The sequence below is a fragment of the Aegilops tauschii genome, chromosome 1 (assembly GCF_002575655.3).
Source record: "Aegilops tauschii subsp. strangulata cultivar AL8/78 chromosome 1, Aet v6.0, whole genome shotgun sequence".
NCBI classification, from domain to species: domain Eukaryota; kingdom Viridiplantae; phylum Streptophyta; class Magnoliopsida; order Poales; family Poaceae; genus Aegilops; species Aegilops tauschii.
The window spans coordinates 48247737-48319825 of NC_053035.3; positions in this window are offsets into that span (position 1 = coordinate 48247737).

Genomic DNA, 72089 nt, shown 5'->3' on the forward strand with positions numbered 1-72089 from the left:
ATTTGAACAAACTATGCCATGAATGTGGCCATAAGATTGATCATTTGGCTTGAGAGCCATGAATCTTCACGCATGATAGCTCATTTCTGAGAACACTTTTTAAAAATAATTGCCGTATTACAAGTTTATTATTTTTCATGAAAACTTGGTCACATATGATGACACAATGCAAAGGTTTTCGATTTTTTTTGAATTTTTTTGAATTTTTTATGCCCGTTTCAAAATGCGGTCAAAAAGGCGGGCTTGACCGTTCCTAGCTAGTTGTTGAATCTTGGAAACCTTTTGATGTTTCTCTGATTAAATAGATAGTTAGGTAACTAGAAATGATTTTTGGAAAAAATAAAGAGCAAACTATGAGGCAGCTATAGTTCAAATTTGACCCGCTTCCTATTGAATCAGCGAGAATTTGTCTTTTTCACCAGAGGTGGATCAAAACTTTTGACACCCAACCATTTTGTCAATTGTGCATTAAATATGGCCTAGTATTTTATAAAATTGATTTGGTCCAATTTTGCAACAAATATATGGTACGTCCTTCACAAAAAAACTCATTTTGGGCACTCGGAAAATGGAAAATTGATTTTTCGTCCAAAGAAAATGAAAACTCCCTTAGGCAACATTGTTTGCCATTCCAAGATGCACCCTCTTGCATGATATGAGGTCATTTAACAAACTATGCCATGAATGTGGCCATAAGATTGATCATTTGGCTTGAAAGCCATGAATCTTGACACATGATAGCTCATTTCTGAGAACACTTTTTCAAAAGAATTGTCGTATTACAAGTTTATTATTTTTCCTGGTAACTTGGTCACATGTAATAACACAATGCGAAGGTTTTCCAATTTTTTGATTTTTTTTGAATTTTTATGCCCGTTTCAAAATGCGGTCAAAACGACGGGAATGACCGTTCCTAGCTAGTGGTTGAATCCTGATTTTTTTTGGTGTTTCTCTGATTAAATATATACTTATGTACCTAGAAAAGATGTTTGGAAAAAACACAGAGCAAACTATGAGGCAGCTGCAGTTCAAATTTGACCCGCTTCCTACTAAATCAGCGGGAATTTGCCTTTTTCACCAGAGGTGGATCAAAACTTTTGACACCCAACCATTTTGTCAATTGTGTATTAAATATGGCCTAGTATTTTAAAAAATTGATTTGGTCCAATTTTGCAACAAATATATGGTAGGTCCTTCACAAAAAAAACTCATTTTGGGCACTCGGAAAATGGAAAATTGATTTTTCGTCCAAAGAAAATGAAAACTCCCTTAGGCAACATTGTTTGCCATTCCAAGATGCACCCTTGTGCATGATATGAGGTCATTCGAACAAACTATGCCATGAATGTGGCCATAAGATTGATCATTTGGCTCGAATGCCATGAATCTTGACACATGATAGCTCATTTCTGAGAACACTTTTTCAAAAGAATTGTCGTATTACAAGTTTATTATTTTTCCTGGTAACTTGGTCACATGTAATGACACAATGCGAAGGTTTTCCAATTTTTTTGATTTTTTTGAATTATTATGCCCGTTTAAAAATGCGGTCAAAACGGCGGGAATGACCGTTCCTAGCTACTTGTTGAATCTTGAATTTTTTTTGTGTTTCTATGATTAAATAGATACTTATGTACCTAGAAATGATTTTTTGGAAAAAATACAGAGCAAACTATGAGGCAGCTGCAGTTCAAATTTGACCCGCTTCCTACTGAATCAGCGGGAATTTGCCTTTTTCACCAGAGGTGGATCAAAACTTTTGACACCCAACCATTTTGTCAATTGTGCATTAAATATGGCCTAATATTTTAGAAAATTGATTTGGTTCAATTTTGCAACTAATATACGGTAAGTCCTTCAGAAAAAAACTCATTTTGAACACTCGAAAAATGGAAAATTGATCACGACCATTTTAGATGGTCATAACATCATCAATGCCTGCACTTCGTTCTGATTGGTCTATGGGCATGTCACGCGGATCAAGCATTAGAGACCGTCGGATACTGCCAGATCCAACGGCCCACACCCCTCACCCTCTCCCCACCCACACCCACCCGAAAGCAGCTCCCCTCACCTACACCACATGTCGTTGAGGACACTGACATGTGGGCCTAATTCCTCGCGGGCCCACCTGTTAGTGGCCGAATGCCACCACTCACCCACCGCACACCACTCCTCCCCCTCTCCGCCTCTCCCCCGCACACCACTCCTCCCCCCACGACCCGCAGCCCAAACCCTAACCCCTCTCCCCTCTCCCTCCATTGGACCGCCGCCGCCACCCACCGTCCCGCCGATCCCGCTGCGACCTCCCCTCCCACCTCAAGCCGCTCCTCCTCGCCGCCGCCGCCCACCGTCCCGTCTGACCTCGCCGCTGCCACCCACCGCCCTGTCTGACCTCGTCGCCGGCCGCCGCTCCCGCTCTCCCCCCACACACCTGCCGCCCCTCCCTCTCCTCCTCCCATCAGAAGAGAAGAGGGATCTCGCGCGGATCGCACCAGGGCGTCGATCTACACCTTCGTCTGCACGAGGGGACGGCTGCGTCTCGTCCTCGTCCCACCTCAGGGGGGGTCCAGATCGAGCCGGACTCGAGATGAGAGGAACCCTTCTTCCTCCGTCTTCCTTCGACCTCGACCTCGGCATGTCGCTCCCCAGCTACTCCGACTCCGCCAAGGTCGCCTACGTCCTCCAGGGTATGCGCCAACGACCGATCCCCTCTTGCGCTCGCGCGTCGTCTGTTTATTGTTTCGCTTGGAGTTCGATCGATTAGAACTGTTTGGTGATGGTCTGTGCGGGACAATCGAATTTTGGGTAGTAGATATTCGCGGGTCAATCGAACTTGTTGGTCAATCTAGTTTAGACCCGACAGGTAGGGAGCAGCAACAGACTCTCCCTGCTTTGTGTAGTTCATTGCATGGTCCAATGCTCTAATAACCAAAGTTCCTGTTCATCCTCTGTTTGCAGCTGCCCTGATGTCTGCCATTTACGAGGAGAACAAGGACGAGGACGGCTTCCTCTACATGACCTACAACGGCGAGAACACCTTCGGATTGCTCTAGATGGCGCTGGCTGCCACGGCAATCGCTCTGAATGCCTCCTGTAAATAAGGTGTGCCAATGAACTGTGTATATATTCCGGTTTGCCTCGTCGTAGGATCTTTAAATTGCACAACCAAGAAAAATCTATTCGTGTCCTGACTTATCCTATTTGAATGTTCTGACTTATATACTATATATCAAGTAATCGACTCTGAAATACAGTAAAATCTACTGCTCCTTCGTTCATGCATGCCGCTGTGGTTACTTGTTCACTGCTATTAATGCAATGTTTCATAGATCAGTGTATATCTCAGCGTTGCCAGTAATAAATCCGGGCGCTGTTGCGTTGTAATTCCTTGACTAAGGTCGCCGACAGCACGTGGGCCTTTTGTCTCCAGACCATGAGCCTAGACTGGTGGTGACTTCTGCTCCGTTTAGGTTCTTTTGACTGGTGGTGTTGCAATGCAGCGCGAGAGGGTGTCAGGACGCCGCAGTGGTGATCCTGGTTCTTCTCATCACCATTGTTCTAGCCTATGGGCAAGAAGTGAATTGCATACCTATGGTTATCCAAAGACAAAAGATTGCAAACAGAATCCTGCAATTCATTTTCCAAAACTTCAGTTAGTAAGATTGAAATTTGACAGAGTCATGGCTCTCCTAAATTGAGTTCAGGTGAGAGATGCTTCGTGAGTTCAGGTGAGAGATGTTCACGAGTTCAGGTGATATGAGATTGAGAGAGAGAGGCTTGGGCTGGGATGAGTGAGAGATTGCTATTTCATCTGCTGGAGATAGATTGAGAGAGAGGGGTGCTGATTAGTGTAGTCTGTGATTGAGAGAATGCTTGCTGCTGCTATTTGTGCTTACTGATTGATTATACAGTGATTGAGATGCTGCTATTTGTACTTGTTGATGTTATTGTTGCCATCCGATGCATATTGTTGTGATCCGTAGCTTACGCCTTGCCTCCAGGTGTCGTGCTGGCGACCGGGTTCGGAGCGCTCATATCGAAGGTGGCCGAGCACTGGTACGAGCTCTACAAGATGGACAAGCAGGGGGCCAACCTCTGGTTCATCTACTGGTGGGAGGACAAGGTCTCAGGTGTGTTGCTTTCTTCTGGCTCTGAATGTTAGGATGGTCAATGTAATAGTCCAGTCTGTAGTGTAAGGTTTTGGATTGGAAATTCAGTGTGAAGTTTGGCTCTTAGGCTTGCTTTTGCTGCCATTTTTTATTGATGAATGCATTACTGCTGCTGACATTGCTTGTACTGCGTGCGTCTTGTATGTGTGTTTGATGTTGATGTCGCTTATGGTTTTGCAGGGTTCTGAGGCTGCAGCCTGGGCACAGGTACTGCCTCCTCGGCCAGCTCTCCAAGGAGGTCGGATGGAACTACGCCGACACCATCAGGGTGAGCTATTTCATTGTGCTGTTTCTTTAGTGCTCACTAGTTGCTAGTGTTCGACTGCTACCAGTGGGTTAAGATTAGTCTTTTATAATTGTTTTCTTGAGGATGAGTTACTGGGGCTGTTCAGGCCATGACTCCAAATTATAATTGTTTTCTTGAGGATGGGCAATCTTGTATAGCTGAAAGTGATACATTCTTTGAAAACTCAGCTTCTACTATTCACCTTGTAGATTTTTTATTCTGCAACATATTTGGTTTTGTCATAAAATGATTGTATTATTTTGAAGAAGTACACATGTAACCTTCCCGTGCGAGAACATTATCTTGCGGTCTTAATTTAGTCTGATTAAAAAATTGGTCATGCTCACGAGCAGTATATATGCACTTGGTCGGTTCATTGTTAGCAGTTTAGCTACACAAACTGACTGACATTGCACAATAAAATGTAGCAGATTTTATAGCAATCCTTCTTTCTCTCGTATAGAAGTACATGCTATCTAACGTGAGCAAAATCTTTGCGTAACTACATGTACATCATATGACTAATTTACACAAAATACTGAAACTCGACCCCATGCATTCAGTTTCAGAACATGAAACTAACCTGACTAGTAGCTTCTCTTGCTTCCAGTTTACAACTTCTAGGATATCAATCATTCATTCTCAAGTTGCTGCCTGGCAGCTACAAGCCGCCTTTTTCTGGAATTTTCATGTTCTTTTTTTGTGTGTATATGCCTTCCTCTTCGATTTCGAGCTTGTGATTGAGGTTAATTGATGGTGGTGGTTGCACCATGCGGATGTTCGGGATGGCGGAGAAGGAGATGGAGTACCGGGTCGAGCTTTTCAACCGGTGAGTGATGCACCCTCTAGCTACTGTACTACCACCAGTCCACCACCTGGGTGGGGCTTGTGAGATCAGATCGCTGATTGATGCAATGACCCAACTCCGTAGTTTTTGTTAATTATGTAGTTATATACATTGAGGGATGCCATTGTCTGTTAGAAAAGAAATTGCTTGCACTTGTCCGACGGATGAGGAGCCTAAAGTAGCTTGACAATTATAAGCCTGGTGTTTAGTGTTTTACTGCTTCAGTGATTTCCTTGCGAACTGCTATTCCTTCAGCTATGACAAGTGATTGCCATGATCTGCACCCGCTCGGACGCACCCCTGGAAGTGTCTTTCTGGGGAGATAGGTTACCTTGACCTGAGAATTTACCCTGACCGGAATTGTGGTTATTGCAGGCGAATTTAGGGCTGAGGAAAGAACACGAGGAGCAACTTCTCTCTGGTCTGGTGGTTGGAACTTCAGGACAAGGTAGGTAGCATCCCCATCTCCCTCCCCTCTTTCTCTGCTTACTAATGTCGCTAAATTAAGGAATATTTGATGCAAATCCTGGTTGTGTCAAGGAATTCAAGAGGGATTTGTATGAACAAGTCCATTTTTTATTTAGTTAGTACCAAACAGAGAAGATGCGGTCCAGATTGGCCAATTTTGCTGCTACCACATGGATTTGTATCTATGCAACCATCTCCCTGCTGTTTGTGTTGTTTGGATTGCAAGAAATTCAGTTTTGGGTGACCTGCACTTAGTTTAACTTCTCTGAATAATCAACCATATTGTTTCTGTATTGTTTTGCTGCTGTATTGTTTCTCACTCATGATTGATCTACTGCCAGGTGAAGGTTTTCAAATGTTGAAGGAGCAGGACAATAGGAACTTCTGTGATGTCTTGTCATCTATTTTCTTTTCTTTTCTGTAGAATAGTTTTGTTTGGCACTTACTGGTACCTTGGATGTAAAGATATGTACTGCTAGAACGAATGCATGTAAAGATATTCTGGGCTCCTATAACATTTCATGTTGCTTTGAAAATCTATCGGAACTGGGCTAGGCCCAAGATAGCTTGTAGTGTGATGTGTTGTAATGTCAATGGCATAATAAAAAAAGTTGGACTAGATCAATTATTTCGGCCCAGGCCAAGATATATTGAACAATTATTTCTGAGGAGAAAACTTGAGAGGCCCAACAAAGAAATGGCCCGAAAAATACAGGAAAAAAAATCTGTCGTCAAAAGGGATGTGCAAAGAAATAAAAAAGGCCAAATTGTTGGGCCAGGCCCATGTAGCTAGCGAAAATTAACAGAAAAATATATATTAAAAAGGCTAAATTAATGGGCTCGGCCCATATAGACACCTAATCGGACCGGGCTGAATCTTATCCACGTCAGCTTGCCACGCTGGATCCTACGTGGCTTGGGGAGGCTGCTAGTGACCAAAATTTTGGTCGAAGAACCAACGACCTTTTACATATCACAGAGAAGGTCGTTAATTTCAGTTTACAACTGCCAGCTTTTGACCTTCTGTTTTTGGTCAAAAAAAAGGTCGCAAATGAAAAACAATGACCTTTTAGTGACCCATAGTGGTGGTCGCAAGTTGACATATTTCTTGTAGTGATGGGAATGAACCACACATGATGGAGGAACATCCACTGCAATATGATTTGGTCTTCTCTTGATCACATGGCGAGACTATTTTTGGAATACAAACTTTAACTTAGGTAAAATGATGCCCATTGTATAATCAGACCAAAGCAATGAAGCACCTAGTGTTGGCCAATAAATAGTACAGTACTACTTTTCTGCAGTCCATGAAGTGACTATCCAATCTTTCTGTGTCTATTTTCAAATGGCACTGCATGCAGTGACTATACTATTCTCTTGTGCAGTTCAACCAAAATTGCGGTCACTTTGTGTGTTTGCTAAATAGCAACGGGCAGACATCTCTGTCTGCACAAATATCAAGCAGCTAGTAAACATATACCCCACCTTGTATTTCTGGTTTAAACATGTCTCTTCTGCTTAGATCTGTCATGTTTTGCACTGGACAATTTGATACAGTCATGTTTTGCCCTGGACAATTACATACTGAATTGATTTGCTTGTTCAGAGCAGAAATATAGCGCCTATTCTTCATCAGACCAAGGATATCCATGTTCGTAGTGATGGAAGAGGTGAAATCGATACAACCGAAATTGAGCATCCAGTCATTGAATCATGTCCTGCACCTCCAATGTAGGTCCACCCTGCCAATAAATTCACATGCAAACCACTACTATTACTATCTAATGACAGTACAAAAAGAGTAGCAAGATAGTAGCAAACCATGTACCTTCTTAATGAACAGCTCATAGTGCCACCAATTGGATATAAAGGTTTGGGAGAAAACATGCTCCTAATGTTGAACCAGTTGGACTTTTTGTGCAATTCCACTAAACTCGAGCATCCCTGTTTGCATAGATATTGAAAGTGTGATTACTATAAAAGTGGCACTAGTTGAAGCATAGACTCACAAATATAAGCATTCCAATTTCTTAATGGGAAAAGGTAGCAAGACTGTTTCTAATCACCTTTTTGAAGGAATAAATAAGGCAACAGATGCTGATGTCAGAAAGGCATATATAGTTCTTTCTGAAAGAATGATCGATTCCTGACCTTTCCTCTTCTTTTAAGCATATTTTGTGCAGTTCAACTAAAATAAAATGCCATCACCGTCCTGACAATTCAGTGACACTGTACAAAAGGAAATGACTTAACATTACATCATGATGTCAGGTATGTAGTCGACAGGCATTAGAGACAAACTTACAGACCTCCTCCGATAACATAATGAACATTAATTTTAACAAAGGTGTGACTAGCTTTACCGGGATAATTTGAGTGAACTCTACACCCTCTGTTCCTTAATATAAGAGGTTTTTGCGGTTCAGTTTAAAGTACCCAAACGTCTACTAGTATTTAGAAAAACAGGTAGTAGTTTTCTTGAGCACATATCTGGGAAAGCTTGCCACCCTTTATTTATGTCCATACGCTAATGCAACACCATTCGAAATTTCGAATACTACAAATATACACTAATCCAGTGGCTAGTGCAACAGTAGAGTAGTTATTTTATTATAGGATACAGTACAATGGTTTTACTGAACATATTTCAATAAACTCTCGCACTGGAAGATTTCTATAAGAATTAACAATACAAAATGTAAAGGTAACACGTTTCAACATTGGTATACCAGCTGTGCATGAGCATTAAACCAAATACAAAAGTCTGAAGGTAACTAGCATTATTAACTAATGACAGTATAAATTTTTTGCAAACCATGTACCTCCAAGGTAAATATCATTTCGAACTCGGGGGGACCTTAAAAATTGCTATCCCAATCTTGATAATCGATCAAACATAAAAACTTGATCGAACGAATCAAGAGAACAGCCGGAGGAGGAGGTGCCCACTCTTAACCTTTCCTCTTGTCTTCATAATTTTTTGTGCAGTTTAACCAAAATAAAATGACATCAGCGCCTTGGCATTTTGGTGACACTGTACAAAAAAATTAACTTATCTCATGAAAGTGAGGTATGTAATCTATAAGCATTAACAGTGCAAAAATCTGAAGGTAGTAACAAGTTTCATCGTTGGTATACTGGCTGTGCAACATCATTAGAATGCCTTAGTTGAAAAATCTTTAATACATCCACAATCAACAGCTAACCCTGGAATAATCCAGTGACATTAAATGGCATTGCTTAAATTTATCGGTGGCATTAGACTGAGTGCGGCATTAGTTAAATGTGGCATCACTTTAGCAGTAGCATTGCTTGACTTGACTGCTGGCATTATACTAACAGCAAAAAAGTTAGACTAAGAGCATGCGAGGCCCATTCGGACAGTGGGCGCACCAGTACGATGTACCTTCACGGACGCATAGAGTGGTGAGGGAGGTATGGTTGCCCAGAGCAACAAATATCCAGGCAGCATATGTGGATTACGTCCCATTTTTGTTATGTTTAGCCACCTTTTTCCTATGTGAGGACAACAAGCCGATCGACCTGGTCATTCTCTATTGCGTTGTCATGCCTTTCTACCCTTCTTCAACCAAGAGACACGAGACTCGTTCCTTAGCTACTGATTTTCCCCTTCTCAACCTAGATGCGGGTTCGATGCCTACTCTCTTGGATAGTACAGTCTCCCTTCCTTTCCTTATTCAACCCAAACATGGATTAGTCTGCATGAAGTAGGGTTTCCTTCAATAGTGCAAATTAAGGTTTTCGTCTGCGTGACCAGCAGAGCAGAGGATAGCAAATTGGGAAGATGGTGGAGTGGAAAAAGATCCACATGCAGCGACATGGCAGATGGGGCAATAGAACAAGGGTATGGTTCGAAAAGAGGTAGCATACCTGAGGGTCGGCGGGAAGTGGCTTCGCTCGTGGTCATTGTCCTCCACACGCACTACGACAGCGAGCTTGGGGACGGAGGCCATCCCGCGCGGGCGCTAGGTCTGAGAGGACGGCCTTGTCGTCAGTGTGTGACCTCGCTCGCCGACGACGAGTGCGTCAACACTGCACGTCCTTTTCTTCCCCGACGGATCTGTGACCATCGGTGAGGAGGGAGAGAGAGGCCATCTTTTTTAGATCTGGAGAGAGGGTGATAGTGTGAGAAGCAAGTGGGCAGCCCTTAGCAAGAAAGCTCTGAAGCTCCAGCCTATATATATTTTTTATACTACTAGTACTAGAGGTGGAGTAGTGGTAGAGTAGTTTATATTTTCTCTGCAAATAGTACCAGTTAGTCATGCTTCAAAACTGAACGGCGCGCCATAAAAAAAATAAAGTCGAGAAATAATGTGGCACCTCGGGCCAACGCGGCCAGATCGCATTTTGCACGAGAAATTACACACGATGTTTCGTTGACATGCAGTCCCGTTCCAACATGTCAGTGAGACGACGGCGAGTCCTTTTGTACAATTTCTGAAAGGACGTGTAGGCCGGGGCGCCTCTTCGTGTCCCATGGCAAACTGGCAACCGTCCAAGCCATCCCCTCTCAATTTGGAACTGCTGTCGCACGCTCTTCCTCCCTCCTCCATTTGCCTTCACCCTTCCTTCTGCCATTGTTCGATCGTATTCTCCATGGAGGGAACAAGCCGGAAACGACCCCGTTACTCTTGCCCCGATCTGAAAGATGACGTGGTGGGGGAACTCATTGATCGGTGCGACGTCATCACCTCGGCTAGCATGGCAGGTTCGTTCAAGCCCATTCTCGACTCAACTAATAACATCATTACAAGGAACCCAAGGGTCCAGGAGCCGTTTGATCTCCCTTATCTTCTTTGCTATAAGCCTGTTCGCATGGGCGCGGACGACGGAGGCCTCGCCTTGTGCAAGTTGATGCCGCTTGATAATGATACGTGTGATGTCAAGATGCCATCGCTTAAGGGTAAGTCCTGGGCTGGCACAACTGGAGATTGGGTTGTTTATATTGGGTACAATTGCAAGTGGGAACTTGTGAATGTGTACACTCGTCAGCGGATTCCACTTCCAAAAATCTCCGAGTGCCCTGAGGTTGAGCACACAGATGATCTACGTACGTTCAAATACGACCATGGTGATTGTCGTCTACTGAAGATAGCAATTTGTCGAGTTCCCAACCGCTCTTGGAATTACAAGAACTATCAAGTTGTTGCTATCTTCGACAAGCTTGTTGTCGTCCTTCGTGGTTCGACTGGATGGATATTGCTCAAAAATCAGTTTCTATACACGGATGTGTACTATGATGCAATTGAATACGAGGATCTTGTGTTTGCTGCCACCACTCGTGGCACTATTTTTGCATGGGATCCTCGTAGTTTCGGTACGTTTGTCTTCCACCGTAATTATAATTGTTTCATCCACATGCATGCGGGTTAGCAAGTTTCCCTTTACTAATTAACCTTCTTCTTGTGTTTCCAAGGTCCTGTGAACATTCCACCACCTATACTTGAAAAATTTTATAAGCAAGGGGGAGATGATGATGGTGATGATCACGAGCATGAGGAGGAGCAGAACTTATATACTCAGTGGCGCCTGGCAACTAATTCCGATGGATCACCTCTTCTTGTCTGTATACAGTGCACTCAGACTGTTACTACTGAGGAAGCAGGTGTTGTCTCCGATGGTCGCCCTCTCCTGACCTATTCCAACACCCGTTGCATGGTATTCAGGACGAATACTAGTGTGCTAGCGCAAACACCTTCTCCTTGGTTCAGTATTGATAGTCTTGGAACAAACTCGCTCTTCCTTGGACCAAACTATCCAATGATGGTGAAAGGCGATCCAGCTGCTGTTGACACAACGTTACTACCATTTATGAGAAGCAACTATATCTATACCTCGGACATTTCGGTGGTTCCCTACCCTGGTCCTGATATATGCCGCTTCAGCCTGGATGATCAGTCCTCCGTTGCTCTCGATATTGACAATAGCTGGCCCTTCCCAGAGCACCTATGGTTCAAAGCAAGCGTTTCCAACGCCGAAGATTGGTTGAGTTGAAGTTCATTTCATTGCTTGTTATTTGTTGTGTGATGAAAACTTTAGTATTTGCTAGAATGTTTTGATGGAAATAATCTATAATCCAACATGTATCCTCGTTGTCGTTCTGTGTTGATGACTTGTTGTATTTAATGAATGGTACATTTCAGTTGCGAATGCATGTCATAGACTCAATTTATGAATGGTTTTCGAGTCACTTCTTGGAGTGTGAGTACCGTAGTAGTATAGCCAGCATCCGGTTAGTATATGAAGTTGCCACATCACATAGAGCCAACGTAATATTGGAGTATGCTAGCCCTCCACCGGCGCGCCGCTTCAAATGGCGGAGGAAGTGAGAGGTCGCGTCACCTTGTGTCCAGATCTGAGATGCCACGTGTACCAGATGAATGACTCCAAGTTCGACCACCGTGATGTTAGGTGCGAGCCCAGGAACACTGTTGGAGAGACCCCCCTCATAATTTTCCTACATTGGTTGTTTGATTCATAGGATAGAATGCTATAGGAATTTTTTTCCTATGTAATCATCTTTTAATTGGCAATCTAGCATCCACTCCAACTTTTGTTTCCCTTCCTTTGTTCCTACGAAGAGAGTACTTGCTCTAAATGATGTGGCGCTGCAAGATCCGCCTATATTTATTAACCATGCTCTAAAAAGTAGTACTGTACTAGGTTAGTAGGTGACCTTGCGCTTGGCTCTTCTCCTCTTCCGGAAGTCGAACAATAATGATGGTACTACAGTAGTACTTCTGGCAATCTGACACCAAATGAACTGCTGCACGTCCACCGCTTGTAAGCAAAAGTTTATCCTCGTGCTGCGAGCCACCGCGCACGCGTTGGCGAGGGAGAAGGCGTAGTAAGCAAGCTTCTCGTCGTTCTGCGAGTTGACGGGACACATCAAAGTTATTTATTAGTACTCTCTTCAAAAAGGGCCGACCATGTCCATGGCTACCATCCCGTGCTCCGTCATTGAGTACGTGCACTATTCACATGCCATCGAGGAGAAAAAAAATTGCGTAGTACTAGGTGCCATCGAAGTGCACGACTCACTTACGCACTGCATATCTCCATTTTCTTGCATGACATGCCACCTTGATGCTAGATTTCCCGCGTGTCATGGAGGCATATAGTATGATTTTGTAAAATGGAGGCATATAGATGTCCCGCGTGTCGGCAAAAGGATGAACAAAGCTCATGTCTTAAATGAAAGAGTGGAAGAACATAGATTCCCGACGACCGAGAAGGAGCAAAAAACCTCGGGGTGGAGCGTCTGCACTCATAATATTTTATATTATTCAGTGATATAAAATCAACCAAATCTCTCCATGTTCGTATACCATTCTATAGTACGAGAATAACTTTGAACGTAAGCCATTGATTCACTCTATCCAATGTTCATTGACATGGCTCTTGGAGTAAACTCGCTCTTGGAGTAAACTCGCTCTTCCTTGGACAAAACTATCCAATGATGGTGAAAGCCGATCCAGCTGCTGTTGACACAACGTTACTACCATTTATGAGAAGCAACTGTATCTATACATCGGACATTTCGGTGGTTACCTACCCTGGTCGTGATATAGTAGGCCGCTTTAGCCTAGATGATCAGTCCTGCGTTGGCCTCGAGATTTACAATAGCTGGCCCTTCCCAGAGAATCACTTGTGGTTCAAAGCAAGCGTTTCCAACGCCGAGGATTGGTTGAGTTGAAGTTCATTTCATTGCTTGTTATTTGTTGTGTGATGAAAACTTTAGTATTTATAATCTATCCTCGTTGTTGTTGTGGGTTGATGACCTGTTCTATGTAATAAAATGATATGCCTGTGATAAACTTACTAAATTTATGAATGGCTATCGATTCGCTTCTCTGAGTGGGTGCTGCGACGAGGCAAATTTTTTTCCGAATACATAATTGTACGTGCATTGCAACAGGTTATCGGATGAGGCCAATCAACAATAGTACACTATTTGTACTAGCTTCACATGCTGCACTATCTCTACGTCTACGTACGTAATACAACAATTTTTAAACTTGAGACTAGCCACCCATCCGCACAAAGAACACTTTTTAACCTAGCACAGACTCCAAGAAATTTGGCCACAGTGTGAGGTGGGCCATATGTTAATGTGTTCGCTGTACATAACCAGCACCTCGAATCCTCGATACTACTACTATAAGTAGTACTAGGAGTAGTAGGGTGGCATGGGCCAGAACAAGCATTCACGTCCAGGAGTACGGAACACACCACCAGCACGACTTCCATCTGACACCATATTTCTTGGAGTCCGTGCTACAGCAATCTCTTCAACCTAGTCGTTTCTCTAACTCAGCCATCGCACGGCGGGCGGGGTGGGGGTTTGCCGATAGTCGGTTTCCTCAACTGCGGTCCCACTTGTAAGGCCAACTCCAACGCACGACCCCAAACAGACCTCTGTTTTGCCCGGATTCTGTCCGTTTGGGTAGGGCAATGGGGTCGTGTCCGGGCCATTTCTCGGATGCGGTGGTCGTGCGCCGAACGCGCGACCGCATCCCGGCCGCGTACATTTTTCTTTGCAAACACATATCTTTTTTTTCATCATTGATTTTTTGGTACATGGAAATACATCACCAAAATTTTGACTAGAAAAGCAAGACCAAAGAAAACAAGAACCACATGAATACATTTTAGAAGATATCCAACTTCCATAACTGCTCCTGTAAGTTGGATTAGTGCCTTCTCGATGCATTCATTGTTGATCTGCGGAGGCTCGATCTTGCGTGCTTCTTTCTTCTTCAAGTGTAAAGAAGTAGACGTGTCTAGCCTCTATTCTATCAACAAGTGCACTAGTCTCATCTCTAGCCTCTATGATAGCTAAAAGTGCTAGAACATCTACTAAATTGTGCTCTATCAATATATCATTGTACTCTTCTTCCCAATACCAAAACTTGCATCCATTCTACACAATAAAATTTTAAGTTAGCACAACTAGTCTATTCCGAGAGCACAACCGAAGATTTGGTCGAGTTCTTCCTCCTTTTGCCGACACGTGGGACATCCAGCATCCAGGTCGTGCCATGCAAGAAAATAGAGTGGTAGGTGAAGCCACGTGATGTGCATCTTGGGTTAAACTGTAAATAGAATCTTACTACTCTTGAGTAACTCCAAAAGCGGTCACCGAAGATCTTTATTGGATTTGTTTTTCATCACCAGCACGTCGAGGTGAAAGATGTGCAGGTTCAGTGGGTCCTCTTGCGTTTTCACTGACATGTGGGACCGCATATGAGCAAACAGACGATGGGCTCCGCGCGTCTGCTGGCTGGCTGAGAAGAGAGATAGAGGAGGGCCGAGCACGGACTCCAGGAAATTTGTTCTACGTACTCGATATAGTGGAGTAACCAGCACCTCGATATAGAGGGGTGGCATGGGCCATAACTAGCATTCATGTCTAGCAGTACGGCACACGCCACCCACACGAGTCCCATCCGACACCAATTTTCTTGGAGTCCGTGCTAGCTACAGCCATCTCTTCTCCCTCCTGTTTTCTCAGCCATCGCGCGGTGGGCGGGGTGGGGGTTTGCCAATAGTCGGTTTGCTCAACTGCGGTCCCACTTGTAAGTGAAAATGCAACACATCACGCATTCCCCCTTGAGCGGCGTGCCGGACAAACCGTGTGGGGGTGCGACGCGAACACGGCAGGCTTTTCCTTTTGAACTTGTAACTTGTAAAATTTGGTTCTGCTCCGTGGGGCGACCGATAGATAGAAATAACGATTTTCCCTAGAGTAATGAGAAGTTTGGTTCTGGCATGGTTCATGCATGGAGTACGTAGGAAAATTATGAAGTTGATGCGAAAGGTAAGATAATTACTAGTAGTACCATACTACTACATGGATTTTACGGAAAGATAAAGATACATACGGATCCATCAACGACATCCTCACGCCCTAGTGCACCGGGTCACCAACCGACGTGTGAGGAGCAGCGGCGTTGGCGGCAAGCTCAACGTGCTTCTAAACAATGCCGTCCAAGGTTGCCTTGCGGTCCAAGAAGGCCAGCGTCCTATCGTCCTCCTCTTGCATGTAGTAGTCCTTGTGGACGATTTGCGCGTAGACGTGGGTGATTATGTCGATGGTGTCTTGCTGCGCCAGGCACTGCACGGCGAGCGCAACCTCGAGGTGGACATTCTCCGGCACGACGGCGGGCAGTCGCAGAGCCACCAGTGCGTCGAAGAGGTTGTCACCATAGAGGCTGTTGAGGGTGGCAGGCATCGCAGAGCCTGGGCGTGTGGGCTGGAGGCGTACGTCAAGGTCGTCTGCGAGCTTCTTGATGACGGCGAACTTGTCGAGGAAGCCGACGAGGACCTCGTCGAACAAGGAGACGAAGCTGTCGTCCAAGCGGCCCCTCGCCCTGGCGGCCTCAAGCACTACCTGGAGACATTCCTCGGTGCTAGGATGCAGGCCGGCGTCGTGGACCATCTGGCACAGCCGGCTGATGCTCGCGCTCATCGCCTCCATGGGTCTAGCTTCTAGTCAATTGATCTTGCGATTGGAGTGATCACTCTTGCCCTTAGGTGCGTAGGTGCATAGGATTTCGTAGATTGGACTGGCGGGAGCCTTTATATGAGAAGTGCAGACTGCGTTGAATTCACGTGCGTGTTGGCCATCTACTCCTCGCCCCTCTACTGCACCTGCCTTTGGCTCTATGACAGGTTGGCCAGCCACCCGTTGGACCCACGTGTCATACACCCAAAGGCAGGTGCAGTAAGTCAATGAAGCCGTGTCCCCCTCCGTGCCCGTGCATGCTTTCAATGACTTGAGACTACCAAACATCACATGCGGTGGTTAGTTCATTGCATGTAATCCTATTAAGTAGCAAAAAGACATTGAGTTAACTCACCGATAGGAATAAAACAATACACCATGTATTTATTTACAGAGGGAGTATAGCCAGCATCCGGTTAGTATATGAAGTTGCCACATCACATAGAGCCAACCTAATATTGGAGTATGCTAGCCCTCCACCGGCGCGCCGCTTCAAATGGCGGAGGAAGTGAGAGGTCGCGTCACCTTGTGTCCAGATCTGAGATGCCACGTGTACCAGATGAATGACTCCAAGTTCGACCACCGTGATGCTAGGTGCGAGCCAAGGAACACTGTTGGAGAGACCCCCCTCATAATTTTCCTACATTGGTCGTTTGATTCATAGGATAGAATGCTATAGGATTTTTTCCCATGTAATCATGTTTTAATTGGCAATCTAGCATCCACTCCAACTTTTGTTTCACTTCCTTTGTTCCTACGAAGAGAGTACTTGCTCTAGATGATGTGCCGCTGCAAGAGCCGCCTATATTAATTAACCATGCTCTAAAAAGGTGGACCAGCTTTGGCTATAGTAGTACTGTACTAGGTTAGTAGGTGACCTTGCGCTTGGCTCTTCTCCTCTTCCGGAAGTCGAACAATAATTATGGTACTACAGTAATACTTTTGGCAATCTGACACCAAATGAACTGCTGCACGTCCACCGCTTGTAAGCAAAAGTTTCTCCTCGTACTGCGAGCCGCCGTGCACGCATTGGCGAGGGAGAAGGCGTAGTAAGCAAGCTTCTCGTCGTTCTCTCGTCGCTCTGTCATTGAGTATGTGCACTATTCACGTGCCATCGAGGAGAAAAAATATTGCGTAGTACTAGGTGCCATCGAAGTGCACGACTCACTTACGCACTGCATATCTCCATTTTCTTGCATGATACGCCACCTTGATGCTAGATGTCTCGCGTGTCATAGAGGCATATAGTATGATTTTGTAAAATGGAGGCATATAGATGTCCCGCATGTCGGCAATAGGATGAACAAAGCTCATGTCTTAAACGAAAGAGTGGAAGAACATAGATTCCCGACGGCCGAGAAGGAGCTACAAACCTCGGGGTGGAGCGTGTGCACTCATAATATTTTATATTATTCAGCGATATAAAATCAACCAAATCTCTCCACGTTCCTATACCATTCTATAGAATGAGAATAACTTTGAACGTAAGCCATTGATCCACTCTATCCAATGGTCATAGTTGGAAAATCCAAACAAAACCAAGCATTGGATCAACTCTTTTTTCCAGATCAACTCTTTTAGCACTTAGATTGTTGCCGCCTGCCCACCTAGCCCACCTATATATCCACTCACGTGTGATGACCACAGGAGCTATCCACTCAGATTGTATGTTAAAAAATAAAGGTCAATAACTAATGCGGCACCTCGGGACAACGCGGCCAGATCGCATTTTGCACGAGAAATTACACACCATGTTTCGTTGACATGTGGTCCCGTTCCAACATGTCAGTGAGAAGACGGCGAGTCCTTTTGTACAATTTCCGAAAGGACGTGTAGGCCTGGGCACCTCTTCATGTACCGTGGCAAACTGGCAACCGTCCACCGACTCTTCGCCTTTCCCTCTCGATTTGGAACTGCTGTTGCACGGTTGATCGTATTTGAACGTACATAGATCATCTGTGTGCTCAACCTCAGGGCACTCTACACCGTCGAGGCATAGACGTGGATGTGCAGGTCGACGATTTCTTGCATGGCGAGGCGCTGCGCGGCGAGCGCGGCCTCGAGGTGCACATTCTTCGTCGCGACCTCCGGCACCTGCAGGGCCACCAGGGCTTGAAAGAGTTCGTCACCATGGAGGCCGATGAGGGTGGCAGGCAATGAGGAGCCTGGGCGCGCGGGCTGGAGTAGTACGGCAAGGTCGTCCGCGCGCTTCTTGATGGCGGTGAACTTGCGGATGGAGTTGACCATCATGTCGTCCATGCGAGAGGCGAAGCCGGCATCGACGAGGGCTACGATGCCTGCGGTTGCTAGCACCGTCTGGAAATGCTGCGCGGTGCGGGGCCGCAGGCCAGCGCCTTGGATGATTTGGCACAGCCGACTTCCGCTCGCGTCCATCGCCTCCATAGGTGCTTGTGGCTTCTGGTCACTTGGTCTTGGATTGGAGTGAGCAGTGTTGCGCGGAGACTTGGGAGTAGATGGATTGGAGTGGTGGGGCGCCTTTATTATATGAGAGTCCAAACTCTGTTGCATTCACATCGTGCTGGCTCTATTCTGCTTCTCCAATTAATTCCCTCTGCATGTAATTGAGGATGCATCATTGACCGTTCAACGTCTCGGGAACCGCTACCCTCTCCCTCCTTGGCATTCAAGCACCTATGGACCCGTCGACGACGAGGTGCCTATGGTGACTTCGTAAATTTCAAGATGATAGTGCCGTGCGTGTGTGCGTTCATAGGGGTGAGTGTATGCATGTGTATATGAGCGTTTGCGTCTGTACTGTGTAAAAAAAACGTAAATGCGTGTCAAAAAGAGACTAGTCAGTATACTCAATATTGTGCACCTTGGAGAGGAAAACGATAAAACTAGTACGTATTTATTTACGGTGCAGATTCACTCATTTTGCTCCATATGTACTCCGTCTCGGTGTAGTCTAGTCACTTGTTGAAATCTCTAGAAGGGCAAGTACTCCTTTCTAGTTTACAGGGCTATACTAGCAAGTAGTTGTACGTACTAGTACAATAGTGGGCTCACATAGCAATTTTGTCTCATGCAAGAGCCTAGCTATATGCGTGCTCCAATGTTCGCAACTGCAACGTTCGGTTTGCGCTTGGCTCTTCGCCTCTTCGAGAAGACGAACAATGATGTTACTACTGCTGCTTCTACAGTGTCGAATCCACTGCTGCATGTCCGTCCACCGCGAGCGGGACGGATAGCTTGTTGTAGAAGTACTACTAAGCAAAAGCCTGTCCTCGTTTGCGAGCAACCGCGCGCATGGGTGAGGGAGAAGGCGTGTAGTAAAATCAAGCTTCTCCTCGTTGTACGAGTTGACGCGACACATCATAGCACTGGCCCCACATGCTTGCCTCTAAACTTGGCTGAAGACCCGCAGTGTACAATATATTTGCTGCAACCTCTAACATTTACCCACCACAAATTAAAATATATGTGGCCGTATGCATCGTTCTGATGCAGAGGCCGGGGAGTCCCCCCTTTTCGAAAAAACAAATTAAAATATATATTCCCGTCTTGACCAGATGAGCGTGCAAACTACAATCACCAGGGTGTCAGGTAGGGCCAGAAGACTTTTAATTTTTTTTAAAAAACTTCGAGACGGCCACATAGCATGGAGCCGACCCCAACGATTCTAAGCTTACAAGCACAGTACACGTTATCCTAGACTACTCTACACATGAAACTGCCACACAAGCGTCCGGGCTGCGCTTGGCTCTTCGCCTCTTCGGAAAGTCGAACAATGATGGAGTACTACTGCACTGGAGGAGTACTACAGTACGCTTCTGGCCATCTAACACCGATTGAATTGCTGCATGTCCACCGCGTGCGGGAGGGAGAGCGTGTAGCGAAAGCTTCTCATAGTCTTGCCAGCCACCACGCTCATGGGCGAGGGAGGGACGCTCCTGCCTTTGCGTGTATGACAGGTGGGCCCGACAGGTGTGTGGCCAACCTGTCATACAGCCAAAGGCAGGTGCAGTTAAGTCTGCGAGGGAGAGGATAATCAAACTTCTCATTGATGTACGAGTTGACGCGACACATCAAAGCACTGCACTCGATATATTTTAATAATTTGCGTTTACCGATGCATTAATTACAACGCATTCATGCATGCCGTGACTCCTTTTGATACTTGCATGTGTTCATTTAATGCACCTTGAAGTAGTATAAAATATGTGACGGTAAAGATTTGTAATACCCCGGCCCAAGTCGAGAGATGGTTGTGCATGAGGAGGGCGAGATCATGCAGACTGAACAGGACCCGACGATGGATCTCTCTAAGGTCTCGATGGACCTCACCGTGCTCCACTGCCCCTTGTGCCTTCGCCCCTTGAATTGTGGTTTATCAACGAGTTGTGCTGAACTTCTTGTGAATTGTGGTGGTTTTCAGTAATGAAAATCGAAAGGGGCAAGCCCTTCTTTGATCAAAAAAAAAATTAATCGTCCTTATATATTCATCAGTCTTGCTATAAGTCGTAGTAGATGCTATATAGGTCCGTCGGATCTTACATCAAGATCCGTGCTTTCAAATTTTCTTTTTTCTCTCTTAAATCTCAGTCGAGTGAGACATAGCCACGCCATTAAACAGAGGCTCGGGCGCCATTAATGGAGACCTTGGGAGAGAGGTGGACGACAGATGGAGGTCAAAGGGCTGTCCTCCCGATAAGCACGTGCAGGGGTCTGATTGCACGCCTCTCGTACTCAAATAGCTACCCTGCACGGTGCCTCCTAGCTAATAAAAAATGGGGACGCGTGGCGGCACGTAAACGGTACTAGTAAGTAGAACGCCCACGGTTTCAATAATACTTGTGTTTCCGATTGTAACGTGACAGCACTTGTTCCAAAATGACTTTGTTGATTGTTAATGTGTGCGCCTTCGCAAATCGGACTGCAAATTTACCACAGCATGTTGGTGCTATGTCATGGCACCAAGCCAAGTTTCATTATTTTCATGTGTGTTTTGGATTTACAGGAATTAAAAAACTAAGTCTCTCAATGTTTCCAACCCAGCCACGACGCCCAGAATTTTGAATTTCATTCCCATTTCTTGCATGGAACCTAGAAATTTACCCGAGGACACACATGTGATTTTTCAACCAACTTTGGTGCACTGGAACATGTGCTTGTATTTCAAATTTGAATTATGCACACAAAGGTGACACGTTCCCTCCCAGAACCACGAGCCTTCTTGAGAGAAGCTCCGATTTGCAAGAAGCTTATACCAAAATTTGTTCCTATTCGGCCAATTTTTTTACCACGGCATGGTACTACCATGACATGACACCATGCCAAGTTTCATGATTTTAAAACCAAGTTTCTCAATGTTCTCGACCGAGCCACGATGCCCAGATGTTTGAATTTTATTCTCATTTTTTGCATGGGACCTACTCCCTCCTTCCATCTATATAGGGTCTAATGTGTTTTTCAAGACAACCTTTGACTATTGACAAGATTAATAGCACATGAGATGTATACTATGAAAATTATATTATTGGAAGCTCCTTTGACATACAAATTTGATGGTATGCTTTGTGTAAGTTGCATGTCATATATTATTGCTCTAACGTTTGGTCAAAGTTAGCCTCGAAAAATGCATTAGGACCTATATAGATGGAAGGAGGGAGTAGAAATTCACCCGAGGACACAAATGTGATTTTTCAACCAACTTTGGTGCACGGGAGCATGTGCTTGTAGTTCAAATTTGAATTATGCACATTAAATGACCAAAAACTCAATTAATGTGTAAATAAGGCCAAACGAAGCCGGAATAATTCCAAAATTTAACAGGGCACTCATGTTGCCTTTGTAAATAAACTCAAGGGGGACAACGTATATCGTTTCACACTCAAAGGTGGCACGTTCCCTCTCAGAACCATGAGCCTTCTTGAGAGAAGCTTCGGTTTGCAAGAAGCTTATACCAAAATCTGTTCCTATTCGGCCAATTTTTTTACCACAACATGGTAGTACCATGACATGACATCCATGCCAAGTTTCATGATTTTCAGACGTGTTTTGGATTTACAAGAATTTTAAAACCAAGTTTCACAATGTTCTCGGCCGAGCCACGATGCCCAGATGTTTTAATTTTATTCTCATTTCTTGCATGGGACCTAGAAATTCACCCGAGGACACAAATGTGATTTTTCAACCAACTTTGGTGCACGAGAGCATGTGCTTGTAGTTCAAATTTGACTTATGCACATTAAATGGCCAGAAACTCAATTAATGTATAAAAAACGACAAACGAACCCGGAATAATTCCAAAATTTCACAGGGCACTAATGTAGTTCTATGTTGCCTTTGTTAAGAAACTCAAGGGGGGGGGCAGCGTATATCGTTTCACACTCAAAGGTGGCACATTCCCTCTTATAACCACGAGCTTCCAAATCGGCCCAATTTTTTACCACAACATGTTAGTGCCATGACATGACACCATGCCAAGTTTCATGATTTCCAGGCGAGTTTTGGATTTACGTGAATTTAAAATCAAAGTTTCTCGATGTTCTCGGCCGAGTCATGACGCCCAGATGTTTGAATTTCATTCTCATTTCTTCCATGGGACCTAGAAATTCAACCAAGGACACACATGTGATTTTTCAACCCACTTTGGTGCACCGGAGCATGTGCATGCAATTCATATTTAGATTATGCACATTAAAAGTCCAGAAACTCAATTAATGTATAAAAAGGCCAAATGAACCCGAAATAATTCCAAAATTTAACAGGGCACTCATATAGTTCTATGTAGCCTCTGTAAATAAAATCAGGGGGGAGGCAGCGTATATCGTTTCGCACACAAAGGTGACACGTTCCCTCTCGGAACCACGAGGCTTGTTGAGAGAATCTCCGGTTTTGCAAGAGGCTTATACCAAAACTTGTCCCAATTCAGCCAAAAATTATACGTATGAAAACAGGGTTTAGATTATCCCAAACATCTCGCTACCTAGACCAATAATGTACTATGATTTGAATTCAACATAAAATGGATACAAATATTTGAATTGGAGAGCGTATGATACATGTAGTTCATAGTGAAATATGATTACTGCTATATGTATGTTTTTTGTTATCAAAATAATATTTAAATTATTGTATAACTTGACAACAATCGTATTCAAATAAGGAAAATTGATTCAAATTTAGTCCATATGGTAGACGACAATATATATGTTCACATGGTGGAGTAAAATGTTCATATATGATGGAAGATCAAAATGTACGACTACATCAATTATAAACCGCAAGGTCACCTAACGATATATTCGAATTCAACATAATGTGGATTCAAAAATTGAAATTCGAGATCATGGCATCTGTAATCATATAAAAAGGGACATTACTCTTTCTTTGGTGGGAATTGATTTGTTTTTTGTTGTTGTTGAGGGAAGTGCGAATCGATTTGGTACTATGCAGGGTAATCTTGTTCTCCCGATTTTTTTTACATTTTTCTTGTAGTTTTTTCAATGGAATCTATAGCAATATAGTAAAAGGGGACATGAATCTCTTGTGTCTTGTATGAATTGTTTTTTTACACGTTAAGTTTGTTCTGCCGAACAAGGAATCCGCACCTTGTTATCCCGAAATTTTCAAGCTCGAGTATCTTTTGTCTCACCTGCTTTGAAACTCCCACTTCTTCAACCCGCGCCGCGCCTTGTTATCCCGAAATTTGGACGCGCGCGAGAACTCCGTCCTCATCCGAAATCGCTCCCGCAGCCCAGACACGCGAAATCCCCCTTCTACCCCTCAGCCGGAAATGAAGCTCCACGTCGCGGTGTCAAAATCGGCGGCGGTATGCTGGTAACTTACCCTACATTTCGGACAAGCGCGTCCCTAAGCTTGGCTCCCCCTCCCCCTTCACCCCCCATTCATACACCAGGCCGCCAAAACCCGCGAAAGCCCACGCTCCTCCGCCGGCCTCCCGACCACTGCCCAGCCGGAGACTCTTCCCCGACTACGTCGTCCACCGCAACAGCTCGCCGTCCCTCATCCACCGCATCGGATGAGGATCCGTTGTCGATCTCGTTGTCCCGCCGGATCAGCCGCCCCGTCCTCCACCTCCAAGGAGCTGCCCCGATGTTCGCCTCATTTATCGCGCCACCTCAATCCCCACAGCGCCGTCTTGACCTGCCCCACCGGAACCGCAGCACCCTCACCAATTCCTCCGATGAAGCCGAGGCCAACTCGGCGCCGCCAAGGAGGTTCTGCACTCACCGCTGCATTTTATCTTTTATTCGATCTCACGGGGCTGCCAGTGCTCGATACCGAGCAGACATGGCGTGTCTCCATCGACGGCGCCGTCGCCGGCCACATCATCCACGGCGTCTCTCCCCCATGTCGTTGCTTCCTCGGCGGCGACTTCCACAACGGCACTAGCTGCAGCTGCTCCAGCTCTCGCTCGCGCTGCAGCTCTGTTCTTGCTGTCGGTCACGCTACTGCACTACTCCTGCTTTCGTTCGTGCTGCTGCTCTGCTCTTGCTCTCGCTTGCGCTGCTGCTGCTGCTGCACGACCTTCGGCAGCTACAGGAGTTGCTGCTTTAGCACTCGCTCGCGGTGCTACTGCACGACTTGCTCTCTGCTAGTGCGTTCCCTGCTCGAGCGTCTGCTGATTTAGATCACTGCTTCTCTGCTACTAGTGCTCGAACGCCCTAAACATCTATTGCAATGCTCTGTTACTAGTTCAATCAGTTTTGACAGTAAAATTCAGTTTCGACTGTGAAGTTCATTTTCTTCAGTTAAGTTCAGAGTGATGTTGGGGATCGTAGCAGAAATTAAAAAATTTCTACGCATCACCAAGATCAATCTATGGAGTCATCTAGCAACGAGAGAGGAGTGCATCTACATACCCTTGTAGATCGCGAGCGGAAGCGTTCAAGTGAACGGGGTTGATGGAGTCGTACTCGTCGTGATCCAAATCACCGATGACCGAGCGCCGAACGAACGGCACCTCCGCGTTCAACACACGTACAGTTGGGGAAGACGTCTCCTCCTTCTTGATCCAGCAAGGGGGAAGGAGAGGTTGATGGAGATCCAGCAGCACGACGGCGTGGTGGTGGAAGTAGCGGGGATCTCGGCAGGGCTTCGCCAAGCTCAGCGAGAGGGAGAGGTGTCACGGGAGGGAGAGGGAGGCGCCAGGGGCTTGGGTGCGGCTGCCCTCCCTCCCCCCTCTTTATATAGGGGTCCAGGGGGCCGCCGGCCCCCAGAGATCCCATCTCAAGGGGGGGGGGGCGGCGGCCAAAGGGGGGACTTGCCCCCCAAGTCAAGTGGGGCGCCCCCCACCCCTAGGGTTTCCAACCCTAGGCGCAGGGGAGGCCCAAGGGGGGCGCACCAGCCCACTAGGGGCTGGTTCCCTTCCCCACTTCAGCCCATGGGGCCCTCCGGGATAGGTGGCCCCACCCGGTGGACCCCCGGGACCCTTCCGGTGGTCCCAGTACAATACCGGTGACCCACGAAACTTTCCCGGTGGCCGAAACTGGACTTCCTATATATAATTCTTCACCTCCGGACCATTCTGGAACTCCTTGTGACGTCCGGGATCTCATCCGGAACTCCGAACAACTTTCGGGTTACCGCATACTAGTATCTCTACAACCCTAGCGTCACCGAACCTTAAGTGTGTAGCCCTACGGGTTCGGCAGACATGCAGACATGACCGAGACGACTCTCCGGTTAATAACCAACAGCGGGATCTGGATACCCATGTTGGCTCCCACATGTTCCACGATGATCTCATCGGATGAACCACGATGTCTAGGATTCAATCAATCCCGTATACAATTCCCTTTGTCAATCGGTACGTTACTTGCCCGAGATTCGATCGTCGGTATCCCAATACCTTGTTCAATCTCGTTACCGGCAAGTCACTTTACTCGTACCGTAATGCATGATCCCGTGACCAAACACTTGGTCACATTGAGCTCATTATGATGATGCATTACTGAGTGGGCCCAGAGATACCTCTCCATCATACGGAGTGACAAATCCCAGTCTCGATTCGTGCCAACCCAACAGACACTTTCGGAGATACCCGTAGTGCACCTTTATAGCCACCCAGTTACGTTGTGACGTTTGGCACACCCAAAGCACTCCTATGGTATCCGGGAGTTGCACAATCTCATGGTCTAAGGAAATGATACTTGACATTTGGAAAAGCTCTAGCAAATGAACTACCCGATCTTGTGCTATGCTTAGGATTGGGTCTTGTCCATCACATCATTCTCCTAATGATGTGATCCCGTTATCAATGACATCCAATGTCCATAGTCAGGAAACCATGACTATCTGTTGATCAATGAGCTAGTCAACTAGAGGCTCACTAGGGACATGTTGTGGTCTATGTATTCACACATGTATTACGATTTTCCGGATAACACAATTATAGCATGAACAATAGACAATTATCATGAACAAGGAAATATAATAATAACCATTTTATTATTGCCTCTAGGGCATATTTCCAACAGTCTCCCACTTGCACTAGAGTCAATAATCTAGTTACATTGTGATGAATCGAACACCCATAGAGTTCTGGTGTTGATCATGTTTTGCTCTAGGGAGAGGTTTAGTCAACGGATCTGCTACATTCAGGTCCGTATGTACTTTACAAATATCTATGTCTCCATTTTGAACACTTTCACGAATGGAGTTGATATGCCTGGTCTTCCTGTGAAACCTGGGCTCCTTGGCAAGGGCAATAGCTCCAGTGTTGTCACAGAAGAGAGTCATCGGGCCCGACGCATTGGGAATAACTCCTAGGTCGGTAATGAACTCCTTCACCCAGATTGCTTCTTGTGCTGCCTCTGAGGCCGCCATGTATTCCGCTTCACATGTAGATCCCGCCACAACGCTTTGCTTGCAACTGCACCAGCTTACTGCCCCACCATTCAAAATATACACGTATCGGGTTTGTGACTTAGAGTCATCCAGATCTGTGTCGAAGCTAGCATCGACGTAACCCTTTACGAAGAGCTCTTCGTCACCTCCATAAACGAGAAACATATCCTTAGTACTCTTCAGGTACTTCAGGATATTCTTGACCGCTGTCCAGTGTTCCATGCCGGGATTACTTTGGTACCTTCCTACCAAACTTACGGCAAGGTTTACATCAGGTCTGGTACACAGCATGGCATACATAATAGACCCTATGGCCGAGGCATAGGGGTAGACACTCATCTTTTCTCTATCTTCTGCCATGGTCGGGCATTGAGCCGTGCTCAATTGCACACCTTGCAATACAGGCAAGAACCCCTTCTTGGACTGATCCATATTGAACTTCTTCAATATCTTTTCAAGGTACGTACTTTGTGAAAGACCAATGAGGCATCTTGATCTATCTCTATAGATCTTGATGCCTAATATATAAGTAGCTTCTCGAAGGTCCTTCATTGAAAAACACTTGTTCAAGTAGGCCTTTATGCTTCCCAAGAATTCTATATCATTTCCCATCAATAGTATGTCATCCACATATAATATGAGAAATGCTACAGAGCTCCCACTCACTTTCTTGTAAACACAGGCTTCTCCATAAGTCCGTGTAAACCCAAACGCTTTGATCATCTCATCAAATCGAATGTTCCAACTCCGAGATGCTTGCACCAGCCCATAGATGGAGCGCTGGAGCTTGCATACCTTGTTAGCATTCTTAGGATCGACAAAACCTTCCGGCAGCATCATATACAATTCTTCCTTAAGAAAGCCGTTAAGGAATGCCGTTTTGACGTCCATTTGCCATATCTCATAATCATAGAATGCGGCAATTGCTAACATGATTCGGACGGACTTCAGCTTCGCTACGGGTGAGAAAGTCTCATCGTAGTCAACCCCTTGAACTTGTCGATAACCCTTAGCGACAAGTCGAGCCTTATAGATGGTCACATTACCATCCGCGTCTGTCTTCTTCTTAAAGATCCATTTATTTTCTATGGCTCGCCGATCATCGGGCAAGTCAGTCAAAGTCCAATCTTCATTTTCATACATGGATCCTATCTCGGATTTCATGGCTTCTAGCCATTTGTCGGAATCTGGGCCCGCCATTGCTTCTTCATAGTTCGAAGGTTCACCGTTGTCTAACAACATGATTTCCAGGACAGGGTTGCCGTACCACTCTGGCGCGGAACGTGTCCTTGTGGACCTACGAAGTTCAGTAGTAACTTGATCCGAAGTACCTTGATCATCATCATTAGCTTCCTCTCCAGTTAGTGCAGGCACCACAGGAACATCTTCCTGAGCCGCGCTACTTTCCGGTTCAAGAGGCAGTACTTCATCAAGTTCCACTTTCCTCCCACTTACTTCTTTCGAGAGAAACTCTTTCTCCAGAAAGGACCCGTTCTTGGCAACAAAGATCTTGCCTTCGGATCTGAGGTAGAAGGTATACCCAATGGTTTCCTTAGGGTATCCTATGAAGACGCATTCCGACTTGGGTTCGAGCTTTTCAGGTTGAAGTTTCTTGACATAAGCATCGCATCCCCAAACTTTTAGAAATGACAGCTTAGGTTTCTTCCCAAACCATAATTCATACGGTGTCGTCTCAAGGGATTTCGACAGAGCCCTATTTAAAGTGAATGCGGCAGTCTCTAAAGCATAGCCCCAAATGAGAGCGGTAGATCGGTAAGAGACATCATAGATCGCACCATATCCAATAGAGTGCGATTATGACGTTCGGACACACCATTTCGCTGAGGTGTTCCAGGCGGCATGAGTTTTGAAACTATTCCACATTTCCTTAAGTGTGTGCCAAATTCGTGACTCAAATATTCCCCTCCACGATCTGATCGTAGGAACTTTATTTTCCTGTCACGTTGATTCTCAACCTCACTCTGAAATTCCTTGAACTTTTCAAAGGTCTCAGGCTTGTGTTTCATTAGGTAGACATACCCATATCTACTCAAGTCATCAGTGAGAGTGAGAACATAACGATAGCCACCGCGAGCCTCAACGCTCATTGGACCGCACACATCAGTATGTATGATTTCCAATAAGTTGGTTGCTCGCTCCATTGTTCCGGAGAACGGAGTCTTGGTCATTTTGCCCATGAGGCATGGTTCGCATGTGTCAAATGATTCATAATCGAGAGACTCTAAAAGTCCATCAGCATGGAGCTTCTTCATGCGCTTGACACCAATATGACCAAGGCGGCAGTGCCACAAGTATGTGGGACTATCGTTATCAACTTTACATCTTTTGGTATTCACACTATGAATATGTGTAACATCACGTTCGAGATTCATTAAGAATAAACCATTGACCAGTGGGGCATGACCATAAAACATATCTCTCATATAAATAGAACAACCATTATTCTCGGATTTAAATGAGTAGCCATCTCGCATTAAACGAGATCCAGATACAATGTTCATGCTCAAAGCTGGCACTAAATAACAATTATTGAGGTTTAAAACTAATCCCGTAGGTAAATGTAGAGGTAGCGTGCCGAAGGCGATCACATCGACCTTGGAACCATTCCCGACGCGCATCGTCACCTCGTCCTTTGCCAGTCTCCGTTTATTCCGCAGCTCCTGCTTTGAGTTACAAATATGAGCAACCGCACCGGTATCAAATACCCAGGAGCTACTACGAGTGCTGGTAAGCTACACATCAATAACATGTATATCACATATACCTTTGGTGTCGCCGGCCTTCTTGTCCGCTAAGTACTTGGGGCAGTTCCGCTTCCAGTGACCACTTCCCTTGCAATAAAAGCACTCAGTCTCAGGCTTGGGTCCATTCTTTGGCTTCTTCCTGGCAACTGGCTTACCAGGCGCGGAAACTCCCTTGCCGTCCTTCTTGAAGTTCTTCTTACCCTTGCCTTTCTTGAACTTAGTGGTTTTATTCACCATCAACACTTGATGTTACTTTTTGATCTCCACCTCCGCTGATTTCAGCATTGAATATACCTCAGGAATGGTCTTTTCCATCCCCTGCATATTGAAGTTCATCACAAAGCTCTTGTAGCTCGGTGGAAGCGACTGAAGGATTCTGTCAATGACCGCGTCATCCGGGAGATTAACTCCCAGCTGAGACAAGCGGTTGTGTAACCCAGACATTTTGAGTATGTGCTCACTGACAGAACTATTTTCCTCCATCTTACAACTGAAGAACTTGTCGGAGACTTCATATCTCTCGACCCGGGCATGAGCTTGGAAAACCATTTTCAGCTCTTCGAACATCTCATATGCTCCGTGTTGCTCAAAACGCTTTTGGAGCCCCGGTTCTAAGCTGTAAAGCATGCCGCACTGAACGAGGGAGTAATCATCAGCACGCTGCTGGCAAGCGTTCATAACGTCTTGGTTCTCTGGGATGGGTGCGTCACCTAGCGGTGCTTCTAGGACATAATCTTTCTTGGCAGCTATGAGGATGATCCTCAGGTTCCGGACCCAGTCCGTATAGTTGCTGCCATCATCTTTCAGCTTGGTTTTCTCTAGGAACGCGTTGAAGTTGAGGGCAACATTAGCGTGGGCCATTTGATCTACAAGACATATTGTAAAGATTTTAGACTAAGTTCATGATAATTAAATTCATCTAATCAAATTATTCAATGAACTCCCACTCAGATAGACATCCCTCTAGTCATCTAAGTGAAACATGATCCGAGTCAACTAGGCCGTGTCCGATCATCACGTGAGACGGACTAGTCAACATCGGTGAACATCTTCATGTTGATCGTATCTTCTATATGACTCATGCTCGACCTTTCGGTCTTCCGTGTTCCGAGGCCATGTATGTACATGCTAGGCTCGTCAAGTCAACCTAAGTGTATTGCGTGTGTAAATCTGGCTTACACCCGTTGTATTCGAACGTTAGAATCTATCACACCCGATCATCACGTGGTGCTTCGAAACAACGAACCTTCGCAACGGTGCACAGTTAGGGGGAACACTTTCTTGAAATTATTGCGAGGGATCATCTTATTTAAGCTACCGTCATTCTAAGCAAATAAGATGTAAAACATGATAAACATCACATGCAATCAAATAGTGACATGATATGGCCAATATCATTTTGCTCCTTTTGATCTCCATCTTCGGGGCGCCATGATCATCTTCGTCACCGGCATGACACCATGATCTCCATCATCATGATCTCCATCATCGTGTCTTCATGAAGTTGTCACGCCAATGATTACTTCTACTTCTATGGCTAACGTGTTTAGCAATAAAGTAAAGTAATTTACATGGCGTTGTTCAATGACACGCAGGTCATACAAAAATAAAGACAACTCCTATGGCTCCTGCCGGTTGTCATACTCATCGACATGCAAGTCGTGATTCCTATTACAAGAACATGATCAATCTCATACATCACATATATTTCATTCATCACATCCTTTTGGCCATATCACATCACAAGGCATATGCTGCAAAAACAAGTTAGACGTCCTCTAATTGTTGTTGTAAGTTTTTACGTGGCTGCTATAGGTTTCTTAGCAAGAACGTTTCTTACCTACGCCAAAACAACAACGTGATATGCCAATTTCTATTTACCCTTCATAAGGACCCTTTTCATCGAATCCGTTCTGACTAAAGTGGGAGAGACAGACACCCGCTAGCCACCTTATGCAACTAGTGCATGTCAGTAGGTGGAACCTGTCTCACGTAAGCGTACGTGTAAGGTCGGTCCGGGCCGCTTCATCCCACGATGCCGCCGAAACAAGATAAGCCTAGTAGTGGCAAGAAAAATTGACAACATCTACGCCCACAACAAGTTTGTGTTCTACTCGTGCATAGAAACTACGCATAGACCTAGCTCATGATGCCACTGTTGGGGATCGTAGCAGAAATTAAAAATTTTCTACGCATCACCAAGATCAATCTATGGAGTCATCTAGCAATGAGAGAGGAGTGCATCTACATACCCTTGTAGATCGCGAGTGGAAGCGTTCAAGTGAACGGGGTTGATGGAGTCGTACTCGTCGTGATCCAAATCACCGATGACCGAGCGCCGAATGGACGGCACCTCCGCGTTCAACACACGTACGGTTGGGGAAGACGTCTCCTCCTTCTTGATCCAGCAAGGGGGAAGGAGAGGTTGATGGAGATCCAGCAGCACAACGGCGTGGTGGTGGAAGTAGCGGGGATGTCGGCAGGGCTTCGCCAAGCTCAGCGAGAGGGAGAGGTGTCACGGGAGGGAGAGGGAGGCGCCCGGGGCTTGGGTGCGGCTGCCCTCCCTCCCCCCTCTTTATATAGGGGTCAAGGGGGGGGGGCTCCGGCCCCCAGAGATCCCATCTCAAGGGGGGGGGGGGGGGGCAAGGGGGGGACTTGCCCCCCAAGTCAAGTGGGGCGCCCCCACCCCTAGGGTTTCCAACCCTAGGCGCAGGGGAGGCCCAAGGGGGGCGCACCAGCCCACCAAGGGCTGGTTCCCTTCCCCACTTCAGCCCATGGGGCCCTCCGGGATAGGTGGCCCCACCCGGTGGACCCCCGGGACCCTTCTGGTGGTCCCGGTACAATACCGGCGACCCCCGAAACTTTCCCGGTGGCCGAAACTGGACTTCCTATATATAATTCTTCACCTCCGGACCATTCCGAAACTCCTTGTGACGTCCGAGATCTCATCCGGAACTCCGAACAACTTTCAGGTTACCGCATACTAGTATCTCTACAACCCTAGCGTCACCGAACCTTAAGTGTGTAGACCCTACGGGTTCGGCAGACATGCAGACATGACCGAGACGACTCTCTGGTCAATAACCAACAGCGGGATCTGGATAACCATGCTGGCTCCCACATGTTCCACGATGATCTCATCGGATGAACCACGATGTTGAGGATTCAATCAATCCCGTATACAATTCCCTTTGTCAATCGATACGTTACTTGCCCGAGATTCGATCGTCCGTATCCCAATACCTTGTTAAATCTCGCTACCGGCAAGTCACTTTACTCGTACCGTAATGCATGATCCCGTGACCAAACACTTGGTCACATTGAGCTCATTATGATGATGCATTACCGAGTGGGCCCAGAGATACCTCTCCGTCATACGGAGTGACAAATCCTAGTCTCGATTCGTGCCAACCCAACAGACACTTTCGGAGATACCCGTAGTGCACCTTTATAGCCACCCAGTTACGTTGTGACGTTTGGCACACTCAAAGCACTCCTATGGTATCCGGGAGTTGCACAATCTCATGGTCCAAGGAAATGATACTTGACATTTGGAAAAGCTCTAGCAAACGAACTACACGATCTTGTGCTATGCTTAGGATTGGGTCTTGTCCATCACATCATTCTCCTAATGATGTGATCCCGTTATCAATGACATCCAATGTCCATAGTCAGGAAACCATGACTATCTGTTGATCAACGAGCTAGTCAACTAGAGGCTCACTAGGGACATGTTGTGGTCTATGTATTCACACATGTATTACGATTTACGGATAACACAATTATAGCATGAACAATAGACAATTATCATGAACAAGGAAATATAATAATAACCATTTTATTATTGCCTCTAGGGCATATTTCCAACAAGTGAACAGTACTTACAGCATCTGTCGGAGCGGCCGTGGCGCGGCTGATGCGTTTTACATCTAGCACTTTTTGGTGATGTATTTTACATCATGTATTACAGATGATATTAGGGTCCCAGTTCAGATTAACGTTGTCTGTCTTGTCATGCTTCAGCCTCATCGCCGTACACCTTAGCGGAGCAGTACCCTCGGCGCCGTTTCCAGAGGCCTCGAATCTTCTTCCCCGCCTCCGACAGTCACACCAGCATCATCACCATCCTCCACGTCCAACCCAATGATGCTGAGGTCCACAAGGCTATGCCAAAGAGGTTGTACACTCGTCTCATCACTTTGTTTCTCCATTCCTCTGTTCTTCCAATTCATGTGAGCCAAACACCCAGGTTGACTGAAATCCTATGTTTCCAAATGCTCTGTTTTGCACGTGCATTCCTATCCCATTCCTGTGTTTTTCCTGTCCCTACGTTTATAGAATCCTCCAATTCTAAGGAGCCCTTACAGATTTACTTCATTTTCAGATAGGCGTCAAAGAAAACTCTGTGTGTTATGTCCTGCTCCTGCCGTGCCGTCATCCACCCCACCTGAGGTGCACCATCGACAGAAGCGTTCACTGCAGCAGAGATCCCCCCCTGCAAACTTCCTTTCGCCGCCTCAGATCATCTTCCCCGTTGCCGGCAGCCACGCCAACTGCATTACCATCATCGACTGAGCAGATGAACCTGAGGACTACACAGTTCCGGAAGAGAGATCGCAGTCTTTCGTGTTTGCTTACGTTATACATCGGTTATTATTACCTGCTACTTTATCGTTCAATCTTGAGTTTTGAATTGCCCATGGGCTCATATCAAGCCAGCAACGAATAGTATCTGTCTACTATCTGGTTCATCTGGGGTCTTCTATGTGGTTCATGTTGGGTGGGCAACAAACAATAGATGATCCATTGTCTATCTTTTTAAACTGAAGCTATAATCTACCTGCTATCATTAGTTTTGGATCCATCCACTCGTTTGCTACCGTCAGTCTTGATTTTTGCATGCACCCCTTAGGCCTTACAAAATCTAACTATTTTTTTTAATTATGCATGTCAGATATTGTACACAATCGTACTGAACATGTAGAGAAAAAGAGAAGACCGTTGCATGCGAATATAATGTCATGCAGACGCCGCTCCATGGTGGGCGAAGTGCCCCCCCTCCTGCATTTCCAGATTGTATTCCAGAGGAAGATAACTGTTCAGATGGAGATTCAGAAGGAGCCGACCATGCCTGTTTACCACCAGGGGTGTTTGCTCTAACCTGGCATGCTGATGTTGGTCATATCATGCATATGGCGCCTTGCATTGCTTACATTATACATCTTCTATGTCATCAGCTTAGTTTAGATTTGCTTTGTGTGAATGCCACCTGTTTGGTTTCTATATCATACTCCCACCATTCCTAAATATTTGTCTTTTCAGAGATTTCAACAAGTGACTACATACGGAACAAAATGAGTGAATCTACACTCTAAAATATGTCTATATACATCCGTATGTGGTAGTCCTTTTGAAATCTCTAAAAAGACAAATATTTAGGAACGGAGGGAGTATATGGGAATTATGCAATGCCATCTTCTTTAGCCAGGCATCATATACGTGAATCATGCAATGCCATCCTGTTTAGCCAGTCATTGTATACGTGAATCATGCAATGCCATCCTGTTTAGTCAGAGGAGGATTCAGAGAGAGATGACCAGTCGTATTCCCCCCCCCCCCGAGGTGCATGCTCTAACTTGGCTGGGTTATATTGCTCATATCATGCATATGGTGTCTTGCATTGCCATGCCATCTGCTTAGATTAGACATGCTTTGTGTGAATGCCTCCTGTTTGCTTTCTATATCAGATATGTGAATTATGCAATGCCATGTTTTTCAGCCAGTTATCATATATGTGAATTATGCACTGCCATGGAGCCAGGCATCATATATGTGAATTATCTCATGCCATCTTTTTTTCCATTACGTATTCCATTTGTCGACAATCTGTGTATATTGAACTACTCTTCATGTGTATCAGCCATTTGAGCTGGTTATGGAAAAAATCTGGAGTGAAAACAAGGTCTTCAGAGTAGGCAATGGTACATGTTGAAGCATATATCTCGATGGTTACAGGGAGCTCCTCAGAGGAGGATTCAGAGACAGATGACCAGTCCTATATCCCACCTGAGGTGTATGCTCTAAGTTGCAATGTTTATATTTCTCATATGATGCATATGGTGTCTTGCATTGCTTAGTTTAGACATCATATGCACAATATTGAATTCTATGTGCTTAGTTTAGAGATCATACATGCGAGTGCCAGCTGCTTAGTATATGAATCAATTATGTCAATTATATCATGCCATCCTGTATACTTAGACAACATGTATGTGAATTATTTCATCCCAACCTATTTTAGAAAGACATCATATAGTTTTGTCATGTCATCCTGTTTAGGTACTCATCATATGTTGAATTATGCCATTATATCCTGTTAAGTTATCCATCATATATCTGAAACTGTGTCATGCTATCCTGTTTAGTTAGGCATCATATATGTGAAACTGTGTCATGCTGTCCTGTTTGGTTAGACAACATATATGTGAATTACCACATCTGTCTATCATACAATGTCTGTACGTTAAATTTCTTTTCTTGTTTATCAGCCATTTGAATTGGAGGGGGTGATGGCAGTATCTAAGGGAGCAAAAACCCGTTCTTCACAAAAGACAGTGCTACCCATCGATGCAGATAGAACCATGGTTGTACTGGCCCACAAACTAGCCCCACCACGCATAATCGAGACTCTTCCAGATTGCACACTTACACCGTTGGGCAGAGAACCAGCTACAACCCATCTAACCGCAACCCCAGCGGATAGTAACCCACTTATAGTTGACAAAGCACCATGTCCACCACAGAGTACCCCCACGCGAGCAGTTTGTAAAGCTACTGTAGTGCCCAAAGCATGAAGACCACCACAGCTAACCCAAACTCCACGTTTAAAGCAGAAGAGCAACTGTTCTCCAGATTCCGTAGGTATGGTCTATACTCCTTTGCTGTTGCATCACTGTATTTACTCATACCAACTACTTTCGAATTTGAAGGATCCAATTGAAACTCCAATGGCGCAACAAGTATGTTTTAAACCTATTTCTTTAACTGGATTGCTGTTCTAACTTCTTGTTCTATGTTGATTTCAGTTTAAGTTGTATAAACAGTTATGTTCTCATGTGATGCACATTACAAGTGCTGCCAATGCTGTGTAGTTTCTCACACTTATATTCTGTCTATGCTGCTGTGTCTTAAAAATATATGAGTTGAACTGTGTCTCTATCTTGATTAAGGAACATAAACTAGAATGATATGGACAATACAGTGACCATAGTACATAGATATATGTTTGTTTCATGCTGTTATCCTGTCCACCTTACTACTGAACCGGTTTACCAAAATGAGTTTCGTATACTACAAGCTAAACCTGTGATGTGTCTGCTTGTTTCTCTTGTAGTATGCAAACAGAATATTGGAGAAGAGCACCCCACTATGCAATGGTAGAGAAAGTAATGCTGATAAGGTTCAAGATAGTGAGACAACCCTGTTGGTCTCCAAGAAAGGTGATAAAAACGATCTTGTAGACACTGAGAAAACCCCACAGTCCTGCGTTGATGTAGTGTTTGAGTTACTGGCCAGTATCGCTGGCACAAACTCTTCGAACTCGCTGCCTGAATCACATCGGCTTCTTCAGTCTCAGCTACAAGCTGAAAGGCATCAGTCAGCTGTGCTGCGGCAAGAAGCCGAAGGACTGAGGAAGTCCCTGCAGAATTCAGATGCGTACTTTCTTGTGCAATAGCAAGCGCTGGAGGATTTAAGCGCCAAACAAGAGAAAGTTAATAAGCTTGCTAAGCATCTTGCCAGCATTATGGGTACCCAGGATATTGTTTCTTGAACTCTTCTGAAGTGGTTTCAGTTCTGGACTTGTTTTGCTGCGGCGTTTATATGCTGCTTTGTTCCCTATATTTGCACTGGTGGCGAACTTTGATGCCCAGTGGATGTAATATGTGTAATAGCCGTGATAGCCTAGCATAAGTTGCTTGCTTATTTATTTCCTTGTTGTCTTGTTTATTTGTTTGCTTGTAGTCAGTGCAGTTCTTTTTCCGCGGTTTGCTAGTGGCTGCAATAACCTATTTTTTAAAACTAGGCCACAATAACCATGGGCTAATATTTACTGTAGTGACACTGGGCCTCCTACGGGCCGTAGAAACAGTGGGCCTTCTATGGGCCGTAGAAATAGTAGGCCTTCTACGTGCCGTAGAAACAATGGGCCTTCTATGGGCCGTATCATCAATGGGCCTTATACGGGCCGTATGATCGATTGGCCAAACATGGGCCAATAACAGGCCGCATTATGGCCGTAAACGGGCTAGAGTTGGAATCGTCCGTTCATGGGCCGACCATAACGGGCCATCGTTAATAGGCCGTATTTGATGACGCTATGAAAACGGCCCAACGTATTAACGGACCACAAACGGGCCGACTGCAACCACGGGCTGAATTTGGCCCACAAGCAGAAAATGATAGTAACGGGCCGTAAGTAAACGAATGCTAGAAATGAGCCCAAGAATAAATGGGCTCTGAGAAGGCCGAAAGATAACATGGGCTGGAAACGGCCCAACGGAATAACGGGTCGTTAATGGGAATAAAGTGATACACTGTTCATTACGGGCCAGTTTCACCACAGGCCGTTAATGGGTGTAAAGTGATACACTGTTCATTACGGGCCAGTTTCACCACGGGCCATTAATGGGTGTAAAGTGATACACTGTTCATTACGGGCCAGTTTCACCACGGGCCGTTAATAGGCCAAGAGTTACATAGGGCCTCATATGGGCCGAAAGACGTCATGGGCCATACATGGGCCAGAAGTGAAAACGGGCTGGAATCATATTGGATGGCCCAGATGACGCTACTGGGCCTAATTCGGATAGGGCGTAACGGGCCTTGGGTTAGCGGGCTGTAAATGGGCTATATGCGAGTAGGCCATTAATAGGCTTTCCATGGGCCGGCCCGCCACCTTTTGACCAAGTCAAACGGGCCGGCCTTTTCACAGGAATGGGCCTCTGTTGGGCCGTGCCACGTGTCGACGTATCATAGGCGCCTTCCGACCAATGAGTGGATGACATCTGTCCCAACGATGAGCCGACACGTGTTTCCTCCAGCCAATGATGATTTTACACGTGGAAAATCCCCATTGGTCGGGGCTGTTAACGGGTTATCGGATCCAAAACCCGACCAGATAGCTTAGCGGCGTTCCGTTACGGTGGATGCCACGTGTCGGTCACCCTTGACGAAAGCACTTCTGTGACGCGCGATTTATCGTCATGGAAGTGGACACTTCCGTGATGATAATTTTGGCAATGTCATGGAACACTTCTACGACAGCACAGGTATGACTATCTTGATTCTGTCATAAATTTGTCATGGATGTACATGCATGACAGAAAACGCGACCTACTGTGACAAACACGTATCATCACGGAAGTGTATTTTTTTTGTAGTGTTGAGGGGTGCCGGACAAATTGAGTGTATGGGATGGCTATGAGGGGTTCAGTTGAACGAGTTTTTCAGTCATGGTAGTGACCATGCTGTCTGCCCGGATGTTTGGGGAGGGTTTGAGGGGTCCAGTTGTAGATGCTCTTAGTAACCTGGGGCTAAAATTCACATGCTCTCCACACCCTTGAATTACTCACCATATGTAGAATTTAATTTAGGCCTAATCATGTTTTGCCCAAAGGCCAAAGGGCCCATAAATTCAAATGTAGTCCGGATGGACAACATATATAATGGTTTTAAATGAGGAGAACGAAATAGGAAGTATTACAAATAATGGCTTGAACGACTTTCTGACTCGGGTCCATCCAATTCTATACATTCATTGCTCTTTCCACACCATCATCATGACTAGGACTTGTCACAAATACCATGACTTTCTCCTCATTGTCAACAATCTCGGCATTGTTACTCAAAAATGCCGAATTGTCCATGTGATGAGCATTAACGATTCTCGCTATCTAAAAACAATGGCAAGAAAATTAATGCATCAATGAAAAATCTACCGCATAATATTTAAGGCACATTGAAAGAATATGGCATCAAGGAATAAACAATCTAAAATAGGTCATGTCACTACATCTATTCCCCCTCTAACACAAACCAAAATATATGACTATCCTAGTGCTTACTCAAAATCACAAACATCATACTGACCATTGTGTCACCACTTCAAGAGAGGATATGGGAGAAATCGACAAAACTAGAATTTTGGCACACTTTACCAATGCCACCAAACAAATGAATTTCATCCAACCAAATCATGGGAGATGTGAGAAGTTACCTCTAACAAATGAAAAAGGGACCGAATGCACGATAAATGTCATCGATTTGAATACATTTGAAAGAGATTTTAGTGGGAGAGAGAGAGGGGGGGGGAGGGGGTTGCAACTTGGGTGTGAAAGAGGGAGGAAGAAAGGAGGGGTGAGTGGGTCAGTGGGAGGCCCACCCATTGGCCTTGCGGTCACTTACTCCTTCACAGGGCAACACAAATGGACTTTGGCATTCCTGACGGGATCCGAAGTGCCGGTCCCCATTGTGTTTATACTCAGCTACGCCAACCCAGTAAGGGGGGACTGACCGAGTATGGGCCAGGGGAAACACCGTTGTCCATAGAGTTGCACGGTTCAAATGAAATGCCATGGCGTGTAGCATTCCGAAAAGGGTTAGATCGGGTTAAACTTATGAATAGGGTCGTTCGTACTAAACTTTCCTAGAAAGTTCAAATTTGTGATTTGGTCACCACACCAAGCTAGAACTACTAATAAATTTTAAAATACCCTCATATTTTTAGCATGTTCTAAGTTAAAAATGGCTAAATCCCAATTGTCTGAAAAGTTTACCTCACGTCAACCGGTTTGGACGAAGAAGAAGGTGTAGCCCGAGATCAAGATGGGAGGCCAGAGTGGCCGTGGTCTCCCCAACAAGGCTCGGCAGGACCTCATTGGAGGCGGGGACAAGATGACTCATCATGATGTCGCCACTGGAGGGGAGGAATAGGGTTGACGGTTTGGGGGCAAGACGGGATGCGATCGCTGGGGCCGGCCTCGGCTCCGGAGACTGGCATGGCTTTGAGGGATGGCCAATAACCCATGCGCCTTGGGTAGGGTGGGGTGGCAAGGCGTCTACGGCAGCCGTGGGATTCCTATCCAGTGGTTCAAAAATTCAATTTTTTTAAAGCATCTGATAAATAGATGTCCCTAAATTTTCATGGAAACACTAAAAATCTGACATCAGATTTCTAGGCATGCCAAATTGGATGTTTTTATGGCAATTATACTGGCGTGATGACGGCAAACTTATTTTGCAAGAACGGCAATTTTCTAATACAAAAATAAGCTGAGGCGAATTTGTAATGTTTGCCAACTAAATTTGTCATCCTCTAACAACATAATTTGCCATGAAAAAGTTTGCATCGAAAAATCTGACATCATATCTGTAACGAAGTCCTTCCTTTATACTGTCTCGGGTAAATGTACAAATCTTATTACCAACACGACTCATTAAACTGTAGTAGCAGTGCAACACTAAGCATTGCACCATCGTCCATATATAGACCATCCAGGCCAGGTCACAATTCAGTCTAAAAACAGAACATCTCTCCGCAAGATCAGTCTCTCAAAGAAGCGAGATGGCACGCCTATCTTTCGTTCCCATCTCCCTCCTGCTGCTAGCACTGGTAGAAAAAAGCCCTTTAGTCCCGGTTCGCAACAGCCTTTAGTCCCGGCTGTGCAACCGGGACTAAATATGCGCGACTAAAGACCCCCCCTTTACTCGCGCCTCTTACGGACCATGACTAAAGGCTTTAGTCCCGGTTTTTGTGGCTGACCGGGACTAAAGGCCCGTCCACGTGGGCGCCAGTGGTCCGTCGGGCGGAGGACCTTTAGTCCCGGTTCTCGTGGCCAACCGGGACTAAAGGCCTCCTCCGCAGGTTTAGGGTTTTAGCCCCCCTAAACCTGGTTTCTTTTTAGTTTGGAGTGTTTTATTTCTTTTATATTTTATTTTGTGTTTTATTTTAATTTTGATAAAGTTTCAGTACACATATTCTACGCTACTATATACATGCATATGAAATTTCAAACAAGAAGAATTCAAGAGGAATATATAATATATATTCAATCTCGGGTGACCATATACAACTTCGAACAAGTTTCCATACACAATTCGGATGGATGACCATATACAACTTCGAACAAGTTTCAATCTCGGGTATGCATATAAATTTCTTCGTCCTCGGTATAGTGTTCTCCTTTAGGATTGATGACTTCCCTCATGAAAAATCCTGCTAATTCTTCTTGAATTGGTCGGAAGCGAGCTTCTGGATTAAGCCTCCTCCGCAAGTTATCCGTCGCGTTCCGCACGCTATCCGATGCCTTCCGCTCAGAGGTGTGTCTCCGGATGTTCTCACAAACATAGTATCCACATAGATTGGTCCCCGGTGGCTGTTTTCCACATTAACTAACCTTCTGAAATCTAGCTCATGTTTGAATTCACCGACAATTTCTTCTGAGAACCGTCTCCAAACCCTACAGGGCAAAGAAAATTAAATGAACAAGGGAGTTATTAGTTACTTGATATTAGGAAATGAACGAAAGAGACCGATCGATATAGAGCTCAAATGATTGAAAATAATTACTTTTGCAGCATTTTTCTCATTCGGCCCAACGCTTTGGATCCGAATCCATAGAGTCCATGATTAGAACTCTGGAGGTGTGAAGTTCAATATTTAGCAGAATCCAGTGGAACCTGCGGACACGTTACATGCACAGTCATGCATAACTCATCGATTAGACATACCATGCATGGAGTAAACAAAAGAGAATGGGCACAAGAGAGAAACACTCACCCAAAATGGTAAGGAAATAGAATATGACTTTTGAGTTGATGCTTTCTAAGAAACTTGTACAAGTCTTTCTCCACGTCTTCGGGGTGATGTTGTAACACATGTCCATTAACGATATGTGGGTCAATGAACCCAACATCATGGATGTTTCTTATTTTGCATTCCCAAATCTTCAATCTGCATAATAGCGTACCCAACAATATAGTTAGGACAATATATATATATATAGTGCAGGCAATGAAGAACGAGATGAGGTAGAAATAAATCACTTACAGAACGTAGCAACTCAGCATAGATTTGTCGAGGTCACGCAGATTGAACAGCTGGAACAATTCACTCATATGAACTTCTACAGAGTACCGTTTGGTGTGATGCTCACTGTAACATCCGCATAAACATATTCTTTGTCGGCCCATGTTAAGAATTGCTTGTACCAACGTAGCAGATTTCGCATTTGTGGTGGTAGACTCTTTTCCCGCGCAGGCTCGACGAGAGGCCCATTCCGCACATATTGTAATGCTATCTCACATACTGGCGCATCCTCAAGGCCTAAGAAGGCACGAAGAGTCAAACCCATCTCGGACGCTTGTTTCATGGCACTCGCTACAGTCAATCCAAGTGCTGCCGCAGCTGCTATGATCTCGGGATCCTCTTCCGGACCGGCTTTCACTATGAGCGGGGGGATCGATTGTTTCTTCTGCATCCCGAGCTGGTCAACTTGTTTCCCGCTTTTTTACTTTCTTCTTTCTCCTCCTTCAATATTTTTGCTTGCCTACGAAGTTCATGTCCATAGTCGTCAGGCATATTCAGCTCGGCTTGGGACGGTGTCGTCAAAAAATCCTTAGCCCACTTCTTTTGCTTCTCAGTGAATACTTGCTTGGGCTCAGGCTCTTTTTTCGCCTTCATATCCGCCTTCCATTTCTCATAATCAGCAGATGCGGCCAATTTGGTTTCAGCTTCACTAAGTTCCCCAGGCCTTGGGAGGAGAGGCTTCAGTGATGGCTCCGGTACCCTTGTGGTCTTAGGTACATAAGGGTCCGGGTTAATAGTCCAGGAGCGGGTTTCCTTGCTGTCCGCCTGCTTCTGCTTCTTCGCCGGAGGTGGATTGGGGGGCGTCGTACCCGCCGGAGGTTGTGGATCGGGGGACGGCGTCGAATGGCGTGAAGGAGGTGTAGGTGAACCACCACCACCGCCACCACCGCCACCATCGCCACCACCACAACCACCACCATCGGAGGGGGGTGGACTTGCTAGCCTTGGCGCCTCGCCTGGAAACACTATGTACTTCTTTTTCCATAGAATGAACTGGCGCTTGACATCTCCAAGTCTTCTCTCCCCTTCGGGTGTAGGTTTGTCAATCTCCAGGTCCTCAAACCCTTGGACTATGTCTTCCACCGTAACACGAGCATAGCCATATGCAATGGGGTTGTTGTGGTGGAGTGCTCCAGGTGTACAGGGTAAAGCACTGCCGCTAGCTACCTTCGTGGAAACGTTCCCCACGGGATAATGCAGATCACATTCTTTCATCTCCTTTACATCATCCACGGGGTAGTGAGGCTCCGGTGCACGAATCTCGATCATCGGTGCACTAGCACCAGGCGGGGCATCCGTGGAAGCCACGCTGCTTCTCCGCTGCTGGCTTCCGCGATCCGCTTCATGATCTTCATGCGGCCCTGCAGCCGATTTTTCTTTCACTAGTTCATGCACGGTCTGCTTCAACTCATGGAGTTCCGATGCAAACTTCGTCATAAGATCTGCATCCCGGTCCGTCTTTCTCTTACGGATTCTGTAATAGTACGGGTTATTGTCCTGGGAAAACCCTACTTTCCATGGAACTTTGCCTTTGCCTCGTACACGTCCTCCGTGTTCATCATTCCCGAGGGCTGTTGTCAGTGCGTCTTTCTCTCTGTTGAACTTGATCAAGCCCTCTTGAGCTTGGATCATTGCGTCAATAAGGGCTTGGGTGGGAGCAAACTGTCTCTGCCGGTGAACACACACCCCTGTCTCCTGGTCTAGCGATCCCCCATGCCCGTACCACCAGCTTTTGGCCCTTGGGTCCCATCCCTCTGTACCTAGAGGGATTCCTCGCACCCTCAGGTCCTCCTCCATCTTCTGCCACCTAGGCTCCGAAAGGCGGTATCCTCCTGGCCCCATAATATGATGGAACTTTTTCTTACTCGCATTATCCTTATTTTTTTCGATATTTCCTTGAAATGCTCCGATTGCTTTTGCCTCACAAATTCTGGCCAATCATCTTTCAGTTTCTCATGTTGTCCATTGAAATCCGGAGTCTTGCCCTTGTTGACATAGTCACGGGTTAAATTTTTCTTGAAGTTCCGGAATGCTTCGCCCATCTTCTGAAGAGCGAACTCTTTAACTAGCCTCCTCCTCAGACGTCCACCCGGAACCTCGTTACCGAATTCATCGACTTTGTTGTATTCCGGAGGTAGAATGAAATGTTCCATAAGCTTTCTCCAGCAATCCTTTTTCGTTCTCTTGTCGACAAAACTAAAACCAAGACGTGCCTTCTTTGGCTCCTTCCATTCCTGGACGGTGATCGGGACGTTGTCTCTAACAACGACTCCGCATTGGTTGATAAACTTTGAGGTGTGCTGTAGGGGCTTGCCGGTTTCACTGACAAACTCAATGGCATATGTTTCTCCTGTTTTCATCGCCTTGGATTTGCCACGCTTTGTCGTACTCGATCCGGAGGGCTAAAAAAGAAAGAGAGTCGCGCGCGTTAATACATATGTATTCACATTTCAGTAAGTTTGTATCACGAGAGGCTCAATGTATATATATACCTCGCCGGAGGTGGTTGCTACTTGCAATTCGAGATCGTCGTTTGTTGACGGTTGACCTCCGTCGACAATGTCCGTTCCTTCACCTTCTTGATCATCGACAATCTCTGTTCCACCGTCAAGGTTCAGAAAAGAAGAGACTACATCCTCTTGTTGCTCATATTCTGAGCCCGGCACATAAGGAATCTCGTTGTTGATGATGCCCATTAAATAACGTTCAGCCTCCGGATCCCTAAGCGGCTCGGCTCTATCGTCCGCCATATGTCACTCCTGCATGTAGTAAAAATTCTTTAAGTATAAAGGAATTAAAAAATAAGATTAAGGGAACATAGAGGAGGAGGAATTAAAAAATAAGATTATTGAGCACTGCCAAGTATTTTGTTTTGTTTTCTTTGTTTTTCTTTTTGGTTTTCATTTGGTTTCTTTCTTCTTCCTTTTTTCTTCTTTTTTTCTTCTTCTTCCTTTCTTCTTCCTCTTGCTTCTTTCTTTCTTCTTCTTCCTTTTTCTTTTTTCTTTCTTTCTTCTTCTTCCTTTCTTCTTCCTTTCTTCTTCTTTTTTTCTTCTTCCTTTTTCTTTCTTCTTTCTTTTGGTTTTCATTTGGTATTCATTTTTTTCTTCTTCCTTTTTCTTTCTTCTTTCTTTTGGTTTTCATTTGGTATTCATTTTTTTTCTTCTTCCTTTTTATTTCTTCTTTTTTCTTCTTTCTTTTCTTCTTCTTCCTTTTTCTTCTTTTTTTCTTCTTCCTTTTTTTCTTCTTCCTTTTTCTTCTTTCTTTCTTCTTTCTTTTTTTCTTCTTCCTTTTTCTTTCTTCTTTTTTTCTTCTTCCTTTTTCTTCTTCCTTTTTCTTTCTTCTTTCTTTCTTCTTCATTTTTTCTTCTTCCTTTTTTTCTTCTTCCTTTTTCTTCTTTCTTTCTTCTTTCTTTTTTTCTTCTTCCTTTTTCTTTCTTATTTTTTTCTTCTTCCTTTTTCTTTCTTCTTTTTTTCTTCTTCCTTTTTCTTTCTTCTTTCTTTCTTCTTTCTTTTTTTTTCTTCCTTTTTCTTTCTTCTTTTTTTCTTCTTCCTTTTTCTTCTGTTTTCTTTTGTTTTTCTTCTGTTTTTTCTTCCTTTTTTCCTTTTTCCTTTTTTCTTCTGTTGTTTTTCTTGTGTTTTCTTTTTTCTTTCTTCTTTCTTTTTCTTTTGTTTTCTTCCTTTTCCTTTTTTCTTCCTTTTTCTTGTTTTTCTTCTGTTTTCTTTTGTTTTCTTCTTCCTTCTTTCTTCTTCTTCCTTTTTCCTTTTTCTTTCTTCTTCTTCTTCCTTTTTCTTCTTCCTTCTTCTTCTTTTGTCGGCGCGCGGAGGACGGCAGGCATGGGCAGCGGGCGGCAGGCGGCGGGCGGCAGGGCGTCGGGCGGCGGGCGGCGCGCGGGCAAGGGTAGGGGCTGCGGCGGGCAAGGCCAGGGCACGGGCGGCGGCGGCGCTCACTGGGGACGGGGGCGGCGGCGCGCAGGGCTTCGGCGTCGGCGTCGGCGTCGGGGCAGGGCTTCGGCGTCGGCGTCGGCGTCGGGGCAGGGCTTCGGCGTCGGCGTCGGCGTCGGGGCAGGGCTTCGGCGTCGATCGGCGTCGGGGCAGGGCTTCGGCGTCGAGAGAGAGGAGAATGGGATGTGGCGAAACTGCTAAGTGCAATATATATAGACGTACCTTTAGTCCCGGTTGGGGAGGCGGACCGCGACTAAAGGGTACCTTTAGTCGCGGTCCGCCTCCCCAACCGGGACTAAAGGGTTTTGGCGCCGCTTTCGTTCCCGCGCAGAAAGACCCTTTAGTCGCGGTTGGGGACAACAACCGCGACTAAAGGGTACCCTTTAGTCGCGGTCCGCCTCCCCAACCGGGACTAAAGGCATTGTGCTGGAACTGGCGCGGTGCGGTGGGATGTTTAGTCCCAACTCGCTAGCCGAGAGGCTTCGACAGTGGTTTATAAGCGCGGCTGCGCTGACCACTTCGAGCTCCTCTCAAATGCAGGCTTACGGGCCTATTCTGTCACTATGTGCCTCTGGGCCTACTGGGCCTTCTGCGGGCCTGAATCCTGGCCCATTGATGGGTTTCTAGTCGTATTCAGGCCGTGGTGGCCCAGTAGGTGGCATATTTTTTATTTTTTGCCTGTTTTTTGTTTTCTTTTTTGCTTTATTTATTTTGTTTTGTTTCTACTTACAACAAAAAACTTATTTATTTTATTTTATTTTGTTTCTAATTACTTATTTATTTTACTTTATGATAATTATTTTTGCTATTAAAGTTTCTAACAAAAAAAGTTCTTTATGAAAATTCTTTTAGCTTTCAATGATTTTGAACAGAAAATACTTCGATAATTTTAGTTGAATCAATTTTATTTATGTTATTAAAATTTATTTTATTTTGTTTGTACTTATATATTTTATTAAAGTTTATATTATTTTGTTTCTAATTCATTTTAAAATCTTAAAAATACAATTATATATCAAAAAAATCAGAAAATAAAACTAATTCATTTTAAATTCTTAAAAATACAAATAATATATCAAAAAAATCAGAAAAATAAAACTAATTCATTTTAAAATCTTAAAAATACAATTATATATCAAAAAAATCATAAAAATAAAACTAATTCATTTTAAAATCCGTTGAAGGTTTGACAAAAGGTTTGATACATCATTCAGTTCATCGACCAAATACAAAGTTTGGTACAATAAATTATTACACATCAATTCTTCCCTTGTGTCCCTGCTTGCTTACGATTGTGCCGTATCCATGGAGCATCCTCATCATTTAACTTAATGCTTGGGTCAGTGTTCACTTTGAAGGGCGGAATTTCACCAAACATATTATAATCTTCTGACATGTCTGTCTTGTCCTCCACTCCCACGATGTTTCTTTTCCCTGAAAGAACAATGTGGCGCTTTGGATCATCGCATGATGTACTGATCGTTTTCTTATCTTTCCGTTTCCTCGGTTTGCTACTCATGTCCTAAATAAAAAACCTGAGCGACATCTTTGGCAAGGACGAATGGTTCGTCAAGGTAACCAAGATTGTTGAAATCCACCATTGTCATTCCGTATTGCTCGTCCACCTTTACCCCACCTCCTCTTAGCTTGAACCATTTGCACCGGAACAAAGGGACCTTAAAGGAGGGTCCATAGTCAAGTTCCCATATCTCCTCTATGTAACCATAATATGTGACCTTTCGCCCATTCTCGGTTGCTGCATCAAAGCGGACACCACTGTTTTGGTTGGTGCTTTTTTTATCTTGGGCGATGGTGTAAAATGTATTCCCATTTATCTCGTACCCTTGGAAAATCGTTATAGTCGAAGATGGTTTCTTGGCCAACATGTACAGCTGATCTCCAACATCATTGTCATTCATTAAATGTTTTCGCAACCAACTGCCGAAAGTCTCCATGTGGGCCTTTCTAATCCAGGATTCAGGCTTCCCCGGGTTGTCCGAGCGTAAAATATTCTTGTGTTGCTCGAAGTACGGAGCCACAAAGCTGGAATTTTGCAGAACTGTTTGGTGTGCTTCAGTCATAGAATGACCGTCCATACATATCGTGGATTTCCTTCCGATCTTGCCTTTTCCACTTAGTCTCCCCTCGTGCCGGGATTGAGGAATACCAATCGGCTTAAGGTCAGGAACATAGTCAATACAGAACTCAATTACCTCCTCATTTCCATAGCCCTTGACGATGCTTCCTTCTGGCCTAGCACGGTTACGAACATATTTCTTTAATACTCCCATGAACCTCTCAAAGGGGAACATATTGTGTAGAAATACAGGACCGAGAATGGAAATCTCTTCGACTAGGTGGAGCAGGAGGTGCGTCATAATATCGAAGAAGGATGGTGGGAACACCAACTCGAAACTGACAAGGCATTGGACCACATCGTTCTGTAACCGTGGTAGATCTTCTGGATTGATTACCTTCTGAGAGATTGCATTGAGGAATGCACATAGCTTCACAATGGCTACTCGAACATTTTCCGGTAGGAGCCCCCTCAAAGCAATCGGAAGCAATTGCGTCATAATCACGTGGCAGTCGTGAGACTTCAGGTTTTGGAACTTTTTCTCCGCCATGTTTATTATTCCCTTTATATTCGACGAGAAGCCAGACGGGACCTTCATATTGCTCAGGCATTCAAAAAAAAATGACCTTCTCTTCTTTGGTAAGAGCGTAGCTGGCACGACCTTGAAACCATTCCGGATGCCGGTCATCTGGGTCTTTCAAAAGTTGCTGGTCCTGCCGTGCTTCCTTTGTATCATTTGTCTTCCCATACACGCCCAAGAAGCTTAGCAGGTTCACGCAAATATTCTTCGTAACATGCATCACGTCGATTGCAGAGCGGACATCTAGGACTTTCCAATATTGTAGCTCCCAAAATATAGATTTCTTCTTCCACATGGGTGCGTGCCCGTCAACTCCCCGCGGAACTGATTGTCCGCCAGGACCCTTTCCAAAGATGACTTTCAAATCCTTGACCATATCAAATATCTCAGCACCAGTACGTTCCGCAGGCTTCGACCGGTGATCTGCCTTGCCGTTGAAATGCTTGCCTTTCTTTCTTACGTTATGATTTCGGGGAAGAAATCGACGATGACCCAAGTACACGTTCTTCTTACAATTAACCAAACGTACACTTTCAGTCTCATGTAAGCAGTGCGTGCATGCATTGTATCCCTTATTTTTCTGTCCCGAAAGGTTACTGAGAGCAGGCCAATCGTTGATGGTTACAAAAAGAAACGCTCGTAGGTCAAATTCCTCTCCTTTGTGCTCATCCCAGACACGTACACCAGGTCTGGCCCACAACTGTAAAAGTTCATCAACTAATGGCCTTAGGTACACATCGATGTCGTTCCTGGGTTGCTTTGGACCTTGGATGAGCACTGGCATCATAATGAACTTCCGCTTCATGCACAACCAAGGAGGAAGGTTGTAGATGCATAGAGTCACGGGCCAGGTGCTATGGCTGGAGCTCTGCTCGCCAAAAGGATTCATGCCATCAGTACTTAGACCAAATCTTATGTTCCTTGCGTCAGTTGCAAACTCTTTGAACACTCTGTCGATCTTTCTCCATTGCGTTCCATCAGCGGGGTGTCTCAACTCCCCGTCGGACTTACGGTCCTCTTTGTGCCATCGCAACGACTTGGCATGCTTTTTGTTCATGAACAGACGTTTCAACCGTGGTATTATAGGAGCATACCACATCACCTTGGCGGGAACCCTCTTCCTGGGTTTCTCGCACTCAACATCGTCACCAGGGTCATCGCCTCTGATCTTATAACGCAATGCAGTGCATACAGGGCATTCATTCAAATTCTCGTATTCACCGCGGTAGAGGATGCAGTCGTTAATGCATGCATGTATCTTCAAAACCTCTAAACCTAGAGGGCAGACTACCTTCTTTGCTTCGTACGTACTGGCGGGCAACTCGTTATTCTTCGGAAACATATTCTTCAACATTTTCAGCAAATTTTCAAATGATGAGTCACCTACACCTTCCTGTGCCTTCCATTTTAGCAAATCCAGTGTGCAGCCCAGCTTTTTCAGACTATTATCGCATCCTGGATACAACGACTTTTTGTGATCCTCTAACATGCGATCCAAATTCTCCCTATCCTTGTCAGTTTCGCAGCATCTCCGTGCATCAGCAATGGTCCGACCAAGATCATCAGCGGGCTCATCATGTGCCTCTTCTTCACCTTCACCTAACCCTTCCCCACCTTCAGCATCATCCTCCATGAAAGTATCACCGAAATGATCATGATAGTTGTCATCGATATCATCCCCTTCTTCATCTTCTTCCATTCTAACCCCTCTTTCTCCATGCTTGGTCCAACAATTATAGCTTGGCATGAAACCGTGCCGAAGCAGGTGCATGTGAACGTCTCTTGAGGAGGAGTAACCCTTCTGATTCTTACAGACAGCACATGGACAGATAATAAAACCTTGCTGCTTGTTCGCATTTGCCACTACGAGGAAATCTTTCAAACCCGTAGTGAACTCGCCGGAGAGTCGGGGACCGTACATCCATTGCCGATTCATCTGCATTATTATTATATAAAGTATATAATTAACCATCATGCATTTGTTAAACTAACTAGCTAGAAATAATACAAATTAAACAATGAACTACACACATGCATATTTTATCAATGACACATGAAAGGTTCAAGTTGCTAACCGCGATCGCGGAGGAAAAATAAATGAGAAAGCTCAAGTGTGGCTCGGACACTTCATATCATGTTTGTTTCTGGCTCTCGGGCATTTCATCGAACACCTTGTGTGCATAGGAGGAACCAAAAGCAAACCCACCACCCCCTTCTGAAAATTGTGAAGTGAGCTGAGTGAAGTGAAGTGAGCTGAGTCCTATATATAGGGATGGGCCTTTAGTCCCGGTTGGCCTGGCCAACCGCGACTAAAGGCCTTCGGGGACCTTTAGTCCCGGTTGGCCAGGCCAACCGGGACTAAAGCCCCTCCCGTCCGCCAGCTGGATGGGCCTTTAGTCCCGGTTGGCCTGGCCAACCGCGACTAAAAGCCTTCGCGGACCTTTAGTCCCGGTTGGCCAGGCCAACCGGGACTAAAGCCCCTCCCGTCCGCCAGCTGTCGACCGAGCGCGCTGGGCCCAGATAGTTGGTCGCGGGTCTCCTCCCGAACCGCGACTAAAGACCCCTTTTGTCGCGGTTCGATTATTTTGGGGACTAATGGGGGCGTATGGAAGCCTATTTTTCTACTAGTGTAGCTAGCCTCACGGCCGCCACCTCGGCAGCAGCCGCTGACCAAGAGGAAGGAGGCATCAGGATCCGCGTGCGGTACCCAACCAAGGAGCAGTCGCAGTGGCTGGACCGCTGGGCGAAGAAGCACCAGGCTCAAGGATCCGGCGAAGGCTTCAGGATCCGGCCGGCCACCGATGAGGAGTCGGCGTTTCTGAACCGCATGTCAGCCCGCGGCACGGAGAAAACCGGCGGCCGAGCCGGCTACGACGGCCGCATCGAGTTTGGCGACGACCATCCGTATGTTGCATCCTCCTCCGTCCTCACATCCATGTCCACATACTATTGAACTTTGCTCTACTTGCGCTGCTTGCTTGCTACCACCCACCATGCTTATTAAATTTCGCTTTCTGGGGTGCAGGAGAATCGTTGTGGATGCCTTCCACTCTCGAGCTCACACGTCCAAGGCGAACGATGATCTTTAGGAGCATTGGTGCCTAATGGGCGAGGCCATGGATGACCTCGTGTCCTTGTCGATGAACGGAATTGACAATGGAGGATGGCAGCAAGGAGTGGCTGTCGTGTATCACTAGCCTGTTTTAGTAGCTAGTTTTTTTTTTTCTAATCTGTTTTTGTAGCTTGTTATGGCGTCGCGGCCAGTAGTGTTTGTCCTCGGAGATATTATCGAATTCATCATCATCTAGTAGTTGCAGTGATTGTGGTTTATTATGCAGTGTGGCGTGGTCTCCATTTGCAATTGTACTTGTTTGTTGCCTAATATAAATGGCAGATCTCTCCTGCAAATTCCTGTAAAAATCTATTTGGTTATTTAGAAAGATCTCCTATTAATTCTAGAATGTTGATCCTAGTAAAGCAAATGTGAAATCATGTAATAAAGAGCGATAATGAAATGTTTTGTGGGACAAAATTTGAATATTAGAATGTCAAGTTTTATGGGAGGGAGGTAGTACACAACAAAGACAATTGTACATGCAGCAAAAGAAAAAGGAAAACATGATAGAGGTCCATGAATAAAATAAAAATAATGAGTGAGTAAAGAATTTTATGCGCTGTGAAAATCCAGTACAACCCGTTTACTGTGAAACAAATAATCTGTTTGAACTTCGTACCGAGTACTCTGACGAGCAACTACAAGCCACATGCATTCAACACACACTTCAGGTGGTGGTACTTCTCATGACATCACCAATGATTCATAAACGATGTGCAGATTACTATGGAAATTCACAGGGGCAAGTAAGTGCGGGGGCACTCCTCTGCTACGCCCAACACTCGGTTTGCCTCGCAATTCACGAAGTAGTTGAATCCCGCGTCATATTGGTACTCCATCCGTTCCAAATTATTTATTTATTTTCAAAATTAGATTATATAGACATATTTTACTGTATTTGTTTACTTATTTCAGCCTGCATGTAGCCCATATTAAAATATTCAAAACATCTCACATGAGTGAGCGGAGGGAGTGCAAATTTAACTATATAATGCTACAAATATCTACGGACAGCCTTTTACAATGATTCCCCCCAAAGAGAGCTTTGTATTGTGATGAAACAAGGGTACAAAACGTCTGTTTTAACTTCCAAGTTCCAACTACTGACTGAGCAAGCAAACCGAAACCACATGCATTGATTCAACACACACTGGAGTCAAACTGTCAGCTGAGGCGAACGGCTCCATGACATGATCATAAGCTGCTGCTGATGACACCCACGTTGAACTTGCAAGAGCTGGTAGCAGCTTGTACATGCATGATCACGCCCTACGGCCTGCAACACTACTGCTGCTGCTGGTAAATCTTTTTGGGCACATGCATGCACATGCGCTGCTGGCATTTGTTTGGCAGTTGAGTGGCGCGCACTGCGTGGCTGGTCATACAAAGTTACACCCAGCAACAAGAGCCCTAAAATCACAATTGGGATCCACGGTAGAAAACCAACGTCCCTCCCTGAAACCCACAATGGTAGTGGGAACTATGCATCCGCGGTAGGTCACGCAGCTCACGCGGCTCTGCTCTTACCTATCCGGTCCATATATGCTTCTCTCGTTCGCTTGGCCGGCCACAGTTAGTTCACGCAGTTGAAGTTGCAAGAAGCAGCTTGTGTGCATTCCTCTGTAGTGTGCCATGGCTCGGCTCTACCAGCTCACCGTCCTCTCCGTCTTCTTCTTCCTGCTCCTCACCGGCCTCGTGGCTGCCGATCCGTCTGGAGGGAAGAAGGTCGGGAAGAAGGTGATCATGACGGTGCGGTATCCGGCTGCCGACTCGGGGGAGAAGGTCACGATCTCGACGCACCTCATCGGCGAGGGCGGGGTCGGCGACAGCCACTTCCATCTCGACGGCGACGACTACGAACCGTATGCCTCTTTCTCTCACTCTCCAACTCATCGTCACAAAGCACACACTCGAGCCAGCCGTGTGGTTTAGTTTGCTTGATTTCATAAATTTCTGGCTAAGCTTGCGATCGATCTTCACTTCTTCAGCATCATTTTCGCCACGAAAAACCTTGTGTCGGCCCTGGAGAAGGTAGGAGATCCGCAGGCCTCTCTATCCGAGGTAACGAACATTTTGCCCCTCCCTATCTCATCCGTTGTTTCAGATTTCAGAACGCAAATATAAGCTTTCAGAACGCAAATGTAAGCTACTGACCTTTGCCTAATTGTTTCTCAGCTGTAGAAGCACGTACGTGACGTGAGTGAGCTTTCACGGGGCTCACTGCATGCTCAGTGGTGGTTGCATGCCCAGTCAGTGGAGATTGGTGATGGAGCTCCTCTTTTCTTTCGTCTCTGCGATAATACATTAGGCACTTTTTATTTTGTTGTTGTGCTCATTCGGGGAGCGTATCGGGTGGCCTACTATTTAGGCTATGTATCTTGGATTCCGTCATCTATTTGTTTTTCTTCTGCTCAATTTTCGTCAAGTCGAGGATCTCTATTGTGCTTTAGTATTAACAGATTAAATAGAGCATAGCTGCACAAATATAATCAAATACAGATGGGAAGGATATAAAAAATGTAAGAAACAAAGAGGGATACAAGTGAGGAACTGATTGAGATAGAAAACAGGGGGATACATTAGCTTGTTTTGAAAAGAAGGATTTTATTGAACAAAGTAGCACCAAAGTACGTAGTTCAATACAAGTTCTCAAGCAAAGCTGAATAAAATGAAAAAAAAAGCTGCCACAACCAGCGAAAAAAGGACTAGATAACAATAGACACCTATCTTATTGTTGGAACGTCATCCAAATCAGTTGTATGCTACCGTATCTCAACGGTTGCACCCATACGCCATATGCTCCCTTACTTCAGCATGGTTGAGTAAGGACCACGTACAGACCCATACAGATGCCTGAAAGATGACCTCGTACATTAGCTAATAACGCCTCTTACGCTCGCTAGTAATGCTATCATGACAAAGTCAACTTATATGCACATATCTTTTTTGAAGTCGGACCTTAGGACTCGTTTTGTTAAACAAAATAGAAAAGAGATGTCTGGTTAATTTGTGGAAAACCGGGTAGAAACTGTTACAACACATCAACGTGGCATCTCGCCTCCATCCTGCCTCGCCTCCGGCAAGCTTCTATACATGCCTCGCCGTGGTGTCCCCGTCTCCATCTCGGGGTCCGTTTAATCCAGTCAGGGGTCAAAACGAAAAGGCTGCCCACTTGCACCCGTCAAGCGTCAAGCTCGCTCCGCCTTGGAAGTTGTGGCGAGACGCATCACCGCCAGCTCCGACTTGCTTCCGTCTTGGACTTGCTAGCTACCGTCCCCTCGCCTCGCTACCACTCACCGCGGCGCCCCCATCTCAGCGTTGGGGCTTCGCTCCTCTCCCATCAAAATTCGATTCACACCATTTGGAAACTTAGCCGACTAAGATTTAGCAAAATCAAAATTCATTTGGTTATCGATAATATGAATAAACAACCTTTTTAGCGTGGAACAAAGGATCTGTTTCAACTCTGTACCGACAAGCAAACAGAAGCCATATGCATTTAACACACACTTTAAGTGAGAAGCGAGAACCAGGCCACTAGCAAACTACTGAATAACGGATGGTTCTTTGCCTCGATGTTCAGGACCAGGCTAGCATTATCAAGCGATGTATAATGATGTTTTACCTGCCTGCCCGCCTCTCTTTAATAAAAGTGGGGCGGGAAAACCCCTATTTATTAAAAGAAAAAAAAATCATTTGGTTATTGAAAATAATGGACAACCCATTTTAGCATGAAACAAAGAAACTCTATTTCAACTTTGTACCGATGAGCAAACAGAAGCCACATGCGTTCAACACACACTTTGACCAAGAAACGAGAACCTGGCCACCAACAACCGTCTCATAGACAGTACTACTCCCTCCGTCCGGAAATACTTGTCATTAAAATGGATGCATCTATAACTAAAATACATCTAGATACATCCATTTCAATAACAAGTATTTTCGGACGGAGGGAGGCAGACGCTCCATGCATGCATGAGTTGATCGATCACACTAAAGATGAAGTAGCACCGGTGACTCGTGCATGATCGGTCTGTACAAGCTGTATGGGGTTTTGGATCATGCATGTATGTCTGCTTAAACATCATTTATACATGACACTCCAAAACCTTTCGAAAGGACATGAATCGTAAACGACGTTCAGATCACAAATGACATGCATGACTCGTGCATGCATTTTATGTTAGGCATATCGAACTTCATTGTCGTGTAAATTAAATTAGTGGGTTTCATGAAATATGAACAAAGGGAAGGTGTAGAGGAAAAAGGAGAGGGAGGACTGGCTTACAGCAAACAAAAAAAAGTGAGCAATATCTACAAACTGCCTTTTGCTGTGAAACAACAGGTCTGTGTCGACTTTCAAGTGTACTGCCGATGCGCAAACAGAAAGCACATGCATTTATTCAACACACACTTTTCAGAAAGAAAATGGACAAGCTTGCAGCGTCAAACTGTCAACTTTTCAGACAGTTGAGGCAAACGGCTCCATGATCATAAGCTGATGACACCCACGTTGAACTAGCACTAGCAAGTACTGTAGCACACACTGCACCCACGTTGAACTTGCACTAGCAAGTACGCACTGACACTACGGCCGAGGAGATCAGTTGACAGTTGAGTGGCACACACTGCGTGAGTGCCCACGCAGAGTTACACTCAGAAACAAGAACTCAGCTCTTGTACATTAGAAACCTAGCTAATCCATTCGTCTTTTTTATTTATTTCCAGGGTTAAGACAGAGGCCGGCCGGGGTTATCCCATTTTCGAAAAAAAGAAAGAAATAAAAGAACACCAGTGTCTCTAAAACCATACTGGCAACAGTACGTAACTCGCAGCAGTTCACACAGCTCTTCTCTTACCTGTCCACCATATATGCGTGCTTGGCCGGCCACATTTCGTTCACCCAGTTGAAGTAGCAAGCAGTAGGTTCTGTGCACTCCTCAGCCCGAAGTCTGCCATGGCTCGGCTGGCCCTCCTCTCCGTCTTCTTCTTTTTGCTCATCATCACCGGCCTTGTGGCTGCCGCTCCGTCCAGTGGGAAGGTCGGCAAGAAGGTGACCATGACCGTCCAGTTCCCGCCTGCCGACTCGCCACCGGGGGAGATGATCACGATCTCAACGCACTACGTCCGCGAGGACGGGGTGCACGACAGCCACGTCCATCTCGACTGCGACGACCACGAGCCGTATGCTCTCTCTCTCTCTCTCTCTCTCTCTCTCTCTCTCTCTCTCTCTCTCTCTCCCCGACTCCGACGAGCCGCCGCGTGATTTACCTTGATTTTAATTCTAACTAATCTTGCGGTTGATCTCCAGCCAGCTCGGTTCCGCCGCAAAATATCTTGTGAGGAGCCTGGAGAAGATACGAGATGAGGAGGCGTCTCCATCCGAGGTATCGTACATTTTGCCCCTCCCTATCTACCCATCGGTTCATTTCTCAGAACTCAGAACGCAATGCAAACTGCTCACATTTGCCACCTTGTTTCTGGCTTGTAGGCCTACAACATGCCCAGTCAGTGGATGGACGTTCTCTTTGAATTGGTCTCAGGGAAAATTAGGCGCGATTTACTTTATTATCGTAGTATTGTCTCTGCAAGGAGCTCCTTCGCTCGTGCGAACAATCAATCGGCTACTGACATTGGGTGAAGAAATCTTCTGCATTCAGTCTGTGGAGTGCCCATTCGGGAAGCGTATCCTATGGATCATTATTTAGGCTGTAGTGATGTGGTAGCGTGCACTGTGCAGGGTGCTTTAGTACATCTGCCTTCAGTTATCTCGTGTACCTTGGATTATGTAGCTTAACATATCTTCCGTGTTGAAGAAAGAAAACATCTTCTTGTTCTTCTATTTATGTATTTCTGATCAATTTCTGTGAAGTGGAAGATCTTTATTGTGTTGTACGCACCTAATAACACCATGAACGAAAGTGTCGGCTTATTATTTACAGTTAATTTTTCTTAAGTCAGACCTTAGGAATAGATTCATTAAAAACATAGGAGAGAGTTGCCCGGTTTATTTGAAATCAGGTAAAAACCGTTACAACTCACCTGCAAGACGTAGCATCACGGCCGATCTAGCTACCCACCAGAAGACCCACACTGATCGCCGAACAGTGGAACACCGTCGAGGTTGCTTGCAAAGTGTCATTGCGATCACTTCTTCCCGAACAAGCGACTCCAACTCCACCAAAGACGACGGACCAAAAGCACTCCGAAGAAACAACACACGAAAACGTTGTAGAACTATGCCAAACAATCAGCCAAACACGTTGAGGATTAGGCAACTCCGACTTCAACAACTATCCCCACAGGAGAAAGAAGCGAGTTATTTACTCGAAACCACCACACTTGGGGCTAGGGTAACAACTTGGTACCACATTCAAGTCAGGGCACAAATAACCACCAGGAATGCGCCTAATGTGTAACGCGAAGCACTGATTCTGGAATTTAGTTGCAAAAACAGCGAAACCGACAGGTGAGGCCCGCCTGCCGGGCTGATGTGGTGTGCTTATGTGAACAATTTGCTGAGTTGGACGAGGGTCCCACCTGTCAATGACTCGAGTGTTCATCTATTTTCCATTTTTTTCTTTTTCTCCCGGACATTTCAACAAATAGGTAATGGGCACTTATCTACGCACTACACACCGTCGGCGCTGCTCGTCGCCCTGAGAATATCGACAAACCTATTATACCACGTTATTGGAAAGAATATCGACATACCTATTATACCACGTTGAAACACATGAAGAAGGTGTGGATTAAAAGAGGAGAACACGAGAAAATTCGACGTGCTAGTATCCAACACAAAGTTATGTGGAGAAATTGCGCGCTATAAAGTTCTATAATTGGTTCAGTGAACGCTTCTTTGATGTTCGAGGAATTGATCCAGATCTTAATGATCTATCCAGAGGCCCAAAATGATAGGTTAGACCAAATTAATAGTGATTTTTGAATAACAGGCTTCCAATATATACTTAATAGACAAAGTATGAGTCCTCAGACTTCCAATATACTTGGGATACTGCCTTTGAGCCCACATATTTAGGAGGGTTTGCCATACACCATTTTCCTTCAACACTCTAAACAACCACTTGCCGATGAGGGCGGTATTTTTAACCTCCAAGTCATGAATACCCCGGGTTACAAGCTTGCTATGAAAGAAATGATGATAGGTCACAGACTCAGAATTCAAGCGTTACCCTACAAGCTCAGCTAGGAAATAAGAAAAACAAACATATATACTACGTGTACATAGATAACATATGGGAGCTGGACTATATGGATGGATTAGCAAAAATTGAGTCAGTTGTAAAGATAATGGTCATACTAATCAACAAGGTTTCCTACAAGAATGATCCAATCATTTTTGATCAATTTGTTCATCAAGTCTTCTACATCGACCACGCGAGAATAGAAAATTGACACGTGCTAATGCACTAAATTGAAGTATCCTTTCCATAGAAGGTATAATCGATGAGGACGATTATAATCGAGTTGACGATATTGTCCATATCGTGCCTGGACCAATAAAAGAGGGCGGCGAAGTACTATCGAAGCCTTACCTTTGGGATCATCATCATCATGACGTAATTGTCTAATACGCATGTCTTGTAAGGTTTCGTTATTTTGAGTTGAATTGTGTAAGATTTAATATTTGCATTCTATGGTTTTGAATTAAAATGTGTATGCACATTTTTTTTGCACTGCATGATTTTGAATTGAGCTATGTATGATTTCGAGTTGAACTATGTCAATGCATGATACTGGAAGTAGTCTCGATAGGGTGTCACGCGTAGCTGAAAGTACAGACGGGAAGCCACACAGTGAAGGTAATATCATACTCCCGCTTGATTGATTGATGATATAAATGCCTCGTATGAGGGGGTTATAATGGCATATCATAAGTTCATCGAGACTACAGATTGGATGCTATGAGCTAGCCCTGGCTTCACCTTATAAAAGGGGGACGAGGCTTAGGGTTTACGTGAGTCCTAGTCGTTTATGATTGACTTGGGAGGCCGCCGTAATCTTCGGGATCATATTGCATACCCAGTTGGTGGATGCTTCTAGACCAGGCCCGCGAGAGGGTATAGGGCCTGGGCGAAGTTACGGCATGTTGGGTCCCGAGGCCGACCTTGTGGGTTGACTTCCTGCCTTGCGATGTACCCCCGGTACATGGCAGCGTTCGTAGCACCTGAGCTTGTCAAAAGCTCGATTGTGTCTGGGTTGAACTGAAACCTTACACGCCATCTTGGGCTGTTTGGCCAGGTCCTGAAGGGCTACCGAGGATTGGTGAAAGGAAAATATTGAGTGTCGGCTTTGCCGCGAGGCAGGAGAAAGGCATGATCTACAGTGCTTGGAAGCTTGAGAGGGAAGCCGGAGCAAGCCACGCGAGGCGTCCAACCTCTTGATCTAGGTTTGTCGTTGAAGATGACCCACTTTCGGAGAGCCAGTTTCAGTGAGACCAAGCGTATTGAATCTTTGAGTGATGTCATCGTGAAAGGCCCAGTCCGGTTTGGTCCCCGCATGGAGAGCAATGTACCCACCCGAATTGAGCCTGGAACGGTCAAGCATGGGGTGCGAGGTGTTGTCGGTCCCAGTGAAGGTTGCGTCCCATCGCCTGCCACATCTAAACTGCCTCCAATACTTTGGTAGCAGTATATAACCAATTTCGTATACCAAGAGTTAATTCATTGGGAAAGTGTCCATTCGTTGTGCAACAATATAAGTGGGAAGTGATGCGTTCGTCACAATTTTGAGTTGGTGAGTTGTTGCTGGGCACCTATTGGAGGGGGAGGGTGGGCACCATTTTGATGGTGAGGATTGTAGTTGGGCACCATTTTTAGGGTGAGGGATGTTGTTGCTCTATCTGTAGGTGTGAATGGAACGTATACATACTAACTTTGTTTTTTTACTCTCCATATTAATTGTTTAGTTAAAGAAATGATGAATCTAATGGTGAAAATTTTCTATTGGTGATGTTAATAATTTTTCATATAAATTTGATGGAAGTTTACAAATATTTTCCTACGACAAAGTTAATATGAAGAGTAAATAAAAACAAAGGTAAAAACCGTTAATTTCAAATCGGGTAAAAACCGTTACAACTCACCCACAAGAAGTAGCATCACGGTCGATCTGGCTACCCACCAGAAGACGCACACTCATCGCCGAACTGTGAAACACCGTGTCGAGGTTGCTTGCAAAGTGTCATTGTGATCACTTCTTCCCGAACAAGCGACTCCAATTCCATCACAGATGACCAACCAAAAGCACTCCGAACAAACAACACACGAGAACATTGCAGATCTATGTCAAACAATCAACCAACACGTTGAGGACAAGGCAACTCCGACTTCAACAACGCTCCCCGCATGAGAAAGAAGCACGCCTTGCACCAACATAGCCCGAAGTACCTATTGCGCATGGCATCATTCTTGCCAGGTTGCAATGATGAAGTACATGCCACGACCCGATTATCTTGCCACCATCATTGTTTCCACACAAGCCGCAGAGCCGCTGGACATTAGATGCATCCATTAGAGACATTTTTGACCCAAAGTAACTAAGTTTCATGAAATGTTGAACATCAGAGGCGGTTCAATGAAAGCAACTGCCTGCGATACAAAAATCCCTCTAATAATTTTGTATTACATGAGTTTATAAAGACCCTGGGTTTATTCGGAAAGTGTATGTTGATTGGGCACCAATATGACGACTGGAAGGGTGACTTCAAAAGGACCGGAAGGGCCAATATCACACAATATTGGAAAGAATTTCAACAGACCTATTATAGTGCGTTGAAACACATGAAGAAGGTGCGGATTTAAATAGGAGATCGTGAGAAAATTCGATGTGCTAGTATCCAACTCGATGCTATGTGTAGAAATTGCAGGCTACCAAGTTCTATAGTTGGTTCAGTGAATGCTTCTGCGATGTTTGAGGAATTGGTCTAGGTTTTAATGATCTATCCAGAGGCCCAAAATGACAAGTTAGATGATATGAAGGCTAGCTAATCAATGGTTACAAGCTTCCAATGAAGGAAATGATGATATGTCAAAGATCATAATTCAGACGTTACCCTACAAGCTCTACTAGAAAATAAGAAAAACAAACATATGTACCATGGGTACTTAGATAAGATATGGGAGCTGGACTATGTGGACTCTACAACTCCATTGTTCCGATGTGAGTGGATTAGCATAAATTGAGTCAAAAGATAATGGTCATACTAATTTCAATATCAACAAGGTTGACTACAACCACTAGTAGAAAACAGGGCATTGGTTCGGCCCTCGTAATACCATTAATCCCGGTTCGCTCACGAACCGGGACCAAAGGAGGCAACTGTCCCGGTTCGTGAGCCCAGGGGGCCGGCCGGGCCACGTGGGCCTCTGGTCCCGGTTCGTCTGGACCTTTTGGTCCCGGTTCCACGCACGAACCGGGACCAATGCGCCTCGCCCCTGGCCCATGACCATTAGTCCCGGTTTGTGCCACAAACCGGGACTAAAGGGTCAGTCCTCGTTGCGGTCAGAGTTCAGTCCCACCTCGCTAACCGAAGGGCGCTCACACCGGTTTATAAGCCCGTCCCTCTCTGCCTTGTTGAACTCCTCTCAAAATGAAAATAGATGCCCTTATACAGGGAATTTGACCTAAATTCAGAGTGAATTTCTCTGAAATTCATAGAAATTTATTATGAATTTGGGTTGAATTCTCTTTATAGGCGCATCTATGCTCATTTTTTTATGTTGGGGTTGGCGATCTTTACAGACTTATTGTGTGTTGAATATGCACCATTCAAAATCAGTCTCTGCTTTGAATGGCTCATTTTGAACACACAAAAAGTCTGGAGTTCAAATAAGTTCAAGAAAATGAAATCCCTTTGTAACAGATGAGTTTCCGTATGAAATCCTGATAATTTGAAAGAGATTGTCCGTTTTGTACACGAAGTGCATCCAGTTTTTGCCGTAAACCTCTCAACTTTCTTGCACATGCTATGTGGATGAAGTGATGATACCATGCCAACTTTCAACCTTTTCAGAGTTCATTTGAAATGCTTTTCAATTTTAGGGTCTTATAGCTCAAAATAATTACTAAATGCATGAAAAATAACAAATGAAGTCAGAAAGGATTGAAAAATGATGATGTGGCTTTGGATGGTGCATTTTGAACTCACAAAAAGTCAGGAGTTCAAATAAGTTTTAAAAAATTAAATCCCTTTGTAACAGACGAGTTTCCGTATGAAATCCTGATACTTTGAAAGAGATTGTCCGTTTTGTACACGAAGTGCATCCAGTTTTTGCCGTAACCCTCTCAACTTTCTTGCACATGCTATGTGGAAGAAATGATGATACCATGCCAACTTTCAACCTTTTCAGAGTTCATTTGAAATGCTTTTCAATTTTAGGGTCTTATAGCTCAAAATAATTAGTAAATGCATGAAAAATAACAAATGAAGTCAGAAAGGATTGAAAAATGATGATATGGCTTTGGATAGTGCATTTTGAACACACAAAAAGTCAGGAGTTCAAATAAGTTTTAAAAAATGAAATCCCTTGGTAACAGACGAGTTTCCGTATTAAATCCTGATACTTTGAAAGAGATTGTCCGTTTTGTACACGAAGTGCATCCAGTTTTTGCCGTAACCCTCTCGAATTTCTTGCACATGCTATGTGGATGAAATGATGATACCATGCCAACTTTCAACCTTTTCAGAGGCATTTGAAATGCTTTTCAATTTTAGGGTCTTATAGCTCGAAATAATTAGTAAATGCATGAAAAATAACAAATGAAGTCAGAAAGGATTGAAAAATGATGATGTGGCTTTGGATGGTGCATTTTGAACACACAAAAAGTCAAGAGTTCAAATAATTTTAAAAAATGAAATCCCTTTGTAACAGACGAGTTTCCGTATGAAATCCTGATACTTTGAGAGAGATTGTTTGTTTTGTACACGAAGTGCATCCAGTTTTTGCCGTAACCCTCTCAACTTTCTTGCACATGCTATGTTGATGAAATGATGATACCATGCCAACTTTCAACCTTTTCAGAGTTCATTTGAAATGCTTTTCAATTTTAGGGTCTTATAGCTCAAAATAATTAGTAAATGCATGAAAAATAACAAATGAAGTCAAAAAGGATTGAAAAATGATGATGTGGCTTTAAATGGTGCATTTTGAACACATAAAAAGTCAGGAGTTCAAATAAGTTTAAAAAATGAAATCCCTTTGTAACAGACGAGTTTTCGTATGAAATCCTGATACTTTGAAAGAGATTGTCCGTTTTGTACACGAAGTGCATCCAGTTTTTGCCGTAACCCTCTCAACTTTCTTGCACATGCTATGTGGAAGAAATGATGATACCATGCCAACTTTCAACCTTTTCAGAGTTCATTTGAAATGCTTTTCAATTTTAGGGTCTTATAGCTCAAAATAATTAGTAAATGCATGAAAAATAACAAATGAAGTCAGAAAGGATTGAAAATGATGATATGGCTTTGGCTAGTGCATTTTGAACACACAAAAAGTCAGGAGTTCAAATAAGTTTTTAAAAAATGAAATCCCTTGGTAACAGACGAGTTTCCGTATTAAATCCTGATACTTTGAAAGAGATTGTCCGTTTTGTACACGAAGTGCATCCAGTTTTTGCCGTAACCCTCTCGAATTTCTTGCACATGCTATGTGGATGAAATGATGATACCATGCCAACTTTCAACCTTTTCAGAGGCATTTGAAATGCTTTTCAATTTTAGGGTCTTATAGCTCAAAATAATTAGTAAATGCATGAAAAATAACAAATGAAGTCAGAAAGGATTGAAAAATGATGATGTGGCTTTGGATGGTGCATTTTGAACACACAAAAAGTCAAGAGTTCAAATAAGTTTAAAAAATGAAATCCCTTGTAACAGACGAGTTTCCGTATGAAATCCTGATACTTTGAAAGAGATTGTTTGTTTTGTACACGAAGTGCATCCAGTTTTTGCCGTAACCCTCTCAACTTTCTTGCACATGCTATGTTGATGAAATGATGATACCATGCCAACTTTCAACCTTTTCAGAGTTCATTTGAAATGCTTTTCAATTTTAGGGTCTTATAGCTCAAAATAATTAGTAAATGCATGAAAAATAACAAATGAAGTCAAAAAGGATTGAAAAATGATGATGTGGCTTTAAATGGTGCATTTTGAACACATAAAAAATCAGGAGTTCAAATAAGTTTAAAAAAATGAAATCCCTTTGTAACAGACGAGTTTTCGTATGAAATCCTGATACTTTGAAAGAGATTGTCCGTTTTGTACACGAAGTGCATCCAGTTTTTGCCGTAACCCTCTCAACTTTCTTGCACATGCTATGTGGATGAAATGATGATACCATGCCAACTTTCAACCTTTTCAGAGTTCATTTGAAATGCTTTTCAATTTTAGGGTCTTATAGCTCAAAATAATTAGTAAATGCATGAAAAATAACAAATGAAGTCAGAAAGGATTGAAAAATGATGATGTGGCTTTGGATGGTGCATTTTGAACACACAAAAAGTCAGGAGTTCAAATAAGTTTTAAAAAATGAAATCCCGTGGTAACAGACTGAAGGAAATATGCCCTAGAGGCAATAATAAAGTATTATTTATTTCCTTATACCATGATAAATGTTTATTATTCATGCTAGAATTGTATTAACCGGAAACATAATACATGTGTGAATACATAGACAAACAGAGTGTCACTAGTATGCCTCTACTTGACTAGCTCGTTAATCAAAGATGGTTATGTTTCCTAGCCATAGACATGAGTTGTCATTTGATTAACGGGATCACCTCATTAGGAGAATGACGTGATTGACTTGACCCATTCCGTTAGCTTAGCACTCGATCGTCTAGTATGTTGCTATTGCTTTCTTCATGACTTATACATGTTCCTATGACTATGAGATTATGCAACTCCCGTTTACCGGAGGAACGCTTTGTGTGCTACCAAACGTCACAACGTAACTCGGTGATTATAAAGGTGCTCTACAGGTGTCTCCAAAGGTACTTGTTGGGTTGGCGTATTTCGAGATTAGGATTTGTCACTCCGATTGTCGGAGAGGTATCTCTGGGCCCACTCGGTAATGCACATCACTATAAGCCTTGCAAGCATTGTGACTAATGAGTTAGTTGCGGGATGATGTATTACGGAATGAGTAAAGAGACTTGCCGGTAACGAGATTGAACTAGGTATCGAGATACCGACGATCGAATCTCGGGCAAGTAACATACCGATGACAAAGGGAACAACGTATGTTGTTATGCGGTCTGACCGATAAAGATCTTCGTAGAATATGTGAGAACCAATATGAGCATCTAGGTTCCGCTATTGGTTATTGACCGGAGAGGTGTCTCGGTCATGTCTACATAGTTCTCGAACCCGTAGGGTCCGCACGCTTAAAGTTACGATGACAGTTATATTATGAGTTTATATGTTTTGATGTACCGAAGGTTGTTCGGAGTCCCGGATGTGATCACGGACATGACGAGGAGTCTCGAAATGGTCGAGACATAAAGATTGATATATTGGACGACTATATTCGGACACCGGAAGTGTTCCGGAGAAGTTTCGGATAAAACCGGAGTGCCGGAGGGGTTACCGGAACCCCCCGGGGAAGTATTGGGCCTTAGTGGGCCTGAGGGGAGAGAGAGGGCAGCAGCCCAGGAGGTGGCGCGCCCCCTCCCATGGGGAGTCCGAATTGGACTAGGGGTGGGTGTTGAGGATATAGACCTGGGAGTCACCCGCCAGGAGGGCCGGGTTACTCTAAGGATCATTACCAGAAGCCCGGAGCTAAGTTTCAAGATAATGGGCCAGAGATGGGCTGAGACCCGGATATGGCTTAAAGCCCGTAGTTACAATCATTGTTATAGTAGACTTGTAGTGTAAGGCAAGTATTGTTTAGAGTCCGAGCCGGACACTCTTATGAGCCGGCCGGGACTCTAAGGGCTGCTGGGCGTCAGCCTCCCTATATAAAGGGACGACCCGGCAGCGGTTTAGGGGCGACAACAATCTCTCCGAGAGCCGGGCATAGCTGTTTAGCTCCCTGGCGATCGTAACCCTAATCAATAACACCTCGAACTGGACGTAGGCTTTTACCTTCACCGTAAGGGGCCGAACCAGTATAAACCCTCGTGTTCCTTGTCCCGCATAACCCCTTCAAGCTTCCTAGTTGCGATGGCTCCATGACTAAGTCCTAGCCCAAGGACATCTGCCGTGACAATTCCACGACAGTTGGCGCCCACCGTAGGGCTGGCGCACGGTGGATTTGAGTTCTTGAAGGGCAGCTTCGATGGGCTCAAGGGATACGCTGTGGGCCGGATGACCAAGAGTCGTCGCGGCAGGCTCTACATCGACGATGCGGACTGGGGCCCCGACGCCGGCTCAGTGGAGTACGGGTACCGGGTCCCCTTTGGCGGAATTCATGTCTTTATTGGCAAGGTTGGTGAGCCGGGCCCCGAGCCGGATCTCTGCGCCGATTTCATCGAAACGGCTCAGCGCGCACGACCCGCCCGGGCCCGGCCTGCCTTAAAGCGCGCTTTTGTAGGATGCATCCACGGAGGGCCCTCGGATCCATCTGGGACTGGGGATGAGGCGGCCGCCGGCTCTGACGGCGAGTCGGCCACTGATGAGTCAAACTCGTTGTACCAACTTCAAGATGGCAGGCTCATGAGTTATTCCGATGGCAACAGTATTCCGGACCTCTTTGAGCCGCCAAGTCAGGTTGGAGTTTTTATGGCTGGTGCACAGCCTGTTCAGAACCCCGCTGCTGGATTGGGAAACCCGGTGCCTTCTCCGGCTCAGGCGCTGATGGATCTCACGGACAAGATGACGGCCCTGTTAACCGCCACGGTTGACCCGGCGGATCAATCCCAGCATGATGCGGAGGTGGCACAGTTGAAACTGGATTTGATAAAAGCTAAAGAGGATCTTGCAGCAGAAGGAATCAGGCTGGCTGCGGAACGGGCGGCTCTCGATGCCCAGACTCAGCTGATTCAGGCGCAGTCCTTCCAACTCACGATGGATCAGAACGCGGCCAATGAGGTCATGAGAAGGAGACATCAAAAGGCTCAATCTCGACTCCCGCCGGTCTACGATCCGTGCAACCTCTTCAACACGCCAGGTGCAGGGTCCAGTCACCCGCCAGGGGTCGTAACACCCGGGTCTGGACCCCTTATTCAACCACGAGTAATGGGGCCTCCCCAGGTGCCCCCTGCCCCACCTCAGTATGTGCCAATACCCCCGGGTCATTACGATAACCCGCTGGAGAACATGGTAGCTGCGGCAGCACGACTAGCGGCTCTTCCCGTTGACGGCAATTCTCCGGCAGCCGTCGAAACCCGCCGGGTCAGGGAACTCCTGCAGACGGCTCTAGCACAGCAAGAGGCGTACTCCTACAGCCGGGACAGGATCCACTCAACTCCTCGCCCAGGCCAGAGCCCGAGTTACAGCCGGCACATGGTCTCAGCGACCGGCTCAAGTAATGTCCGACGCCATGACCCACCCCCTGGCCATGGCTCGGCTCATGTTGGAGCCTTCTACGCAGCAGACCAAGCACGGCAAGAGGCGGAGCAGGTGCCGCAATTGACGGCTTATCAGACCCCCCCGGCTTATCCGACGGCGTCCGTTGATGTGGGTATTTCTACCAGGACCGGGGGTGTCCCTTGTTTGGTGCCGGCCATCCGTAATGAACGTCTACCTAAGGATTTCAAGGGCCCTAGGAAGGTGCCTAACTATACAGCCGACTTACAGCCTGCGGCCTGGATTGAGAGCTATGAGATGGCTATGGAACTGCTAGAGGTTAGCGAGGCGGCCATGGCCAAATATTTCACCATGATGTTAGATGGAACTGCCCGCACGTGGTTAAAAGGGCTACCACCGAACTCCATTGGGTCTTGGGCTGAGCTGAAGGCCCGGTTCATTCAGAACTTCAAAGATACTTGTAGGCAGTCTATGTCAATTGTGGATCTGACCAACTGTAAGCAGCAGGAGGGTGAATCCACGACCCGTTGGGTTCGCCGGGTCAAGGAGATCATACATTCATCAGATAAGATGGATGCCGGCTCTGCAGTCTTGATGTTGGAACAGAACTGTCGCAGCTGTTGAATGAACCCTGTCCGAGACACGGCTCTAGAGAGAAGCCAGCGACTCATCTGTGGAAGGATTGTGCTATCATGAAGGCCTTTAAAAACTACAATGGCCCGGGCGGCGGCTCAGGCGCCGGCGGCTCCGGCGCTGGCGGCTTTCATGGCCCGGGAGGCGGCTCAAACTCCGGTCCTCAGAACGGTCAAGGGGGCTTTAATCAACAGTCTGGTCAGGGTCATCACCAGCAACAGGGGGGCTATCAGACCAACCCAAAGTAGCTTAGCGGTGGACAGTATCACGTATTCACCACTAGTTTGTGCAAACGAGACGAGAAGCTTCACAAGAGGGCTGTTAATGCGGTTGAGCCGGCGGTTCCACGCTACTTACGGTGGTCGGAGCAGCCCATAGTGTGGAGTAGGGAGGATCACCCTCCCCGGGTGGATAACCCAGGCCACCTGGCCTTAGTGGTGGCTCCTCAAGTGGGAGGCTATAAGTTCACAAAGGTACTCATGGATGGAGGCAGCTGCATCAACATCCTCTATTATGAGACTTTCCGTCGTATGGGGCTAGTTGATAAGAACCTCAGCCAGTCAAATACTATCTTCCATGGTGTGGTACCCGGTAAATCGGCTTATCCAGTCGGCAAGATCGAACTGGAAGTGGCCTTCGGTGATGAGAACAACTACAGGGTGGAGAAGTTGACCTTTGAGGTGGTCAAGATAAGAAGTCCATACCATGCTATATTCGGACGGCCGGCTTACGCCAAGTTCATGGCACGGCCGTGTTATGTGTACTTACAGCTTAAGATGCCGGGTCACAACGGGACCATTACGGTTCACGGCAGCCGGAAAGTAGCCCTGGAGTGTGAGGAAGGTGACGCGGCTTATGCAGAGTCTGTTTGTGCCACAGAAGAGTTGAAATTTTATAAAGACAATGTTGACCCAACAGATATGACCTCTCTGAAAAAGCCAACCACGGAGAATGAACCAGCAATGAAGTTTAAATCAGCTGATGAGACTAAACTTGTTGATTTTGTTCCAGGTGACTCGTCTCAGCAGTTCAGCATCAGTGCAAATCTGGACCCGAAATAGGAAGGCGCGCTCATCGAGTTCATCCGTGAGAATAGGGACATCTTTGCATGGAAACCTTCTGACATGCCAGGTGTACCTAGAGAACTCGCTGAGCACACTCTCAATGTTGATCCAAAATTTAAGCCGGTCAGACAGTTCCTTCGACGGTTTAATGAAGAGAGGCGGAAGGCTATTGGTGAAGAAGTGGCCCGGCTTTTGGCAGCCGGGTTCATTGTTGAGGTTTTTCACCCAGAGTGGTTGGCTAACCCGGTGCTTGTACTTAAAAAGAACGGCACCTGGCGGATGTGTGTGGACTACACGGACTTGAACAAGGCGTGTCCAGCTGATCCTTTTGCTCTCCCCCGTATCGATCAAATCATTGATGCTACGGCAGGTTGTGCACGCTTAAGTTTCTTGGACGCTTATTCCGGGTATCATCAGATTAAGATGGCAGTTAAGGACCAGGAGAAGACGGCGTTCATCACTCCCTTTGGAGCCTTCTGCTATGTCTCTATGCCCTTTGGGCTCAAGTGTGCGCAGGCGACTTACCAGCGTTGTGTACAGAATTGTCTCCATAAACAGATCGGGCGCAATGTTCATGCTTACGTGGACGATATTGTGGTTAAGTCCATCAAGGAGGAAACCCTGATAGATGACTTAAGGGAAACCTTCGATAATCTCCGGGTCTACAAGATGATGCTTAACCCGGCCAAATGTGTTTCTGGTGTTCCTGCAGGCAAGCTATTGGGCTTCTTGGTTTCTGACAGAGGAATTGAAGCTAACCCGGAGAAGATCAAAGCTATCACTTCTCTAGCTAAGCCGGCATGTATAAATGACGTTCAGCGTTTGGCGGGTCGCATCGCTGCTTTAAGCCGGTTTATAAGCCGTTTGGGTGAGAAGGCTATGCCCTTATATCAATTGAAGAAGAAAACTGATAACTTTGTCTGGAATGATGCAGCTAATACCGCCTTCGAGGATTTGAAAAAGCAACTGGCAGAGCCCCCCGTTCTTGCTGCTCCGGTTGATAAGGAGCCCTTGCTACTGTATGTAGCGGCAAACGCACGAGCCGTCAGCGTGGCTATTGTGGTGGAGCGCAAGGAGGCGGGTAAGGAGCATCCGGTTCAGCGGCCGGTTTATTATGTGAGTGAGG